This window comes from Ambystoma mexicanum, chromosome 10, assembly GCF_040938575.1.
Source record: "Ambystoma mexicanum isolate Mex_15411 chromosome 10, UKY_AmexF1_1, whole genome shotgun sequence".
Lineage (NCBI taxonomy): Eukaryota > Metazoa > Chordata > Amphibia > Caudata > Ambystomatidae > Ambystoma > Ambystoma mexicanum.
The window spans coordinates 1,127,034,410-1,127,106,498 of record NC_090932.1 but is presented as its reverse complement, the minus strand read 5'-3'; the positions used below and the strand labels follow the sequence as shown (position 1 = coordinate 1,127,106,498).

Sequence of the window (72,089 nt, the reverse complement as noted above, 5' to 3'; positions counted from 1 at the left end):
AAATAATGCAAGGACTGTCTTCCAGGGAGATGCTGAGGAGTCCAACGTATTGACGACAACCGTTGATGTCACTCAGATGCTCGAGGTACGTTTCCGGACAGTTCCATCGATGGAGATCATCAGATCTTGCATTCTTGTAGCGTGATTGTTACACACAATGTTTCTTTCGTTTTTAGCCATTGATATGTCCTTCTGTCGTCGCCCTCCTATGTGTCTTCTTTTTTCAATATTGTGTTCATTACTAATGAAAGTCCTATGTTTCAGGGAGTCGATGGAGCATTAATCCAAGAAGAAGGGGAAGCATGCAGTTACGGGTCGGCGCAACAGCTTGCAGAAGTGTGCACCGCAGTTACATCGTCCCTTGATGTTCTTATGCATTTCGAGGTATGGATACTGACAGTTCGATCAAGCGAAATCATATGACGTGATTACATCCGCTATACTTCCTTCTTTATTAACGCAAGTACTATGTTTCAGGGAGATGACGGAGCTTCTTCTACAAGAACATCACCCCTAGTAGTTGATGCAGATCTCTGGGTGGTGACACTTCCAACGATCGAGCAAATCGAATCATATTTACATATCCATTATTTATTTTAGACAACTGATCATTTGTGCAGGTCTATTTAGATGAGCCGTTGACGCCTGCACAAAGTTTATGTTCTTTTTAACAAAATAGAAAACCATACTAATGCAATTACTGTGTTTCAGGGAGTTACTGAAGCATCATCTTCAATAATATCATCAATGGAAGTCTATGAGGAGCCCGAGGTATGGATCTTGACAGTTCCATCTAACTAGATCAACAATGCGTGAATAATTGTCGTTTGAATGTTCTACACAAAGCATTCATTCGTGTTTTGCTATTGAGATGTACGTGGGTATTGGTCCCCAAGTACATTTTGTGTTTTTGATATTATTATACATACTAATGAAAGTTCTATGTTTCAGGGAGTCGATGGAGCGTCAGTGCGTGATGGATGTGCTTATCATGAAAATATAGTCGTTGCAGCGCAAGAGGAAGTGGAGACATGCACACACGAGTCGGAGCAACAGCGTCCTGATGTTGAAGTTCGAGGCAAGAAAGTTTCAAAGAAAAGAAAGCAAAAGAAGGTGAGTGTCCTGGTCACTATATTATGTTGTTTTTCACTGTTAATAGTTCAATACTGTAAGTTGTGTTTAAACTGAACATCCCTTTTCCAATCTGTCCTCTAGTTGCGAGTGGGTGTACAAACTAGATCTACACAGACAGTGAAGCGAACGAGAGATGTTGCTTGTCAAACCTTTTGGCAGGGACTTGAGATTGGAGATGCATCGTGCCAATGGGAAGAATATGAAGTGATTGACAACGGAGCTATACCACCACCAGCCATTGATAGTGAATGTCCTCCTGGTAGTTCGGATGCAGTCGGAGATCAATTCACATAATCCACACCCGCAAAAACTAAGACCGCGAGAAAGTTGAAGAAATTGTATTATTCACCCATCGCCGGAGAAGGAACAGATGTTGCAATGGAAGAGAATGAAGTGGACGACAATGAAACACCATCAATATCACTGAACATAGCGGAAGACAATATCAGAGATTCTACCTTTCATGTGAGTGACATGTCCTCAACGTTACAGGCAGAACCAGCTGGGATGCAGAGTGACAGTATAAGGAAAGAGGCCAAATTCATTGTATTCTATAGTTGTTTGATTGATATTATTATTCGGATGAAATGTGGGCATTCGGTTGGTGGGGAAGTATGTGGGGAGCAATTGATTAATGTGACTCGTGCAATTCGAGGCACTAACCTTAAAATACATGCCACCTGTACAAAATATCATCCTTTCTCATGGTCTGCACAACCCATGCTGGGGCAACTGCCAGCAGGCAATCTACTTTGTGCAGCGGCTGCACTTTTTAGTGGTTCAAGTTTTAAAAAGTTAGAGTCTTTCTTTCAGTTTGTGGGAATCCATTTCATTGAGAAAACTCAGTTCTACAAATACCAAACCGATTATCTATTTCCAGCCATTAGCGAAGCTTGGAGAATGGAAAAAATGTCTATTGATAGTACATTCGCGGGCAAACGGTTCAGGCTAGCCGGTGATGGACAGTGCGACAGCCCAGGATTTTCAGCCAAGTACTGCACCTACCACTTTCAGGACATGGAAAGTAAGAAAATTGTGAGTTCGGTGGTCGTGCAGGTGTCACAAAGTACATCCTCAGTGGCCATGGAGAAAGTTGGCTTTGTAGCATCATTGCAAGAACTACAATCGCGGGGAATGGTGATCGACCTGATAGCCACGGACAGACACGTTTCAATTGCCAAGACAATGAGAGAAGAGTACAAAAATATAAATCACCAATTTGACGTTTGGCATCTTGCAAAAACAATCAATAAAAAAATGTCGGCTGCAGGTAAAAAAAAAGATATGCAAGGTATTTCACAGTGGTCCAAGTCAATCAGCAACCATCTTTGGTGGAGCTCAAAAACATGTGGAGGGTTGTTGGAAATTCTACTGGAAAAATGGCGGTCAGTAATGCTACACTGTACCAACGTTCACCGTTGGAACACAAACCAACATTTCCACAATTGTGAACATGGCCATTTGTCCACAGAGGAGGCATGGAAGAAGAAGTGGTTGATTCCTTCATCACCCGCTCACAAAGCCATTGAAAAGATTGTATTTGATAAAACTATAACAAGAGATTTGAGGGGACTCACGGAATTCTGCCACACAAGAGATTTGGAGGTGTTCCACAATATGTGCCTAAAGTACAGGCCAAAACGATTGCATTTTGGCATGGAGGGCATGATAAATCGGACTCTTCTAGCGGTCTTGGCACATAACCATAATGTTGGCCGTCAACAAAGTAGGACGACCGGAACTTTAGGGACGCTTCGCTACAATAAGGCCTTCACTAAAAGAAGTAAACAATGGATTATCAAACCAGTGTTTGAGGATATGCAATATGACTTTATTGAGAGACTTATTGTTGATGTCCTAGATAGGCACATACATGGAGTTGTGAACGAACCTGTGCAGGGGACAACTGCATTGCCACCCAACATTGCCTCTGTTCCATGTCCACCTAAAGAAGAGCTCATTGAGAAATACACATCACGGTTTAAATGATTGTAATTTGATTGTCTGTTCTCTCGAGTCTCCTCATGTCGCAGGCCCATTGAATATGTGTATCTATGTAATGTGTAAATAAAAGTGATTGCTCAGTGTACATGCAATGTGTCTCTCCACCGTTGCCCCTCCCTTCACCGTGCAGTTGTTCGGACCACCCGGGTGTCACCTATGACTTTGCTCTGGAGTCTCTTCATGTTGCAGGCCCATTGAATATGTGTAACTATGTATTGTGTAAATAAAAGTGATTGATCAATGTACATGCAATGTGTCTATCCAACCTTGTTCATTTGCGCATTAAATTAAACCAAACAGTAATATAAATCATTTTTCAAAAAATATAGAATGTCTCCGTATTTATGGTTCTCTGGGGCTGCAAATGCACGCAGACAAAATGCAAAGATGGAGTGTAAATTTCAAGTCCTGTGAGATGGCCTTACACTGAATGTAGCTAACTAGGAATGTGTGCTCGTTCAAAGTGAAGGTCAGCTGCTTTGATTTTTTGCTCGGGTGCAGGAATGGCCCACGACTCAGTATAAGGTTCTATTGTTATTTGACCTTGACAGGCCGGGACCATCCCGAAAGACTTCTTTTTGGGGGTGTGGGGCAATAACGTAAGAAACGATAATGAATATAATTTCAGAAACGAAAGCCATTTAATGTTCGTTCATTAGAAGAAATAACGTCGGCCTAGAAGGAGTGGTATTTCGGGGCTGCCCTATGCACAGACACAATGGAAAATGCAAATATAATGTAAGTAACTCTTTAGATGAGTTTATACCGCAATTTAATTACTATACAGTAGCTTTAAAGACGGGTTAAGTTGTACTTGTTCGTTCTATGTGGCATATTGTTTTGTACCGCGCACTATCTTGAGGAGAACCATCTCCTTTTACGGAAGCACCTCAAAACCTTCCTCTTTGCTTCTGCTTTCTCTCTCCCTCTCCCCTGCTACAACTGGTCCACTGTCTGCGACCTCGGTCCTGGGCCCTTCCACTCTCCACCTGCACTGCCTCCCTGTCAACCCCTGCACTGGGGGACTGTCTCAGTATCCTACAGCCCCCCCCTTGACGTATAATACCCAGTTGCACTGTCCTAGCTATGAAATAATTTCCCGACCTAATATATAAAATGAATAATTTTAATGAAGATCTGATGGTGAGACTAATTTCATTTTTTATGTTTTTAAAACAGGTACATCCTTCATTATTGTATGTGTCACGAGTACCAGACACCGGCAGATGGCTTTTTTAACCGCCAGCTGCTTCTCCGCGTGAACAACGTTACCACCCTGACCATTTTATGGGACGATCGCCAAGTACAAGTATGCCCTTACGCGGTACTAACGGCTAGATGCAACCTACAGACCGTTGTGGTGGCCTAGTGCCTCGTTGTTGGAACAGCCATGCGATTATCAGTGCGACCGAAGAGCTTATTTTATCGTAAACCAACACCCTGTGTACTGCACACGAACATCGCTTGCCTCAAGACGAACTATTTTGGATCGAGAACAAATAAAAATGCAAATCGCTGAATATTCTCAAAACATTTGATGTCAAATAAATGTACTTTGCCAAATGCACAATCTTGCCGTTTGCTTTTAAACCACAGTTTCATATTCCGAATTGTGGCGCTGTATTGTGAGATGATCTAAGACCCTGTGTACAGCAAAGGAACATCGCGTGCCTCAAAACGAACTTTTTGGAATGTGAGCAAATAAAAATGAAAATCGCTGAATATTCTCAAAACATTTGATGTCAAATAAATGTACTTTACCAAATTTACAATCTTGCGGTTTAATTTAAAAGTACAGTTTCATATTCCCAATTGTGGCGCGCTGTGTTGTGTGAGCTCATCTGTGTTGATTTCCGGGTTCTGTGTGGAGTCGCGTAGAAGACGCCTGGGCGCGTTTGCCTACGCAGCTCAGTCACGTCACGGATAGAGGCGGGGAATATGAATGTTTTGATAAAGTCTGTTTCAGGGGCGGGGGATTTGATTTAGTGCCGCAAAAGCAGGTGAGCCAGGGCGATGGGGGGAAATGATAGGATTATCAGAAAATGGCGGCTGATTTCGAGTGCGTTAATGGACGAAAAGTCGGGTAAGGTCCATAGGAAAGTTTTCTACGATCTACCGAGTTATGCTTAAAAACACATGGCCGAACCGTAGGGACAATAAAAAAAAAGTCCCGGAACTATCCTTTAAACCAGCCGGGTTTGTTCTTGACTCTATTTGAATGTGTCTCTGCTGCAGACCTTGAATTGTTGTCATCCTTGGAGCACTTATCTATGACACTAGAGTCTCTGATACTGTTATTAGAAAATTCACCATTGTCATGTTCACCATTGTCATGTTTATCATGTGCATTGTCCTTCATGCATTCTGGACATTTCACAATTCTGGACATTGACCAACACTCCCCCCCCTTCTACAATTACTACATTGTTTCTTACCGCAGATATTTTCTTGGGACCAATGTATTTGCTCTCTACACATTTGGGAGTGAATCCAGGGTTCTTTATGAGAATACAATCTCCCACTTCCCAGGTATTACTTTTGACACTCTTGTCCTCATCAAATCTTTCTTTGTACACATCCTGTGCTTCTTTGATGAGTCATAATTCTCTCGCGATCAATGTTGGAACTCTTGGCTAAGTCCATCCACCCTGGACATAGTTTTGTTCCACGTTCATTCAAAAATGACATTGGCGGAGGTATTGAAGCTGCCATGTCTTAAGCGGTAAAAAGGTGGTAAAGAGTGGGCTTGCTGGATGCAACCAATAGACTCTGGATCAGTTCAAGTATGCCCAGTGGATGCACAGACTGAGCAGTGACAGTGCTGTGCTATGCAGACAAAGGGATCAGTCTTGTATGAGTACAATCCCTTGTGTAAGATGTCACAATCCTCCTTATATCAGTCTGAATTGGAACATGATGGCTGCTCATCCACAGAATGGATACATGTCATAATGGCTGGCTCCTGAAACTTTCCAGAACTGCATGGGCAGGTTGCTCAGCAACGATAATGTCAATGCTAGGGATCCTTGAAAGTAAACACTGTTGCTTTGAGACAGAGTCAATACAGTAATGGGGAAGCGGAACAACAGGTCAGCAGGCGCGTCCCCTGGGGGGGGTGATCTTGCCTTCCCCATTACTGTATTGACTCTGTCTCAAAGCAACAGTGTTTACTTTCAAGGATCCCTAGCATTGACATTATCATTGCTGAGCAACCTGCCCATGCAGTTCTGGCAAGTTTCAGGAGCCAGCCATTATGACATGTATCCATTCTGTGGATGAGCAGCCATCATGGTCCAATTTAGACTGATGTAAGGAGGATTGTGACATCATGCACAAGGGATTGTACTCATACAAGACTGATCCCTTTGTCTGCATAGCACAGCACTGTCACTGCTCAGTCTGTGCATCCACTGGGCATACTTGAACTGATCCAGAGTCTATTGGTTGCATCCAGCAAGCCCACTCTTTACCACCTTTTTAGAAATGATGGTCCATGGGGAACATGTGTCAACTTTCATGAGTATTTCTTGACCATCAATTACAAAAATATCTGTTGGACCTTTGCTGTCTCCTCCTCCAATGGTCAAAATCTCGAAGACATGTCTGGGGTTGTCTTGCGAGGAGTACACCTCCTGTATGTTGTAAGCTGAGTGAGCACCTTTTTCTTGGTTGTCTCTGGTTTCCCATCCTCGTCGCCAATGAGGAAATAAGGGCTCCAGGCAGCAGTGATGAAGAAACAGTAATTTATTTCATTACAGCGACAGCGGCCTATGAGAGCCGAGTGCCAACATGGCTCTCTCCCTGCAGTCTCTACTGTCTCTCCTCCACATTCTTAGAATAACATTCTTAGAACTTAATGAGCTCATAGTGCAGCTCAATGTTTAACTAGGATCTGGTAATACATTTTTATGAACTTGTTTTAACTTACACTTACATCATAACACATACCCTGTGAATCAATAGAATGTCCCGGGTATGACACTTTGTCGCATTTTATTTTGCATTTATCCAGCTTCAATGTCAATCCACCCTTCTGAATTACTTGTAGAACTCCCATTAGTTTGGCATTGTGTTCCTCTTCATTGCTGGCAGAAATCAGGATGTCGTCCTGGAAGTAATGTACCCCATCCAAGCCTCCAAATAGATGCAACATTAGCCTTTGGAACACCGCCGCGGCCGAGGCAAGACCAAAAGGCATTCTCTTAAACATGAATGCCCCTAAAGGAGTGACGAACGATGTGAGTCTCTTGGACCCCTCTTCCAAAGCAATCTGATGGTAAGCCGAAGATAAGTCTAAGGTACTAAAAAACATGTCTGGTTTCATTGTTGTAAGTAATTCACTAATGTTAGAAAGAGGGTGTCTGTCTATCAAATGTTCCTATTAAGATCTCTCAAGTCCACACACATCCTTATGGTGCCATTGGGTTTTTTCACCAATACCATAGGGGCGAGCCATACTGAGCTTTCAATGGGCTCTATTATATTTTGCTCACAAAGCCTTGCAAGTTCTTTTTTCAACTCCTCTCTTGGGATACCTCAAACTTTGTGTGCTATGGGCACGGCACCTTTTTTGAGAACAATTCTGTGCTGAAAACCTTCTAAAAGTCCAATGTTTTCACTAAACACTTTTTTCGAAATTGTTTTGCTAGTGCAGCCTTGATGTCACTATGGTCTTTTAATACACTCCGGACTGGGACTTCTTCTCCCGGGCGAATTCTAACTCGCAGAGCAGCTTGTTCCTCCCAACCTACTACAGATGAACCATCTTTAGCTATATACAGTCTGCAGTATGTTTCTCTATCTTGGAACTTCAACTTGACCCAAGTGCAACCTATTATATCTATGGGGGTCTTTCTGTATCCAGTTGCTCTCACCCCAGTACACTGTATGTCTTGCATCTTGCCGGATAATATCTCAACAAATGTCTTGACATCCACCACGGTGTATGGGGATTGAGTATCCACCATGATGGGTAAAGATATACCATTTGTTTGCATGCTCACCCAAGGCCCCTTAGATGGTTGTATGGATGAGACTGTGAGTATCTGCACATGTGCATCTCCTTGATTGACAGTCAGCATGTTGTCTTGACCACTATTCTCCTCAACAGCTCTTACAGATCCTCTCGACATGTTGCTATAAGGGTACCTATTGCCTCTGCCCATCCTGCCTCGTGTATTTCTGCAGACTTTAGCAAAATGCCCAACATGACCACATCTGTAGCACTCAACTGCTGCTGCAGGACACTCTTTGTCACTATCATTGTGTCTGTACCACCCACATTTCTGACAACGATTCTGATACTGGTTGCCATCATTTGTGTATCTGCCCCTTCTGGAACCAGCCCTTGAATAGTTGGTGGTCATTTTCCTTACCATTGCCACCAAAGACTCTTCTAATTCATCTTTGGGTTTCACTTGTACAAGTTTAATTTCCTTGTCCTCTGTCTTTTCAAACCTATCTTTCATGCAGTGATCACCAAGTTCCATGCTCCTTGCTATCTCCATTGCCTGCTCCAATGACGGGTTGTTGGTTTGCCATAGTCTCTTTCTACCACTGCTCTTTCTACTCAGCCTTGCTTATCTTTCTTCTGCTCTTGCACGCTGGTTGCTCAGTGTTTCTAGTTCTGGCTATATCGCGCTTTGGCTCTGCGTTCTCCCAGAGTCCCACCATCTTCTGCTTCATTACGCACAAGGTGCTTTCCCTGTGTCTCTCAGGTCTTTGCTCTCTCTTGGCTCTAGGCCTTCTTTCTGCACCCAGCCTTCTCTCTGCTCTCGGCCTTCTCTCTCTCGTCTGTCTCACATCCCTTTTCTGCCTCCTCTTTTCAATCCATTGGATACTTGAATTTAAAAGCATATCTTACATTTCTTGTTGTTCATAATATAACTTCATGCTATCTTCATGAGTTTGATGACAGTTTGATGTCTTTTATAGGTCCATAAAAGCAATCACTTCAAGGCCATCAAGGAGTTCTCACAGGGACGGGAGTCCTTGTCCCCAAAGGCAGAGTCTCTTCCATTGAGGTCCAACTTGTCTCAACCCCTAGGGAGGTTGTTGCAAAGCAGGCTCGCCACCCTAGCTTCATGGGGGTGGGGAGCTCCCCCTTGGGGAGAAGGGATGTATTCCCTGAATGTGTCACAGTGGCCTATGGTAAAGCAGTATTTTGTCAGTTAGTCCTTAGAGCACTCTGTTTTTTGAGGAGCAAAGAATGAAGGAGAAGGGATTTTTAGTAAGGGGTCTGACAATTGGATCCCTGGACCTGAAGGTTTTATTCCTAAACTCCATAGGCTCCCCCACATTCTGCTCTGTGAGGGGGAGAACCCTACTACATACAACTACTCGTATTTTACAGCATTTCTGTGTAGCTCACATACCCATCAGAGACGTCCTTCAAGAAGTGGATGGATCGGGCAGGCCACTTCTGGATGCTGTGAGTTGACTGGCTTAGAATGACTGACAGAACTGACCACTCAAGCACTAAGAGGAATGGTTGCAGTACAAGTGAATTGCTTACATGAGCTATTCGCAGGGTGTTTTTTTATTTTTTATCAAACCGCACTGTACTAATGTCAGGCCATATTCTGGAGTCCATGGGGTGGACTGCCTCTGAAAAAGACATTGTAGTTTCATATGAGGTTTGCAAGCAGGAGATACAGCGTGATGTTGGCCTCCTTTGAGGTCTGTTATTTATGTCTGCTCTCAGAAGTAACCGAAGGCTACACAGGTATCAGTGGGATGGAGTTGCTCCTGTACCAAGAGCCGCGAAGGATTACACGAGAGTGCCACATTGGTACTCTATATCAAACTATGATTTGTTTTGACATGTCTTAATGTCCACTGGTGCACTGGTGTCGGTGGGTTGGAGTGACCCTAGTACCAAGAGCTGCAAAATGTGGGCATGAGTGCCACATCAGCACTCTGTATCTGGGAATAAATGGTTGATTTGCCATGTCTGAACTTTGCACAGGGGCTCAGGTATTGGCAGAGGCATAGACAGGGTGGGGCCTGAGCAGGCAATGCCCACCCAAAATCTGTAAATGCCCACTCAGTAGGACTGTGTGGGCATTTAGAGATGTTGTTAATTTCACTGCTGTGGGCCCAGTTGCATTAGCCTTAGGCCCCACCTGTTACACAATCCTAGCCACGACCTCTGAGTATCAGTGGGGCAAGTGACTCTAGTACTGAGAGCCGCAAAGGATTGTGTGAGAGCGCCACATCACTGTTTCATATATGGCTGTGAAAGATTGATTTTTGTCAGATTTTAACACCCTCAGGTGTTTGTTTGTTTTGTTTGGCTTCCACAAGAACGACTGCTAGTTCAGCTGTCACTGGGAGTGTTCTTCAAACTGGCTCCCAGTCAATGCACAATCTTAATAAAAGGAGACGCGCTAGGGTAATTTATGTAAGGGCAGCCCCTAGGATAATCTATTAACACATTTGAAGCCCTTGCATATATATAATATAGGACGGTGATCAGGTAAGTCGTATAATACAATTTTATTCAATCGCCTGTTTTAAAAAGAAATTATGAAAATACAAAGTCATTTAAAATGAATGCAGTTTCATTATATACAAAAAGTGACATGTGCTAACGCTAAACCCCGTAGCACAAATGCATTGAATATGGTGCGACTGTGATAACATACATTTCATCATAAGCTCCCTATTCCCTTGCCTACCCAGCACTAACCTGCGCCCCTATCATTAAACATCATAGCGACTGAGACAACATTTAGTGCGTACCCTTACTCAGACCCTTAACTACCAATCACCAGAATACCTCATGGACACTACTAGCTTAGAGGACTGGCCCTGCACAGAAGGATCATTCATCCAGATTGGGAAAGGCCTAGCTCGGCCTAGGATGTGCACGACACTGCCCCCTCCCATGGCCTACCCCCTTCCTCAACAAAATACCTCCTTTCCCGGTGCTAGCACTCATACCCAACATCACCCCACCCATTCAGGATAAAGAGTCTATTTGCCTCACTGGCACAGCGTTCTGTCCTGCTACACATCCACCTGTCGGACCTACAACGAGATACAGACCATCTTCTCGCTCTAATCAAAAACACACCCATAGCACCTTGACATAGCAGTTACTGGCTCAACACACCCCAAACGTCCTATAGAAGGACCTATAAGAAGACTCAGGCTGTCTTCTCGAATTATCCGACACCACACCTAATGCTTTATCAAGGGCTACCTGCCTGCCAACCACAACACACAGAAACTTGAGTCACCTGACACACTAGACGTAGAGTCAGCACCTTGCCAGAAAAAACACAGATTACTCACTTCTAAAAGGCTGACTCATTCGACTCCAACACTCCAAATACCTCCTACCTCAGATGACAAACCAAAATGCCCTAAGAATGCTAATTCACTTACCAAGGAATTAACAACTTAGACTTTATAGCAGTCACAGAAACCTGGCTCCACACAGCCTCAGGCCGATACCTATCTTTAGCTATCCCAGATGATTTCTCTATTTAGAGGAGGGATAGAACAACCGCTAAAGGAGGCGGAGTGGCCCTAATAGCTAAATACGCCCTTGACATAAGAATCCTAGCTGAACTCCCAATCACTTCTGGTGAAGTCATTACCTTAAAAATATCTCTCACACATACTTGCACTCACCCTCCACATTGTTTACAGGCCTCCAGGCTCTACCGCCTCTTTCAAGGAGGACATCACCTCTCTTCTAGCATACAATATGAAACCTCACTCTAAAGCTATCATCCTAGTGGACTTCAACCTTGGCTTGAATGATCCTCTTGATTCCCAGGCTGGTGTCCTGGCCAACTCTATGAAAGCTCAAGGGTTCACACATATAATCTGCTCCCCTACCTATGAAAAAGGATGTATCCTAGATTAGATCGCTGACTCCAACTGTGTCACTGACATCCTCTCTTACACCTCGGCTCCCTGGTCAGACCACAACACTATAATTTTCTCCAGCACCTTATCTATCAAAACTTCAAAACATACCCCGGCATTACCCATGGCACCTTCCAGAAGCCTGAAAAAGATTAATCGTGATTACATGCTACCTCTCTTAACACCCATACTGGATACGATCAACCCGGACAACGACCCGCTAGCACTGGTCAGTCTATATGATAGTCTTGATCGAGGCCATTGAGAAGGTAGCCCCTCTGAAAGTCAAAATAGCTAGACCTACAGCACATATCAACCCCTTGTTCACCCCTGATCTCGAAACCCTGCGTGCAACCAAAAGGTCTATGGGCTAAGTCATTAACTCCTGATAATAAAGCCCTCTTCCAGACAATATCCAACACCCACAAGGCAGCAATCATTAAAGCCAAAAGCGAAGTTTACAACCAAAGAATCCAGAATGCCCAATCAAATTCTAGAGAATTATTCGCCATTGTCCGCGAGCTTGAATCACCTGCCCCCTCGCCTGACCACTCTTTCAAAGATGCACAATGGTGCTCTAATGAACAAAATGCCCTAGCAGTCAAAATTTCTCTTCTACAGAATAAAATAGAGCTAAAAAAAATAAACTCAACCTTCACCCGACCACGCCGACCATATCCCCCGCTACAGAACTACACAACGCCAGTTAATTTACCTTCATGCCTGTGTCAATTCTTGAAACTACCAATATCATTAAAGGTTTCAAACCTTTGAGATGCAAGGCCAACAGCTGTCCTGCAACCTTGATAAAAGAATGCGCCAACAAATTAGCACCTTTCATAACCAGCCTTATCAATAGTTCTTTTGCCACTCATACAGTACCCAATGATTTAAAAAAAGCATGAGTACTACCACTATTAAAAAAAAAAAACACCTTGGACCCCAACATCCCCACAAACTTCCGACACATCACCGCAGTTCCATTTCTAGTAAGAACTTTTGACCGTGCAGCTATCTGCAGATCCAAAAATTCCTGGAACTTAACAATCTTCTAGGACTGAGACAATCTGGGTTCAGACCTGGTCACAGAACTGAAACAGCACTCTTGGACTTAAAAACACAAATGGACCAATTCAAGGGCAAAGGAGACCTGTGTATCCTCGTTTTACTAGACCTCTCTGCAGCCTTCGATTTGGTCAATCACAGAATCCTGCTGCCCATTTCTCCCCTGAAGCCATTAAATGGATCGAAGCCTTTCTCTCTAACCGGACCATGACGGTCTTCTCTGACACTTCAGCGCCCCCTCTCTCCCCAGTCCTGCTGACATGTGGCGTACCGCAAGGTTCCTGTGTGTCCCCCACCCTGTATAATGGTTTCACAAAGCTTTTTTTTTGACAAACCTGACAAAATGGGTATCACTTATGCAAACTATGCTGATGATATTCAAATAATTATACCTATCACAGGTTGTTATGACACTGAATCTCAATAAAATCTATCTTGCAATCCAGGCTTGGATGGCTCAAAATGAATTATGCCTCAATGATAACAAGACCGAGTTAACTCTAAATGGTAATAAATCTAAGTTAAGCAATCTCCCTCAACAATACATATCATTCAACATCAATGGCAACACCATCACTGTCGCAAACGAAATAAAAACTTGCGGGATCTATATTGACTCGGCCCTCACACTAAATAGACAGGTCAATGCCATTGTCTCATTTTGAGCATATAAATCAAAATTAGTAAGAGCACAGGTAAGCCCTTCCTTTCAAAAGACAGTAGCATTACCCTAGCCAAAGCTTTGATCCTCTCTAGGATAGATTATTGTAACTCGTTCTTTGCAGGCACCAGAAACAGAAACATAAAAAAACTGCAAATAGTACAAAATAGCGCTATCAGAGCTGCACTCAATATACCCAAGAGTGAACACATTTCGGCAATTAGACGAAACATCTATTGCCTCCCAGTGCAAGATAGGATCAAATTTAAAATCCTCACTCTCACACACAAATATCTCAATAATAATCCACCTGCCTACCTCAGTAACCAGATGAGCAAAACTCAGTACAATAGACCAACACGTTCCTCATACGCCAATCTCATTGTGACACCAAGATACCGAAGACAGAAAGCAGGTGGCCCGAGCTTCCCTGTAATAGCAGCTAAACTGTGGAACACCCTCCCCATAAAATTGAGAAATGACACATCTCTATGGTCCTTCTGAAAAAGTCTAAAGCCCTGTCTTTTCAGCCTAGATTCCCAACAATAGGCACTAGTAAGAGGCACCAAGCCCATCAGCATTGTAGGCTATGGCTTCAATCGCCCCCATTGTTATCATCATTATTTTGTACAGCTAGCTCTCAGCTGCAACTTGATGTGCATTTCTGCCTCTGAGTAAATAATTAACATACGTATTGGCCAAGTTGTAACTGTATTGATGAAGCACAAAACTGTAACCATTCTCTTAAGTACCAGCTCCTAGATGCCTATGGGTTATGAGCGCTATAAAAATGCACAAGCAAATAAATAGATAAAAAAATCTAACATAGTAAAAACGAATTTCTACTAAGTCGCACAACTCATAAGAAGTTTCCATTTAGATTACTAAAGCAGAAGCAGTTTTAAACCATTTAATTCAATAGATGACCTCTAACACATATTTAGAACAATTCATACATTCATACTGTCATCCGTCATGTGCTAATGATGATGAATTTCATTTAAAAAGATATATCCAACATGTTTTGTTCCTTATCAAAACCACTTGTTTCAGGGTTCTTCTTCAGGGGAATCGCGAGGGGACAACTCTCCACTCGGGTACTGCCTCTACTCATGAAAAAATAGAGGTCTACAGTCCTTTAGGCTAAGTAACTCTTGCAGTGATATGTTCCTTGATATTATGTAAATTATTCAATCTCGCTATTTGTAGTCAATGATTCACAAATCTTTACCAACAGCCTGTTAAATGACAAAGCCATCATGATTATTAGTGCTTCAAAATGCCAATTACTGAAAAGTTGCTAATTTTTTACAGAATTAATCACGTTAAGGAAATGCTTACTCTTGTTATTTCACACCTATCACAATCTTATTTTGCATATTCTTCAAAGGTGTGTAGTCCATAGAAGTAAGGACCAGTCCATGCAATTGTATTAAAAAGAAACTGAACTTAGTTTAGTGCCGTCAACAGCGGTAAGTAGCAAATAATTAAGATAGTAGAACACTCCATTGCACGTGTAGTCACTCATGTATTGTTAGACGACTCGATTCACAGGAAGTTTATACTTTGTATACAACATCTTTTAAGATTCAGTCGCTGCTTGTGCGTGTACGTAACCTCACATGAGAAAATCCCAAGAACATATCTGAGGCTTAGGGCTGCACCAATTCGGATCACATCAATGATTGCATAATATATTGAGAATCATACCTGGTATTGCTTTGCATGCGGATTGCAAAAGCACACAAAGCATCCATTAGATCACTGGCCGAAGGTGTAGTTCTATGTCAAGACTGGAGGCTCGGATTAGGCTTTACTCTCAACTTTACTCCTTGAGCAGCATAATTTATTTATTTTTTTAAACTTTTTTATTATTTTATAACAACACACCAAACATTACAATAATTAGGACTTCCATGTTTAAGTTCAACAACATAACATTACAGAATACACTCTTCTGTCCCACTCCCTCCCATCCCATTAACTCGAGCCACTGTATCCATGTCATCAGCCTGTGCTTCTTCAGGCGGGTCTATTGTCATTGTGTTTTCCGTGTCATCATCACTGTGATCGGACTGGGAGGGGCCCGCCATAGCGGCCACTAGTTGCCTCCATTCGATTAGGGGTCCCACCTCTTCCTCTCCTCCCCTGCTGACCGCTTCAAACCAAGCAGCAGTTTCTGCCTCTGCCCACTTCATAAGGTCCGCCCACCACAACTCTATCCTAGGCCTATGGGCTGCCTTCCAGCACATTGCAATCCTCCGTTTGGCCAGGATGTGGGCCAGGTCTTTCATCTTACTAATGTGCTTCAGAGTATGTGGTCTAGGAAAGCCCCCAATCATGCATGCCCAGGCCGACTCCACCTTCAGCGTAATGCCTTTTCCAGCCAAGCGTATCTTCAGTTCTGACCAAAACCTTCCCACCTCCGGGCAAGCCCAGAACATGTGTAACATCCCAGCTTCCTCCTCCCCGCACCTGGGGCATCTCTGAGTCGACTGGCCACCAAACCTGACAATCTTACTGGGAGTTAGATATGCTCTATGTGTGACATATAGTTGGATCTGTTGGAGCCTAGCATTCCGGGACACTTTCTTATGATATCTTTGGGCTCTGTTCCATAGCCCATCTGACATAGGTTCCCCCACCTCCTCTTCCCAGAGTTGTCTCAGTTGGAGCAATTCCTTCCCCACCTTGGACCCCAGTAGCTCATATATGTGGGATATCTCATGCCCACCCTCCGCGATGTCATATATCGTCTCCATGGTGGCATCCCGTTGTTCTGCAAGCACAGCCGCCAGCCACTTTTCTCGCACTCGTTTAACAATTCTGGAGTAGGTAATGTGTTGCCCTTTATGCACCCCGGTGTCCTCTATTAGTTTCTGGAATTCCAGTGCCTCCCCCTCCTGCCATATGTCTCCCAGGGTGGCCAGGCCCATCGGTTCCCAGTAACTACGGACCCCTTTTATCAATTGGGGGTCCTATCTGCATAGCGCCACTAGCGGCACCTGCATAGAGAACGGAGCCGTGTGTCCGACCATCTGCCATGCCCTGTGCCACAACTCCCAGCCAAGCGCCAACAGCCTCTCCATCTCTAGTACCATTGGCTTGGGTAACCACACTCCCTCTCTAAGAAGGAAGTAGGGAGCGGGTTCCATGCACAACAGCCTGGTTTTGGCTGTTTCTTCTTCAGACAGCCACCTGGCCACATATTGCAGTTGTCCCACCAAGTAATATAACTCAGAATTCGGCAGGTTTATTTCCCCCCTATCGCATGAATTCTGTAATTTCCACAGTGCCACCCTGTGCCTGGAGTTATGCCAAATAAAGCCCCTGCACAAGCTGTGGAGACTAGCGAAGAAGCGCCTAGGGATAACATACGGGATATTTACAAAGAAGTGTAACAGTCTGGGCAGGACTACCATCTTAATCAGAGCAGCTCTCCCCATCATGGCCAGGGGCAGTCTGGACCAAAATCCCATGCTATTTTTAATGCGTTCGACTGCCTTTTCCGTGTTGTGTTTATGTTCTTCACCTGTCGTGTGGTATATGTCAATTCCAAGATATCGGAACGACTCGGTTCGCCAGGGTATTGGCAATACTGGTAAGCCCCTTGGTAAGGCAAGTCTATATCTCCCCATGGGGAACAAGCTAGATTTCTTGGGGTTTACCGCTATGTTGGAGAGGGTAGCGTATCATTCCATCGCCTCCAGGATGTATTGTATATTCTCTTCTGGGAAGCGCAGATATAAGAGTATATCGTAAGCGTATAATGAAATAAGATGCGGACCACTTGCAGTGCAGATCCCTATCTCCCCATATTGTTATCTAAGACAGACAGCCAGTGGTTCCAACGCTAGTATATACAAAATGGGCGACCAGGGGCAGCCCTGTCTAGTGCCCCTGATAAATTGCCATTTGTCTGAGATAATGGCACCCGCCTTAACCCTTGCATTTGGGGAGCTGTATAACATTTTAACCCACCTGAGATACCCCGGCCCCATTCCGTAGGCTCTCAAAGTCGCTAACAGCCAGGGCCATCTTACTGAATCGAAAGCTTTAACTGCATCAAGCGAGACGATCGCCAGTTCACCCGTGTCCTTCTCTGTCTGATCAATAATATGGTGCAGTCTTCTATGGTTATCAGTTATGTTCCTACCAGGGACATAGCCTGTTTGGTCGGGGTGTATTAGTTTGCCGATGACTCGCTTAAGCCTGTTTGCTTGCACTGCCGTAAGGATTTTGCTGTCCTGGTTAAGTAAGCATCGATAAGGGTCTGTATGACACGCAGTCTGTGCTAGACTTACCCGGCTTTAAAAGCGGAATGATCACTGCCTCCCGTAGGGACTCTGGTAACCTGCCATGCTCAAATGCTTCTTTAAGCATAGCCAGCAATGGGGGAAGCAGCTCTTGTTTGTAGATTGTGTAGAATTCGCTTAGGAGCCCGTCTGACCCTGGAGCTTTACAAGTGGGCAGGTGCTGAATCACTAACTCAAGTTCTTCTAATGTGATTGGGGCATCCAGGTCTGCCTGTTCTAAATCATCTAAGGTGGGCAAACCTATATCTTCTAGCGTTTCCTGGATTTCTTGGTCCCTCTCTTCGCCTGGGTCCTCATAGAGACGTTTGTAATATCCGAGGAACTCTTCATTCACTCCCTCTTGGGTATGCAGGGTTTGGCCTCCCTCCCCTCTAATTTCCCTGATCACCGGCTGTGATACCTCGCTCTTATATAGCCAGGCCAGCAATCTGCCCGGCTTGTCTCCCCCGTATGCTGTCTCTCCACATATTTCTTATAGCTTAATTTACATAACCTGTCCCAGTGTTCACCACTAGCTTGTTGTAGCTGTCTCATCCTGACCCCATCTTCCCGAGAGGTGCCCCCGCTACGCATAATGTCTTCCAACTCCTTCTCTGTCTCCTGCAGCTCATGTTCAATGCCCTCCTGGAGCCCTCTAGATTTTATTATAGCCACCCCCGCACTACTACCTTAAACGCCTCCCACACAGTGCCCATAGTTCGAACACTACCAGTGTTAATCTCAAAGTACTCCGTGATCAACTCCCTCAGATCCTTCCGGAATCCCGAGTCCTGCAGAGCCTCAGCTCTGAGTTTCCACGTCAGAATCCGCGCTCTAGGGGGTTGGTGTCGCCGCTCTAGGACCAGGGGGGGATGGTCTGAGAGCACCCTGGCCTTATATTCCGCACCTCTCATTTCACCTAGTAGCTCGGCAGCTGCAAACACGTAGTCCAGCCTCGTGTGCAGGTCATGTTGTCCCGCATAGTGTGAGTATTGCCTATCTGCTGGGTGCAACTGCCTCCAGACATCTACTAGGTCAAAATCTCTCAGGAGGGCCTGTAGCACCTTTGCAGCCGAGGTAGGTTTATCTGGTTTACCATCTGATCTGTCCATCTTAGGATTCAGTACGCAATTAAAGTCTCTGCCCCATAGGATCACACCACCTAATAGGGGGCTAATTTTGCCATACAGAGTCCGAAAGTAAGCTGCTGTATCCTGGTTAGGGGCGTATAAGCTTATAATACTCACTTCCCGGTTTTCCAGCATACCCCGCACTACTATCATTCTGCCTTCTGGATCTCGCGTAGACTGAAGCAATTGAAATGGTACATGAGGTGCTGCCCATGTGATAACTCCTCTTGCGTAGGCTGAGTATGTGGCTCCCGTAATGCTCCCCCTCCACTTCCTCTTGACCACCTCCAATTTCTCCCTGGTGAGGTGGGTCTCATGCAATAATGCTATGTCGATCCTCATCCTTCTCAGGTACATCATTACTTTATTATGCTTCAAGTAACTATTGAGGCCCCTGACATTCCAGGTAACCACTCTAAGGCACCCCGACGCCATAGATACAATATCCCACTTTCCCACTCCACTTCTCATCCCGCCTAATAAGATTCTCAGTTTGGCTCGTTACCCACCCTCTCCCAACAAACTCCCCCTCTCTCCCTTTCCCAACAACAAACCCCAACACACTCCCCCTTCCCTCCCCCCACCCCTCCCAGCCCCAACAAGTGCCCAGCTCTATCCCTGGATCTCAGGCAATCCCGCGTTTGGTCCTGCCTCGGATGCCGAGGGCAGGAACCCGGCAGGGTGTCCCCGGACTACCGGTGACCTAACTAAACTACTCCTTGTGGGGGTAAGAGGACTAGCTCTGCAAGGCTCCCATGCTCGTATCAAAAGTCTCAGTGCTCACGGATCATATCCACTTATATCCCTGAACGTGCATGCCCATAGACTACATCTTATACAATAATCAAGTCCCATTGTCTTAGGCTGCGACGCCCCTTGGTGCCACAAACACAGATGACTTATCTCTTCCTTCTCCTTTTCCTGTCTGGATGCCCGACTCCTGGGGGCAGCTCTGCGTGTCGAGCCACCCCATAGCTTCTTCCGGGGATTCGAAAAACAAGGTTCTGTTTTTGTGGAGCACCTTCAGCTTTGCCGGGTAGAGCAATATATACTTGTGGCCTGCTTCATGCAATCTTCTCTTCACAGTCCCAAAGTTCATGCGACTACGCTGTACCAGCAGGGTGTAATCTGGGTATGCGGTTATGTTTGCTGTCCCCCTTTGTATTGTTCCGCCCTTCTGGACGTGTTCAAGGATTCTTTCCCGATCACGATAGTTCAGGATCTTGGCAATCACCAGCCTAGGGGGGGTTCCTGGCGGTGGCCTCCTCATTAAGGCCCTATGCGCTCTTTCCACTGCGAACCCCTGGGACAACACTCCTCCGGTTATCTCCTGCAGCAGCATAGATTCAATGAACTCCGTAGGGTTGGGTCCCTCCGCTCCCTCTGGCAAACCAACAATACGGATGTTATTCCTCCGGGCACGTCCCTCCGCCCTGCTTTCTAGGCTGCCCACGCGTTGCACTAGGGCGTGAATTTTTGATTTATGTGTTGCACAGTCCGCTGTATTTGGGCCCACCTCTTTTTCTAGGTTCTCTGTGGGTTCTGCCACCGACCTGACTTCTTGCCGGAGAAGATTCACTTCCTCTTGTACTGCCCCAACTTTGAGCTCGAGTGCTGCTTTCAATTCGGTCATAGCCAGTCCCAGTTTGGTCTCCCAGGCCACTTTCAGGTCAGCGATCGCAGCAAGAATCTCCTGGTTCGTGCCCATGGTGACTGCGCTCCCGGCGGGGCTTTTGTCTTTGCTCTTGGCTCCTTCCGGGCCCGGTGGTGTTCTGGTGTATTCATCCAGTGTGGGTTGCTTGCCCTTTGTTCTTAGAGGTTTGCTGGACATGGCGTCGTGACCGGAACTCGTGGGCAAGCCTCAACACTTGTGGTTACTAACCCCAGCGGGGTCATACTGCTATTATCGCCTGGGCCCAGACAGGGCAAGCAAGGGATGTCCTGAAACCACCTATTCGCTACAGGAGTGTGTTGTGCCCTCCCACGTGGTAATGTGGATCTTCACTCCAATCCTGCCAGCACCCGCAGGTACTGTGGGTCAGCAGATTTAGGCACCGTGTGTCCAGGCTTGCCGCAGGCCCGAACAGGTCCTCCAGCTCTCCTCATGTATCCTGCTCCTTACACCCTCTCTTTTCGCTTTGTGCCCGCTGGGTGGTTGCGGCTATTCAGGATACTTGTCTCCCAAGGTCATTCAGTGTCTATAGTCCCCGCAGCACCCCTCTGTGTTCTGGACATGCCACCATTTTGGGGCCTATCTGCCGGCCATTGTACTCTCACTTTCACCGTAAGGTGGAGGAGTGTTTAAAGCTCTTTATTCCGGTTCCAGACATCGGGCACGAGCGAGGGGAACACTAGCGGGTTGTAGTTTCCTCAAAACTCCTCACTGACCTCCTGGGATCCAGTTTTGAATGTTTGCCAGTCTGCCCCCTTCATTGCGCCTTGCAATAATCATATCATCTGGCGCCACAATGTATCTCTTCATGCGCTCCACAGCTGGCTGCTGCTTCCGCAGCTCCGGACGATCAGCTGTGAGGTCGGGTTTCTACACCCACCTTCTCCTGCTGTAGGATGCCAGGGCCGCTCCGCCGCTCGGACCGCAGGGTCCAGCTGCCCACGCCCTACCTCATGTGGATCCCAGCGCCGGTCGTCTATTCTTCTATGTGCCCAGGTACGCAGCACTACCCGGGTGCTTCTTTGTGTTACCGCCGGGCTCCACGCACACAATACGTGTCCTGCGGAGCAACAGTGTTTCTTAGTGGGCGCCTCCTGGTTCAGCGCCACTGACTCCAACTCCCCAGACGATCAGCTGCTGGGGTGGCGTCTGTTACACGCTCCCTCCAGCCCCGGGATGTCCGGAGCGCTACACTGCCCGGGCCGCAAGGTCCAGCAGCTCCTGCCACGTTACAGATGCAGTCCTAGCGCCGGCCGCCCCTCCGCCTCGCTTCGCCTCCAGCTTCTTATTTCTCTGCAATTGGGGCCATCAGGAGCATAATATGCTCATTCGTGTTACACCGTAGATTTATCTTCCTCTCGCTCAGCCCGCCCTCCGGTTGCTCATGCAGTGGGTGCTGCTTCAGGTCTGCACGTTAATTCTTTTGTCCTGGAACATCCGCCATTTTGCGTTTTCGGGTCTCAGTCTTAAGGAACTTCGCTCGCCCATAGCTGATGTCTCCTTGCGTTGTGTGGGCTCCGGTCCATCGGCATCTGCGCCCTGTATATTCATGCGCTAGCGCCTATGTTTTCATCTTCCAAGGGCTCGTACATATGCACTTTTTGTCCGGATTACTTCATCATATGAAGTTTCATAAGCAACATGTTTTTGGTAAAAGGAGATCACAAATTGAGACCTATTATAAATCTAAGAGAGTTAAACAGTTTTGTGGTATACAGACACTTCAAGGTGGAGGGCATACACCTCCTGAGAGACATCTTACAGCAAAGGGACTGGCTGGTCAGAATAGACCTGAAGGATGCATACCTGACAATACCCATTGCTGCAGAACAACAGACATTTCTAATATTCAGATGTAAGGGTCAGATATGGGAATTCAAATGTCTACCCTTCGGGCTGGCGTCAGCCCCGTGGTGTTTCACAAAGGTGATGAAGCCGGTAGTAACATTTCTGAGAGAACAGGGGATCAGACTGATCAGTTACCTAGACGACATCGCATAATGTATCAGGGCCGTGTTCTGATCAAGGAACAGGTGTACACCACAATAGATCTCCTGCTACACCTAGGTTTCCTGGTGAATTGGGAGTAATCTAGCCTTCAAACAGGGCAGAACATGGACTTCCTGGATTTTAGGTTAGATACAGTGAATGGGATGCTGAGTCTCCCCTTGCACAAGGTAAACAACATCAAAAAAGAGATAAGGAGTTTGCTAACGAAGGAAGTGATGTAATTATGAGAGAGCCAGGCTGGTAGAGCGCCTGGCATCTTCAATTCAGGCAATTTGCCCAGGTCCACTACACTACAGAGCCTTCAAAAGATTACAGATTCAGCATCTCAGGAGGGGTGTATCATGACCAAAGGATACCCCTAACGCAAGATGCGAGAGAGGAGCTAGAGAGGTGTCTACAGTATATGGATGCATGGAATGGAAGGGCAATATGTGGCTCTTCCCCGGACCTTGTAATAGAGTCTGATGCTAGCAGGTGGGGCTGGGAAGCCCGATGTGGAGATCTGTCGATAGGGAGCAGATGGTCAGAGGAGGAAGTGAACCTTCACATCAACTACCTGGAGCTCCTGGCAGGCTCATTCTCAGTGAAATGCTGGATGCAGGAGATAGCATGATACTGTGGTCTCCTCGGAATTGACAATGTGTCCGTGATTCGTTACATAAACAGACTCGGAGGCACGAAATCCAAAATCTTAGCAATTCTAGTGTAGGAATTTTGGCAAGGGAGGTGTCAGTGGTGGTGGAATATCTACCAGGCCTACAGAACGAAATGGCCAACTGGAACTCCAGATTCCTCAGGGATGCCAGCGATTAGAAACTGGACGAAAGAGTTTTCCAGAACTTGATGTCAAGATGGGGTCCATGCCAGACAGACCTATTAGCAATCGAGGTTAAACAGACACATTTCTCAGTTCTTCAGTTGAAGACCAGACACAGAGGCAGAAGTCATAGACGCATTCCTTCAGCCCTAGAGTCCGAGCATAGAATATGCGTTCCCACCATTCTCAATGATAACGAGAACACTGTCACAAGTGAGGAGATAACAACTGTCCATGATTCTAATGACTCCAGATTGGAGGGACCAAGCATGGTTCCCAGATCTGTTAGGGATGGCCCACAACAACCTGATAGCTCTACCAAGGTGCAAGCCAATAGTGAGGGACCCCTCAGGGGGCGGTCACTCGCTAGTGAAGACGGGTAGTCTCAGTTTCATTGCATGGGCAATTTCAGGGGATCCTGGTCTAGGCCAGGATTATCGGATAAGACTATACATATCAACAGGGAATCCTGGGCACCCAGGACCAGGAAGGCATACAGGTCAGCCTGGTCAACCTGGCATAGCTGCTGTATGGAAAATAACGTACATCCCTCTGGAACAAATGTGGTACACGCAGCAAATTTCCTAGCACAACTGGTGGCACAGGGCAGAGCATATAGGACTATTAATACGGCTCATTCAGCAATATCTGTGGGACACCCTACAATAGAAGGGCTGTCAGTTGGGGAACATCCATTAATATGCAGATTACTGAAGGGTGTTAAGATTGATCAGACCTCCGAGGGAAAAGTACGACCAAGTGTGGGACATAGATAAGGTCCTAAGAATGTTCACAAAGTGAGGAGGGTTGGTCACATGGAGAAATGCACAATTAAGTAAAGTACAATCAACTCAAATCAGTGGAAGGGAGAGTAGGCTCAGTCACCCATATATTGACCCTGGAGTACTGCCTTAGACACAAATACGGCATTATTCACGCCAAGCAGTGCATTAAAGGTCAGTTTTTAGAATTGTTCATGCTCATATACATTTTATGATGTTATTGTGTGAACTATTTTTATTTTATTGTAATTTTTGATATTAATAAAATATGTTTATATAACTTTAATGCCTGACTGAGCCTACTCTCCCTTCCACTGATTTGAGTCGATTGTACTTTACTTAACTGTGCATTTCTCCGTGTGACCAAGCCTCCTCACTTATTGAATCCTTTTGCTCCCCCGGTCCACAGTTAAGGGGCACCCATCTTTTTTAACTTTACCTAAGAATGTTCACAACATTGGCTGACAACAGTGAGCTAACAAGGAAATCTTTATCAGCCAAGGTGACTATGCTTTTATGCTTATTGTTATGTAAGAGAGTATCTGACGTGAGAGCGTTGAAAGTCAATAAGAAATCTTTATCCCCGCAGGGGATAACCTTTCACATCACGAAAAGAACAAAAACGAATTTGAGATCAGTGTTGTATGAATCTTTCCCAGACCATCCTAAGTCATGCCCAAAGCAATGTATATCGACATACGAAAGTATGAAGGAAGACCCATGGCCCACAGGGGTGACCTAATTACTCATTGCTTTAAGGAAACCCTCCAGGGCAGTAGCTCCCACAACTCTGGCAATATGGGTCAGATGGGTGATGAATCAGGCACGGATCGATATTGACTGTTATGGGGCCCATTCAGTAATGGATGTGATGGCCTCTAAGGGTTTTAATATGGGGGCCCGGCTGGAAGACATTATGAAGGTAACAGACTCGAATTGGTGGACTTTCAAAATATTTTATTTAAAGCCAGTAGAAGAAGTGGCAACGTTGGTGCTAAGTAAGCTTTGAACAAGCATAATCCAAGCCTCCGGGTCTTGACACAGAATTCAGATTTTCAACGCATACGTTACAGAAAGTCATCATTCTATTAAAGATATGGAGGCGGAGCATTATCCCACCGGAGCAATCGAATTCAATGATGAATAATGTAATGATGTAATGTACTGTGTGAGATATGTGCTGGGTTTTGGGAATGCCTAGCACCGCTCTTAGGGCATTGTTTTGGATTGTTTGTCGTTTAGTAGTGTTGCGTTTGCTAGTGCCTAGGTAGAGGGCATTGCAGTAGTCCACTTTGGATAGGATTAAAGCTCTTGCAATTGTGATGCAGCTTGTTGTGGACCAGAATGGTTTGCAAGCGTAGATCAGTTTGCATGTGTAGTTGGTGGCAGAGGCGGTTGCGTTTATTTGTTTGTTGAGGTTGAGGGCCGAGTCAAGGTAGAAGCCTAAGGTCTTAACCTTCTTGGATACTTTGATCTTGATTCCATCATTAAGGATTGAATTGTATAGGGTAGAGAGTTTAGTCAGTCTTTTAGGGAACCCAACGATTAAGATCTCCATTTTTTCATCGTTGAGACATAGGTCGAAGGTGGCCATCCAGATTTGTATAATTAGATTTTGTTGATCATGGTTACGTCTTTGTCATAGTCACCTAGAATAGGGATGAGAATCTGGGTGTCGTCAGTATAATTGGTGTATGAGACACCCAGATTGTCAAGTATGTCGAACAGGGGCTTTGTAAATATATTATACAGGGTATGGGATATGCAGGAGCCTTGTGGTACTCTGCAAGTAATGGGTACTGGATCCGCTGCAGATGAGGGTGAAAACACTCTCATGGATCTGTTATCCAGGAATGAGCTTACCCAGGTGGTGGCCTCTTTGGAAAAATGGGCAGCAGTTTTAAGGTGGTCACAGAGGACTTTATAGTCGACAAAGTCGAACGCGGCGGATAGGTCTAGCAGGAGAAGGATGGATGCATCCCCTTTGTCTTTCCAGTCGTCTAGTTGATTCTTCAGGTCAAGGAGTTTTACTGATGAGATTGTTTTACTGTCAATGATGCTGCTCGAGAAGTAAAGTTGAGAGTAAAGCATAATCCTTTGCCTACGTGTCTTTAATATAATTATGACTTTCTGTGGCGTATATGTTGAAAATCTAAATCGTCCCTAATTACAGCTTTTTACCTAGATGGCTACACCATTCAATTCGTATTAACGTGTTGCTAATCGTGTCTCAAGGTGATTTGCTCTAAAGCATTGGACGTTCACTAGAGCTGAGCAATGAAGTATTTATTTTACTGCAACTTCCCTCTGTATGAGAATACGTAAAGGCTCCTGGTCATAGTATTTCATTGATTGAAACAACCCACATTCAAACTTAATCCATGAGACAAAAAGTTGTTCAAAACGCACACTTGATGTTTTTAATATCAAGGCCACGTCCATGTATTAATGCTGAACTAAGGAAGTGAGCATAGTTATTCCGTTTGAAAAACAATCATAGAACTTTATTCAACTTGATACAATCATTCAATCCCCTTATAGCGCTTTAAGTCAGAAAGTTTAAACGTTGCTTTTTCGAAATCAATGATTTCTTGTCTATCTCACTGTTACTGCTTTTTTTATTTTAAAAAGGATAGTCCATCTCAAATCGTTGCAGTGATGTCCTTTGGGCAGAAATTGCTCAACTACAGGAGCTGTGGAGATTTTATTGCTGATGAAAGTTTTGTGCTCAGTAATTCTAATTTTGGCTTCTCTCTCTGTTTTGCCAATGTATAGCTTGTCACACGGGCACCAGATAGCATAAACTACCATCACAGTTACAATTTGTGAAAGCCCGTTGTTGCCAAGGTTTTGTTAAGCCAACATCAATCTCAGTGCTTCTGCAGGTTTTGTGAGGGGTAAGAAATGTGTGGTAGACCACATTGTGAAGTTTTCTCAACAAATGGCAATTGTATTATATTATACAGCTGGATGAACGCCTCGCTATCCCTACCCTGACGAGGATTTCCATGCCCAAAATAAACTAAAGAAAACACTCTAACAAAGGATATCTGTCCGCTACACTTATACAAATCACAAATAAACAAGGAAATGCAATGCAGTTCAAAACAGTAAAGATTGAATTCACAATCTAACCACAGTCGTTCTTCATAACCTGGGTGAACTCCCCTTCCCCAGGTTTAAACATGATATTGCTTCACAGTTCAAGAGAAAACACAAGAAATCCTGATTCGTAACAAAGTTCCAATATAGGTTGATGCAATTTCAACTGGTCAACAGAAAGTTCTGAATCAGAAGATATACAGCTCTTATTCCTTAAACAGGTTCTTAGTTCCTCAATAACAACAGTGATTGTCCTAGCTAGGATGGTTGGCCACTCTTACAACTCAATGAAATACAACTGCTTCGTAACAGCCTTGCACGACTCTTCCTCCAGCACTATTAAAAACATAAAGTGTGTCTGTCAGGACCAGCTTGCAGCACTCCTTCACATTCGACCTGGCCTGCTTCCAGGCCAGGCCTTCAGTCTCCAAAGGCTTGCCATTCGGTAATACTGCCCTGTCCGAACAGTGTTACACAATGACAAATGCTTTTGTGGTCAAGGACAACTGACAGGAGGTTCACAACAGCTTCACAGCATTCTACAAATTGCAGCTTTAAAACTTTCAACAACTTTTCAGGCAAAACAAGATTCACATTGATGCTCTTTAATACTCTTCTGAAAATGATGCTCCTCTCCTTCTGGATATCTGTTCCCATAAGTGCAGTCGTTTTGCCACTCATGTTTCCCCACTACACAAGTAATGGAACCTAATTTAACTGCTACTTTTAAATATGATTGCTGAGGAGATCTATTTCTTTTTAATCTGAGAAATTGGCCAAATGTAAGGTTGTCATGTATATACTTAGGATGGAAACTTGTGTATTGAAGTAAGGAATTTTTTATCAGTTACCTTATGATACAGTTTAACTTTAAGGGAATTCCCAATAGGATCCACCCATATAGTGATGCCTAAAAAGTAAATTTCTGTTTTGCTGCAACTGAATGTGTATTGCGAAAATCTGCCCAGCTCATTAAGCCAATCAATAAAAGTTTTTAATTCAGTCTCATCTCCAGTCCAGTTCAAATAAACATCATCCATGTAACGTTTCCATAATATTATTTTATCTTTGTATGGATTAGCATCAGAGTAGATTTTACTTATTTCAAAGCTCCCCACATGTGTACAGGCGCGTTACAAATGTGTTACAAATGCCATATCACATCATATCATATAGATTAGCTGAACTCTGGGCCACCACAGCTCCCATTGCTGTTCCATGTATTTGTTGAAAGAGGTTGTTATCAAATACAAAATAATGTTCTCTTGTTGCCATTTCGGCACACCATAAAATAAAGGATTTAGGTGAGTCATGACTAGGGCGTTAGGTGTATAAAAGTTCAATTCGAGGTATCCTAGTAAAGAGAAAGCCATGTCCAATCCAACTAGAAGCTCCTGATCAATGTTAAATTCTACATCTACAATTGTATTGATTACATCAGTTGTGTCCTGTAAATAAGATTCCATTTGTGCCAGGAATGGCTTTAAATATACATTGGCAAATTGTCACACTCATAACGTCAGGAACCGGCAGAAACACTGTGGATCCTCCACCTCCTCCACCAGGTCACCCCGGACAGAAATCATCAGCGCTGTCTTGAGATATGCTCAGAGGGTGTGGCTGCACAAGGGTGCCCCAAGGCGCAGCAATAAAAGGACGCATTCCCTCCAGTTTACATGACACTGGTCTGGAGGCTCCTGCCCAGTGTCATGTAAACTTAAGGATCGGCTGGCCGGCACATATATTAAATAATCACGCTGCGCCCTTAAACACACTTTACAGAACAGCAGGGGGCTCAATTGGGTTGAAACTGAGTCCCCTGCTGTTATGCATTATGGTGGGTTGGCATGGTTAGTGATGACCCAGGATTCCTCGACGAGGGATTCCTGATGTGTCATTCACTAATCGTGCCAAAAAAGCTGTGAAAAGCTGCATTAGCAATGACCGGGGTGGTCACTAATTCCTGCCCCTTTAATCTAGTTCCACACAGCAGATGGAGAGCAAGCTGGGGGAGCCAGAGTGCCAGCAGCAGTTGGACTCCACAACGCTTTCTTCCAAGTCCTTGCTGTCATCCTCGTGCAGGTAAGTGTAAAATGTGCTAACGGGTCCATTCGGTGCACTTGGCACCACTCCACGCCTCAATGCTGCAGCTAAATGCTTGGTAAATGCCAAATCTTTTTGTGTTGTCGAGAATGTGTGTAGCCATAGCATAACGCTGACATGGCGCCAAGAGCTGACAGTGACTGTGATCGAGATGCCCCCAAAGGCGTCTGGGTGTATCAGCTGAAATTGAAACTAGAGCATGGATGCTGGAGTTTACTTTTTTTCTTTCAAGTGTTTGCTGGTGTTTGCATCAGTTTGTGAGGGTGAAGGGGTGGAGGCTGTAACAGGGAACTTCGTGTTTACATTAGGTGGTGATATGATATGATATGATATGATATGATATGGCATTTGTAACGCGCCTATACACAGGTGTTTCAAGGCGCGACGAGGCAGGGAGGGGAGGAAACAAGGGGAGACAGATAACGATCCTACTAGGCCAGGTGTCATTCAGATCGCGCAAGTGCAGGGGTGGGGGAGGGGGAAAAGTGCAAGGGGAAGGGGAGGGGGGGGAAGTGCAGTACAAGGTAAGTGGCGTAAAGTAATAAATAAATAGGGCCAGCTGGTGGCAAGTGCAAGGTAAGTGCAGAACAAGTGCTGGAAAAGGGGGGGGCTGTAGGGATACAGAGACAGTCCCGCAGTGCAGAGGGGTTCCAGGGCATCAGTGCAAGTGGAGAGTGGCTGGGCCCAGGACCGAGGCCGTTAAGAGTGGTCCAGTTGCAGAATCAGTGCAGTTTCAGTGAAGAATATTAGCTGTTCAGCAGGGGAGAGGGAGAGAGAAAGCAGAGGCAAAGAGGAAGGTTTTGAGGTGCTTCCGAAACCGGAGATGGTTTTCCTCAAGTTTCAAGGAGGCAGGAAGGCTGTTCCAGAGGGAGGCCCCTGCCGCGGAGAGAGATCTACCCCCAGCTCGTTGCTTCGAGAAGCGGCTGACCCTGAGGGAGTTGGAGGCGGATGAGCGAAGGGCTCGGGAAGGAAGATATTTGGGAAGAGAGAGTTGAAGGTATTTAGGACCAAGGCCCCAGAAGGCCTTGCGGACAATGCAGAGGGTTTTGAACTTTATCCTCGCAGCCACTGGGAGCCAGTGTAGAGATTTCAGTCCTGGAGAGATACGGTCCCTGGGCTTGAGGCCAAGGACAAGTCTCGCAGTTCTGTTCTGTATGAGTTGCAGAGGGCGGAGAGTGGAGGCAGGCAGATTAAGGTAGAGGCTGTTACAGTAATCCAGCTTCGAGAGAACCAGGGCTCGGGAGACAGTGAGCTTCTGGGGGAAGTTTTAATGTTTTTGTGGTAGTTGCAGGTGTTGTTGCAGCCTCGAAATTGTGAGGTTTGGAGCACAAAAAAGCGGCTTGCGAGTGTGAACCCACCCCCAAACCCCTCAAAGTGCCTGCTTGCACTCTGTCCTTTGTAACCTCATACATAAGAGGTCTCAGTGCTCTCAAATGGCCTGGGGAAAAAAGTGAAGCATTCGGGCAAATGTTGGGTTACTTGGGGTAGGGCACTTTTTTGGGGGTGATGTGAGATGACTACACGTTCCAGCATAGCATGTCCATCTATGCCAGTATGTATATCACCAGGAGCTGGGTGCGTTACCGGCAGGTTACTCATAAATAGCTGCAGTAGGTGTGTTAACCCATTGTGTGGTGTCCTAGATGTCACCCATTGTGCAGGTGACTGTAAAATGTGCTTGGGTTAGCCCACTGACCTCTGCTGAGATGTCCTTGCCTTCAACTTGGATTTCACCATCTTGTCATCCTCACACGCTCCATGACACTTGGGTTCCCTACCAAGCTGGAACTCCCCAAATCCTACCCTCCGACACGGACCCCCGCCCTCACACACACACACACACACACACACAGACACGTTCATCATTAGAGTACAAGCGACACCTTCCTAAAGCATATCTGGCAAAGTAGAGTGGCGGGTTAACATGTCGGCTGCCGCAGTGTGCATTAGAGCAGGTTGGAAGTGTGTGACAAACAATTATTATACCCAGGTGACTCCACTGCACAATTTCTTTGAATGTGGACCTTAAAGTGCCAAAGTACAGTGGTGTAAAATAGGAGATTTCTGTAAGCATTTACATATTCTCAGGCTGCTTTAATATGTGGTGTGTGTATTTTGCAACTAAACACTAAAATGGCGCTAGCTTATTGTTTTAGGCTGCAAGTAAACAAGGACAGACAGCTGTAGATGTAATTTGTAAAGCGCTGCAATTGTTCGAACTGGGGTAGGAGTTTGAAGGGTTGGGGACTGTGGGGTGGGTGTTAGGTGGGAAGAGAGCTGTGGTGGGAGGTTGAAGGGTGATGGGAGGAGGGTAACACAGTTAATTTGTTCATTGGGTATTTATAATGCGCCTATACACAATGTGTTTCACTACTTTGTTGTACACTTCAAACACTGCATCTCACAAATGTTTGGCTAATTCCCATATTCACCTACAGGGTGTGCACTAAGATACAGCGTCACCTTAGGGGCCACAAGGGTGGCCTCATTCTCAACCACTCAACATTAATGTCAGACATGCATGATAGTAAAGCACATGTTGTTCTGGGGAGGCAAAAGTAGCAGCTCTGGTTGGGGGTTAGGGCGGGGCATTGGCGGGGGGTGGCGCGGCCGGGCACAGGGAGTGAGTGTGGACACACTGAAAAATCTCACACAGGGCTCTGGCAGACCTGGGGCTGGCACTGGAAATAATGTACAATCCTGGGGGGCCCGGCGAAGGGAAATGGGTTTTAGTGTGATATGTCCTAAGTCGGCCTCTTCTTTCCAGGTTTATGAAATAGGCCTTCCCAAAATGCTGTGGAAAATAAAGTATCTTAGTATATCTCAAAATGTGTGATTTCTTCCCCCCATGTTCCCATTAGATTCCCAAATATCTGGGGATGAGTCATGAGGCCTATGAAGGGTAGAGTGTCAGCTCCTCCAGTCAGTTAAGGGGGCCCTGGCTGAACCAAACGCAGACCTGCTACTTCGGGCTGTCGTCAGGGAAGACTGTGCCAGTTGTTTTACTGGCACGGTTTTATCCTGGTTTAAATGTCCTTTTAAAAGGCTGTCTTGTATGAGCTCTGAAATGCTCTGCGTTATAGTAACTTGTTTTCCATGTCTTTACAGGTTCTGGATTTGGTATCTGAGTGCAGAGGGTTGCTGCGACACAAACTTAAGTTTCAAGTGTTTGAGCACTGATTAGGGACTTGGGACCTCATTACAAGTTGTGCGGTATCCTGGCTGTAATACTGCCCAACTTTAATAGCATTAGCGTCAACAGGTCCTGCAGTATTACCGCCGGATCCCGAGTTGGGCGCTAACTGTAATTCCCCATTCGGCGCAAATACTGCGCGCTAATACAGCCGGCGGTAATTACTCCAAATACAGGGCACTAATTGGGATTTTCACCTCCAGAAAAAAGCTGGAGGTAAAACAGCCCATTTAGCGCCCAACTCCTGATATAGCCAGCCCTTAAATGTAGCGGCAATACCATTAGCGTTGCATTTAAGGGCTACCGCCCAACTCGTGATGAGGCCCTTAGTGTGCAGAGAGGGTCGCATGGCAAGTGTACGGTTCAATTTACACAGTGATCAGGCGAAAAGAGTCAAAGCTAAAAGCTGGCACGAGTGAGGGACATTCAGAGGAAGAACCGGCTCACCGGTAAGTTCTTAACCTTGTTCTTTATGTTCCTTCATCTTGCAGGTGTTGCAGAGAATGCAGGAGATCCAGGCAGCAAACGTGTTCCTGAGCGGGCAGCAGAGCGAGTGCAGTACAGAAGGAAATCCCAGACATGGTGAATTCTTGCTGGGAGGCTGTAACGTTAGTGACTGTAGCAATACCAAGCACACGTGCCTATGGGTTTGCCTTATTTAGCCCTAACCTGTGGGCGAGATGGAAGTTGTAGTGTGTGCCCGGTGTATACTTCCTGCCTCCTCCTACTCATCTCATCCATAAAAGGCAAAATGCACAATGTTTCCACTATAGATACTTAAATGCTTAATGGGTAACTGTTTCATGTCAGAGGAACAATAGGACAACGTAACTTTATAAACATTGCAAACAGACCCCCCTTTTTTGATTTGTCAGTCATGACGCATAATTTAAATTTCTCACTGTAAAGAAAGTGTGCAGATTGGAGTGAATCCATGGAAAGATTTTTTATAAAAGATCATAAGTAGAAGTGGATAAAATTGGCGACTGTGAAGACGATCTTTTTAATTTAGGTTTGGCCACCTATGGTGTTTGTGTTTGGGTGCTGGAACACATGTGGGATAGTTGAGTGATAAGTAGATCACTAGCTGAGTACACTTTCCAAACACAATTGTGCATTAGGATTTTAGGCAATTTAAACCGATTGGGATGCATTGAGTGGCAACTAAATTGGGACAGATATTACGTTGGGGTAAGATAATGCACTCAGGTGAAGAATGTCACCGACCGGAAGGTGCTGAACATGAGTAGCACTATGACACTCAGCCCTACAGATAAGGGGTGCATGGGCCACTTTTACTCCCTAAAAATAGATAAATACTCCCAAAACAGAAAAATAGGGAGTAAAAATACTCCCAACAAAATAAGGAAACAGACACATCGGGCATTGTGCCCGGGCTTTCACTCACGCGACACCATGGATATGTTTGGGCCAGTAGTGCATGTAGTACCATATGCAAAAACCACTACTATGACTGCCTGATCGGAAGAAGTTGTCTTGAAATGGGGAAAATCTTCCTCGGGACCAGCCCTTGAGAGCAAAAATTACCCAATTCAGCCCAAAATAAATGTTCTATTGTGCCGAGCAGTGAACTCATGTTAGTGACAAATGACACCTTCAAAATGTTTAGCATTTATTAGAAACAGTGAATTTAGCAACACTTTGGAATTCAAGTATTAGCGAAGATTACAAAAGATCATTACAGCAAACACAAAATATAGAATATAGAGAAACATAGAGAAACACAGTCTTACGCCCCTTCAATCAGCGCTGGGGGACCCTGGCCCTCATAAGCTAGCTGTTGCCAGCCCTGCTCAGATGACAGCGCTGCAGGGTGCCGACAGAGCATCAGGTTCCGGACACTCGATCTTGCTCGAACCAAGTCCACAGATCGATCTCCCACCTGATCCATGTGGGCATGCATTTTTGTAATCTCGTGCTGTCAGTCCATGACGCACAGTTCCAGAACTTTCCCTGTGCAAAATATAGGCTTGCTCATGGAAAAACCCAACTCTCTCTGCGATGCTCCTGCTCGCGCCTACCCCTCCCTTGGAGCCCTCTCTGCGAAAGCACTGGAATGTCCTTATCAGCGTGTAGGCAACGCCGTACCAGGCCTTCTCAGGGAAACAGGATTTGTTTACGAAGCCATGCAGGGCTACAGTTAGAAAGGCAGAATATTCTAAGAGAAGCCAAGATGAATTAACCCCATGTGAGCAAGCTCTAAAAGGCATGCACTCATAGCTTAGTGTTCATAGCTTTTAAGATTGGCTATCTAAGCACTATATAGGTGCCATAATGCTCCAAACACTCCAATAATGTCTCTATTAGCTACAGAACTGGGGCCTCCGCCCTGCCTGTCTATCTACAATGCATAATGTGACCTACCACCCCTACTAGGCCTGCATATTCCTTGGAGCTCACTACTGCGTAATGGAGGTGCTACAACAGACTACTGTCAGCATTTAGCACATACTTTGAATAAACTATTGACTTTCAGCGGCTAATGCTGTCATCTAAAGCCCTGATTGGCAAATTTGCATTTTGTGTATCACGACAGAAGTAAACATGTATCTTTTGTTGTGTATGAACAACTAGGTGCAAAGAAATAATTATTACAAAAGCATTTCAGTATTCCAGTTAAAACATTTGTACTCGCCTATTAAATACTCCCATTGGGAATTGGACTTACATTTTTACCCCCTAAAAAATAATTTTACTCCCAACTTTAAAAAATAGGGAGTAAAATACTCACACTTCTAAATCTTATTTGTTGCACTGATGACACTTACAAGGAATGTGAGAAGTATGGCTACGTGACTACTCCCAAACCATTTGAAGTTTTAATGTTTGTCTTTTCCCTCTCCCCACACCCAGTTCCCCCTTCCTGAATCCCTCCTCTACTCTTTGCCCTTTTATTTTTAATTATTTAGATATTGACATGTGGTCCTAAATGTACACATGTGCACCCTTGTGGCTATCAATCTATTTTACTTTCAATGTTCAATGTGACTGTTCAATCTAAATTGATGATGTCAATATATGGTTTGTTTTTGGATACATTGTGGCTGATGATGTGTTACGATTGCATGTATCAATGTTGTTTCTTTTTGGTTAGGGTTTTGGATATATGTCTATAATTGTAATAATCTGTGGATCCATGTGCAACGCACATGTGCTTATAAATGTGATGTATTGTGTTGTTAGCCCTGATCGAAAAAACGTGTCAATGTACAGGTCGAAACACATGTCTGCTGTTTTTGGACATTAAATGGTTGTATTTGGACATCAAATCTTGGATAAATCTACTATTTAAAAACTGACAATGGAGTAGTAAAGTGATCTACCCCAGTGCGGAGCTCAGCGGCAGAACCTGCTGGGAGAAGCAACAGACGTGTAGCGCGTTCGGTGCAGGAAATCCAAAATGTGGTTGCACACCTGAGGAAAAGAGAGGCAGAGAATGCCGGCGGTGGACCGAGTGAGTCCTCGCAGGGTTCTGTAGATGTGGACTTGTGCACACGCTAAGGAGAAGACGAGTCGGGCAGCCAAGCAGCTGGAGAAGCCGCAGAAGCAGACAGGGAAAGCCGAGCCAGCTGAGAAGATGGAACCGCCATCCCTGGAAGTCCCGGTGACGTACCGAAGCCCAAAAGCAGGCAAAGGGTGGTACGGGAAACCCAGAGGAGATGTGGGGCTGCAGGCAGGATGCGCGCAAGTAATCCCTACCTGGCTTTGTATAAGGCATATCGCTGCCAGACTCCTGAAGCGTCAAGAGTGCATTCAACCTCTTCCTAGTGGCCACCAGGAAAGGGTCTGGGACCCTATCCACCATAACAGTGGAGAAAAGAAGCCCACTGGTCACCAGGGACGGTTCTGCGGCCCTGTACACCATGGCAGTGGAGAAGAGTAGGCCACTAGCCAAGGAAGAAGGGTCTGGGACCCCAACAGGATCAAACCAAGTAATAGAGGACGTCTTCCTCATTATAGTGGTGGCTATAGGTTCACTAGTTACAAGAGAAGAGTCTAGGACCCCAACGTGAATGAGCGAAATTCACGAGGGATTCTTCCTCATCACAGTGGTCAAGAGAAGACCAATAGAACCTAGAGATGTGTCTGGGATCCTAACAAGATTTGGGACATTGTTGAAATCAAGTCACAGGGGAAAAATGAATGCCAAGTGGGAAGCAGTAAGAAGGAATTGTATCAAGCTATACCAGGAGAAGGTAGTCCTTCTCCTTTTACCAAAGCAGAAGTTGTGATAGTGACGCCAATGGAAGGGAGCCATTCCACCTGGCTTTGTGTTGAACTGTGCCAAAGTAGATCAATAGAAGAGAGCCATTCTCTTGATCCTGAATGGAGAATTGAGGTGAAGAATCCAGGGGAAGTAGGTCATTCCCACTGACCTTGTTGTGAATTGTACCAAGCCATACCAGGGGAAGGGAGTCATTCCCCTAGTTCTATTGGAAATTGCACAGATCCAGACCAGGAGAAGGCAGGCATTCTCCTGGAGAGAACATTGTGTAAAGATGGTCTGAAGCCTGCAAGCCCAGGGAACTGGTATATTTGTTTTGAAGGAACATTTTGTTGAAACCCACCCAAGAAGCAGGAGAAAGCAGTCATTTTCCTTAAAGAAGGAACTTTCTGTTAGTTACCTTTTTAGTTGTAGTGTGAGGGACAGATGTAGGTTTTGAAACAGGACAGTGGGATTTACTTTGACGGACGTTCTGACAGGCCCATTTAGTATTAATTTTGAGGCAGGGAAATCCCTCTCAGACGTTAGGGATAGTAAGGGCACTTTTCACTTCAAAATAAAAGTCTATTCCCAAAATCATGGCACCTTTCTGTCAGCGTCCTTCTTCGACACCTTTACAACACACGCACGCACGCACGCACACACACACACACACACACTTCTTTATGAGTCACTAGCCCAACTAACAAACTCCCACTCTTGCCATCTATAGAGATGCAGTTGTCACAACATCCACACCTAATACTTTCTATCCATTTCACCAACTGACCTCTGAGTGGCACAGAGCCAGTCCAACAAACATCTCTAAATCAGTGGCACATTGCTGGACTCACTCCGATCAAATCCTACCAGTCCCTCAAAAGCCCCAATCCCACAAGCCTCACAGAGTCCTGGGAATGGCCCTTTCCAATACCAGACTCTGACCTTTCCTCATTGGGCATCGAAAACACAATCTGAATACAGTATTTGTCCCCAGCCTTGTTGTACCAGCCTTCACAAGTCAATGACTGATTGAGTCCTTTCCTTGCTGACCTTCTGGAGACACAGGCCCAATATGACTGGATGATTATGCAACCACCAATCTCACAAAGGATACATCCGCCTGAGAAATGGCTTACTCTATCCCAATCCAACCATATTGTTGTGAATGGAAATGTGACCAACGCCCTGATTGGCCTTCGAAATTCAATTATCTAACATGTGATTGGCTGTGCTTTCTATGCCTAGCTTAAACTTAGATGAGGCCAGTGAACGCCAAACTCAGTCACGGTGGACATACACCCGTCACTGCCTTCAACAGGATTGCACCTACCATGACTGACACTCCGCCATCCCTTCAAGCCTGCATGAGAAGGCCCTAGCAGTATTTTTCTCATCTGCTCCAACCCAGTTCAGTGCATCATCCACTCCAGCAAGAAAATGCAGAGTTAACCTCTGGAGTCCATACCAATCTATGAAGAAACTACAAAATCAGGAACAGTTAAAGAATCGGGAGTGTTTGTTATTTTGTTTAATTCTACCTTTGCATGAAGAAATGCTGCATGAGTTGTTGGAAATGCTGGCTGGGATGTTTGTACTTGTTGAACTGGAAGAGCTACTACTATCAGCCATTGGAAGTGGAAATCTACGTAACGACCCAAAGTGCAAAATGTCCATTCTCACTGCAACGGCAGCTTTTTTCATATACATATTACATATATTTGATGCACCTACCAGGGACGTCATTTGGGGGTCGCATTTGCGACCCCTGGCTTCTTCGCAGCTACCCCTGGCATTATGTTTGCTATCCTGCACTTTAAAAAAAATAGTTTGTTGTTTTCTACAAACTGTTTAAAAAAAAAAAAGCGCAAGCTTGCTCCATGTGCGCGGGCCACTCTGTCCAAACAGGAGTGTTCTAACTTCTCAAACTTGTCCGATGTGTACACCTTACAAACGTGAAACGCCCTTTATTTTTGTTTCCCAGAATTTTGGCTAGTGCAGCAAAATGAACCCTCATGCTATTGGCCGTCCAGCACAAGGGATTGTCTTGCAAGATGCCATCGAAATTGCTGCAGCTCCTGGTGAGTTCACACGGTCACACCAGAAGGGCTCAGAGTCAGACCAGCAATTAACTGTATTATTTATTTTGAGTGAGTGGGGCTATTGTGCTTCTGGGGTGGGGTGAATATCTTTGGTACTTTTTAGAGAGTGGCTAAGAGCCGAATAAACGAGGCTGAGTCATAGCCCCCGTCCGAGGGGTGATCCCACCACAATCGGAGCAGGACATTTTGGCGCGGCCGGTTTCGTCGTGGGCCTATTTGGCACAGCCAATTCACAGCAGGAGCCAGTTTGGCGTGGCGGGTTCGGTGCGACCACTCCGGCACAGGAATGTTTTGGCACAAGCATGTTTCTGGCCGCGTCGAAATGGGGTGTACCACACCACCCTCGCAGACATTCCACCAAAAAACAAGCTTTCTATTCATGCCCTACCGCAAAGCGCTCTGAGAGACAAATTCCCGGGATCTGTGCGATGTCGGCTTTACACACACAAACCACAGGTGATGCTTTCAAAGAAGTGCACAAAGGCGGGCTGTAAACCTTCCGAACTTCGTATCCAGACTAGGCTAAGTAGTGTGGGCACCCGGGCTCTAATTAATACCCCTATCTAGTAACAAACTCTGCATACTTCATGCTTTGTGGACATTTTTTTTGGGCCGTAGGCATTTCTTTTTTTGTTTGCAGGCTTAATAACCATAACGATAAAGAACAGGTGTGCTTTTTGGCACACCGTGTCCAAGCTGAGTGATGCCTTGCTTTCACAGGCCAGTCCGTTCCCTTGCGTGCCTGCAAGCCGGACATTCCAGCTCTAGTTTGCTGGTTCCTTTCTTTCTGTCCAATTGGCATCCTCTCCTTAGACACGTGCTGCCACACCTGAGTAGATGCTCCACCCGCTCAGGTTCCCCCAAAAGTACCCCTATCTGCGTCCCCCATTCTCCAGTGCCCTAAAAATGCTAACATTGAACACCTCCATCCCAGATGTTTCTACCACCTTTCTGCAAACTGCTCCATACCATATTCCTCCAGGGTACTATCTCTGACATAAAAATATATGTCACTCTCCAACGGTGTGCTATATTGTTTATAGATTCACAAATGTCCCTCTGCAATGGGCCCCCCCTCCATCCGTGCCAGATCGTTATCCCCCAGGTGTATTACCAAATACTGTGCTGCATCTGGGACTGTGGTTCTTCTCTTTGATTCAATTTAGATCTATTGATCTCTCTTTACTCATTTGGTCAGTTTCTTATTTTCTTAATAGTGTAGTCGTGCCTTCCTCCCTCATGCTGACATCACCCACTGCTAGGCCCTCCACCGCTACTGCGTTTCTTGCTACTAGTTCCCCAATTCTAAGAGCCCGGAAGTATGCCAAATGCTATTGCCCCCAACAACTCCGCAGCAGAGAGCACCGCCACCTCCTTGTTCCTACGTCTGATGCATCTGTAACAGCCCTCCTTTTTTTCTTTTCTTTTTTTCTTTTTTCATTCTCCTGGTTGCTAGGCGTATGCCAGATAACCACCCCATTGAAATCTTCCAGCAAATCTCTTTCTCACTCCCCGTTGCTAGGCGTATGCCAGATAACCGCCTCAACGAAATATTCCAGCGATGTGCCTGGCTCTCAAACATATATTATTCTTCAAAGCTTTCAATGTAATGGCCCTCAATAACTCCACTCCATGCACCTAAAGTACCCCTTCCCTCATGATCGCTTGCCCTCGCTGTGTTTTGTGCTGCCTGTTTCTGCCCTAGTGCATTTTGCACTGCTGTGTTCACCGCTGCATTTGTTACATCTGTAACTAAATTTGCAATCCTTCCCTAGCTGCAGAAACCCTCTCGAATTTCCAGCATGCAGCTGGTGCTGCCCATGCACCACCCTGCGATGTGGGTGGCATGTTGTCCTGCCAGCCTCACTGGTTCCCACACTGCCTTTCCTGAAAATGCTGATCCCTTGCCTGCTGGTACCCGTTGTCATTGTCCCTATCGTTGTAACCATTTTCGCTCCTATAGCTATTCTGCCCATATGGCCTCCTTTGATAGCCCCCTGAGTTCTGTTCCCACTTTTCCTTCAGTACATTGAACATGTATATATTATAATGCTCCTCATCCCATTCTATGTCCGGGTAACAATCCATCTGCATTCTGAATTTGTGGTCATATTCCCGCCATGCATCTCCCCCAAATGCTTTGTGTACCTTAAATGCCCTCTGCTCGTATGCCACTAGCGCAGTCCCCTCTTCTGTGTATTTTTGTAATATAATGGTGGACAGGATGTGGAAAGCTGACACCCAGTTCTCAAAGCTCCATTCCACTGTCACCCTCCTGCATATCCCCTTCTCATCTTCTTTCCTGTCCTCCCTGGATACATCACATCCCTTCTGATATTCCAACAGTGAAAGTATAGCTATGAATTCTTTTTGCCAAATCTTTTCTTTCACTTTCTCGTCTATATACCATGCCATCGTTTTCCTCGTCCCCCTGTGCATGTGTTTGCCCATTGTAGGTCTGCCAAACTTTGTCATGACTGGCACCCCCTCTTTGCTAGCTGCGGCTTGGGCCTCTGCCCTAGGTACCCTGCCCAACTGAGGAGTGGCTACCACCCGAACCTGAACTTTGGGCACCCCTATCGGGCCCACTTGTGGTGCGGGATCTGGCCCTTCTGCCCCTTAGCCTGTTCCTCCTACAATCATGACCTTCTTTTTCCCCTTGCTCACTTCTCCTTTCTGTTTCACCCATGCCTGAAGATGTTCTGTTTCCTCATCCGCACTGCTGTCTGTGTCTGTGTCGGAAACCTCATATGCATGTCTAAACCTCTTGACCTTCTTCTTCTTCTCCCATGTCCCTCTTCCCCTGCTGCTTTTCTTGGGCGAATTGCCTGGTGTTAGGGAGAATTCTCTTCTATGGCTAATTTCCCTTACCTATAGAGTCCCCCAGCAGCTTTGCTGGATTTGAGGGGTTATTTGTTTCTCCTGCTAAGAGTGAGACCCTTTTTTCCCACTCTTAGACAGGTTGCTAGTGTGTGTTTTAGGCTATCTTGTGTGCTTATGGTCTATGAGATTTTCTCACCCTCATAGGAATCATCTTTTTACATGTGTGGTACACAGCACCCTCCGTGCCGTACCACAGGGGTGTTGTAGCGACCCCCAAACATAGACTCCATACCCTGGGACTGACTACTGTCTCCCAGGGCATGTAAAGTCCCCATTGACTTTACGAGTCAATTCTTATGAACAAAACCAGTACAACCCATCTTACTATGGAGGTACTGGGAAGGGTTAATAGTTTTTCCCTAGTGTTCATTTTCGAGGGGGTACCGTACAGTCCCTCTCTCAAAGGTTTCTGGCTGGTGGCAGTGGTTTCTACCGTAAATATTCGACCGTGAATATTTTCCTATGGGATTTTCCCATTGTTCGAGGCTACCACTTTTACTGACAGCCTCTAACATACCGCCGGTTTATTTTAAAATTAACTTTACTCCAGTAGGTTTTTATTGCCAGAACTTTGATTGAATTTCTTTCTCGTGTCTTTCTCTATAGTCCTAACCCAGGTCGGGGATCCTTTGCTTGTCCTTTTGGCGGGCTTCTGCACAGAAGCCCTCCTCTAGGCGCCACTGAGTCTGGGGTAGACAGGATGTGTGGGAGGGGGAATTGGCACCCTGGACAGGGTTGCCTATGCAACCCAAGTTGCACTCTGCCCTGATTGGCTGGGGGGTTCCCCCACCAGGAGAGCCACCCCACTGTGTGAGTGACAGCTAGGCTGTATGAATGGGGGTCTTGCTGCATAAAAACAGGGTCCTGAGGACTGGGGGACAAGACGTTGCCACTGGAACTAAGAACCCGAAGAGGAGAGAAGCTGAGACATCTGCAACAACTGAACCACCGGTGAATCCCTGCTGCAGATCGTCACCACTTTTCTCCAACGACATGAGAAGATCTTCCTCTGCAAAAGTCTTCTTCCCTTGAGCTGGTGGGGCCAACCAGTTCGCCAATCACCTTACAGGACCCGCCTTGGTCGAATTGCCAGTGCCCTGCACTCGGAGACCGGATAGCCAGGCACCCGTCCACCACGACCGCGTTTCAAAGGAGTGTACCTTTTAATCTGTTTCAGCATCACCGCGGCTGGCTTCTTCCCTGGGCAGTGCAGTAACTCAAACATTCCTCCACGACGAGAGCCTCTCTTCCTCTGCTGGACAACAGAACTGCAGGAACTGCCAGGAACCACTGCCACCGCAGGAGCCGCTTCCACTTATTCAGGTACATTGTTCCGCCAGGCCTCCCGTTTCGAGGGGTACTGCTAAAGGTGTTTGAAATCCTTTACCTACCTCCTGGGTTGGCCGCCCCTATCGACTAACATTATCTTTTACCTTCTGCACCCTCCTTTTGAATCATTAAACCAAAGACTTGACTGCAGCGACTAGATCAGTTTGATCCTGGACACATTGCCCTGTACCACTAACTCTGGCACAGGCCTATTCACTTTGGTTAAATCTGTTACAACTGCCTTCACTAGATTTCTTTTCACCCTCAACTGTGTTGGTGCACCAAAAACTCTTATAACCACTCTTCCTTCCCTCTTAAGTATTGCTGAAGTGCCATTTTCCTCGGTTATCACCCATGTATGACTATTGTTAAAGTGCTACCTTGCCTAACTTGTTCACAATCCACTTGGGAAGTGTTGCTTGTGTGTTTAAGAGGTTAATCCTGTATAACTTGTCCTTTCCCTCCCCTTTTGAGAAATTACTTGAGTGCCATTTTTGCTTGGGTGACCCTGTGCCATTTTGCTCAGTTTTCACTCTGGCTCAAACTTGTCTATAATTTAAATAGGGAGTGTGTATACTTTTCTTGACTGTTTTAACTTGCTTTGATAAATGTGATTTATGTGTTGAACTGTAAGTGCGGAAAATAAATATATATATTCTTTTTAATACAAAGTTTTGGTCAGTGTTTCCTTGTACCATAGTACTGTAGTCCTAATGGGTAAACCCTGAATACTGCTCATCTTCCTCTTGAGATAAGTCTGACTGCCCAGCCACAGCTACTAACTAAATCTTTGTGGTACCGACTGATACCAAAGGGAATTTATTGCATATACCTGTAGTCTTAATCTGCTGTAGTGCTCCCCAAGGGAACTACAGTGGATTCTGCCAAACACCTGGACCAGCCTTGAAGGTGAGTAACATTTTTAAAATACGTTTTTCAGTTTTGCTTTTCACAGTACCTGTGTTTTTCACTTTCTTGCTCTTCTTCCTCAGGGCCTCTGCTGCCTCTCTTGCTGCTGTGCTGGGTGCCTCTCTTTGCCTCTTCTTCCCCTGAAGGAGGGCCTCCTCTACAGCCCCCCATGACTTGCTGTCAATCAGTAGTGGTGACATCTCCCTGGTTTGGTCTGCACCAGGGAGTGCCTCGGACACCCACTGTGCCCCATTTTCCTTTCCGCCTTCGTTGCCCATTCCTGAACTCCCTTTTCTTCTCCTCTGCTATTCTGCTGGATCTTTTGGGTCAAGCTGTTTGCAATTAGCCCCTCCTGTACGCCTGCATTTCTGCCTTCTGTGCGTGCAACCAGAATGCTCTGCGCTCCTGCCCACGTGCTGCCCAGTATGCAGGAAAGTTCAGCCCTAGGCAACGTGGTACTTCTTCCTTGAAATACGGCTTTCAAATGCCGTTTCAGTTCCTGCCTCTGCTTCACCTTTCCACTTTTTTGGAAAGGAAAGTGTCGATTTTTTAAATGCTGGTTTTTAGCCTCTTTCCCCCAGAAGCTTTAAAAAGATGTATTTTTTTTTTCTTTTTTTTTTTTTTACTTGCACCAAGGTAAAAAGGTGCTTTGATGAGTCCGACTTTGAAAAAATATATTTCGTTTGTCAGTTGGTGCCGGACCCGGGATTCGAAATCAAGTCCTCAGTATTCCCAGGGCCAGCCCCTATAACCAGTGGAGCCAAGATGCTGGTGACAGTTACCCATATTATGTTTCCCCAATGATTAGTGACGCATTGTGTAAGTGTTGGCAATTAAAAGGCTGTGGGTTTTTATTGTACATTACGTAATATTACACAAAATAAATAGTGATAATAATAATAACCATATCATATAATGTACACTTTTGGGCATGAGGTCCAGGGTTGCGCCCCCTGGTCCGTGCCACCTTCCTCTTCCCACCACGACATGGGCCCCGTTCGTGGCCTTGTAACGTGGACCCCATTTGTGTCCCCGTACTTCTTTTCTTCACCCCTTTTGTCCTTCTTTTCTTGGGTGGGTGGGTGGGTTCTTGGGAAAAGAGAAAATTGTCTGCCTAAGCAGATCAACTTATAGGGCTTTGTTTGTACGGAGCACCCAGGGGTTTTTGCTGTTTGCTGCCCAGGCAGCTCCTTATAGTCCCTCATGATGGCCCTGGCGCTGCCTGTGTGTGGGGGTGGCTTACCCCACCCCCAAAGGCTGGCGCCGCCAGTAGTTAGTGCCTCCTGGTGACCCTCGCAGGTCACCAGCTGTCATTTCCTGCCCCTTGGATTTCTCATGTAGGTGCGGCACATGTTAATGGGCTTTGCACCTTGTGAGGCCCCATCCTGTCCTTCCTGTCTCTTTGTAGCTGAGGGAGATGGGATGGGGAGTGCAGACCATGTGTCTAACAGCCTGTGTTCTGCCCCTCCCCTTACACCCTCTTGCCCCCCAGGTTACTTGCCCTCGCTTGCGAGCTGCGGGGTGCCCCCTCAGCAGCGCTGGCTATAACCAGTGGAGCCAAGATTTTGGCAACAGTTACCCATATTATGATTCCTCTATGATTACTGACGCATTGTGTAAGTGTTGGGAATTAAAAGGCTGTGGGTTTTTATTGTACATTAAGTAATATTACACAAAATAAATAGTCTTAATAGTAATAACCATATCATACATAACGTACACTTTTGGGCACGAGGTCCAGGGTTGTGCCCCCTGGCCCGTGCCACCACACCTGGATGGGTTACCGGCATCCAGGTTTCCCCAAAAGTTGCTCCTCTATCTCTTTCAATGGCCAAATTATCTGCCAATTGCAGGTGGGGCTCGCCCCTTCCCTGTGACCGGTATTGCCCTTTGTGGAGGGTTTGCCATTACCTGGTCTTGCTCGTGCAGGGTTGCATTCTAATGCTGTAATTATTCGGCCCGTTATTGGTCCAGCTTTTTGCTATGACTATAGCTTGGTATGGTCTTACCCTTATGTGTTGGACTCTTATTTTACCCTGCCTGGTATCTGCTTTTTATTCAAACTTCTGTTTGTTCAAGATAGTCTGTCCCTTGTCTTCCCCTGAATCCTGGTGGATGCTGCTCTAACCGTTTCTGGTTGTAATCGATTCTGAGCACCGTTCTATTTCTTACATTTGCTGGAGTACTTTCTTACAACCCCCCCCCCCTCCACCTTCAACATGGCCTTCTGGCACTTCTGCTGGGCCTATGAATTATCTGGGCCTTCTCCCTGTGTCCATTCTGCGTGTGCAGTGTTTGGGGTATGCTACCCTAGCTTGACTTTATACTGTATTCAATGTGGGCTGGTCCTGTATTTTTTTATTAATTCACTTACTGTATTATGTTAGTGTTTGTAAATATTCTTTTTGGAAGCCCCCAAGTACTAACTTAGTTTGTAGTATTAGTTTGTAGTATTACTGTTGTAAGCCACTTGCTATATTGTGTTGAGTGGTGTTCGCCACTGCTTTCTCAGCGAGACCCCTTTCATTTTTTTTAACCCGTTTTCAGGCTCTTGTGCTACTTGCAGCCCCATTTTGGCCCCAGCTGTCCGGCGTTGGCCTGCTATATTGTGTTGAGTGGTGAACGCTACTGCTTTCTCAGCGAGTCCCCTTTAATTTTTTAACCTGTTTTCAGGTTATGTGCTACTTGCAGCCGTTTGGCCCCGGCCATCCAGCGTTGGCCTGTTGTTGCCTTACTTATTTCCTAAACGTACTTCCTCCGCTATTTGCCGATGTCTAGTGGGCTATTGTTGCCCTATTTTACTAAGCTTCTATATATCTTTTAACTGACATGTAATTGTCTGTGATTTGTCTCCTCACTCATTTCTCTTTTGTCTGGGTTTTCCTGAAGTTCTCCGTTGATCCTTGTCGGCGTCAGTCAGGCTTCTGTTGGACCTTGTTCCCTTAGCTTTCTAGCCGCTGTTTATCTGGTTTGCGCCGCATGTGTCCCTTTATGGTGGTTGCTGCTAACCCCTTAATTGCTTACTTACCGTTTCGTTATTATGTGTCTAGATATGCCTGTGCTGGTGAACCATGTGTGTTTCAGGGGCGTCCTTATGTTATGCCCCATTCATGCTTTTTTCAGGCGACCATGTTGGCGCTGTGCTATTCCGCCAAAACTCCCCTGTACCAAATGGGTTTTTTGGTTGTGGGTGTTGGATAAATGTCTACCCCTCTCTGTTGTTGTCTTGCTTTTTCTTGGGGTGTGTGGGTTTGATTGGCAAGGAGATTCTTGCCTCTTTTGACCCTATTTTGAGGAGGGGGAACATTGTGTATTACTCCTGAAGGAGGTTGGTTGTAACCCACTGCCTCCTTTGTGTTTACTTCACCATATACCGCTGCCTTCGTGCCCCTTATTTTGGCATATTCTTTACAGTATTCCTTCACCCCCTTTATCTTCTCCCGCTTTTTCTGCTCTAATGCTGTTTTGCGGTGGCGTCTATGTTATTGGAAATTCTCATCCCCGCTGCCCCTTTGGCTGCACATTAGTAAGTGCCTCGGTCTCTTGTTCAGGCCCAAATCTTGGCTGCTTGTGCACTGCTTTAATATTTTTTGTAATGTGCACATCGCATTAGCTGACATAATGAGTTCATTAACTGAGCTACCTGCCTGTTTTCTTCAGACCACAAACTAAGACTCATGTCAAAACGCTATCCTTATTTTCTCAAGTGCAATATGTGTGTTTTTTACTTGTGTTATTGCTACAACAGTTGTGTTTAATCTTTTGACACAAATATTGTTTTATAACAAAACCCTCCTGATGAACCAACCAGTTTGGGGAAACACGTAGTGAGGGCAATATCAAAACTTTGAGCCAATTAAATAATACATTTTTTGACTAATGAATCAAGTCGTATGAGTGTTGTTATTAACTTTTGCTAAGCAACCTTCACAAGTGCGCTAGAAGGTGACTATTCAACTTTTGTCTTTTCTAAAAGACACACGACAATTGGTAGTTGATCGCAATCAGCGGATCTTGATAATGTGGTTTTTGGAGTGTTCTTTCTTAAATAAAAACAAATGCTAAATTGCAGATTAATGATGTTTTCTTTAAAAGTATTGTTGGAAAATCTGATTTGGGACGCGTTGTGAGATGATGTGTGTGTTGATGTTCCGGGTTCTGCATTAACTAACGTTGTGGCGTGGGTGATGACTGGGCGCGTTTGGCTACGCTGCCCACTAACGTCATGAAAATAGGTGGAGCATATTGTTTGTAATAGTGATGTCAGCTTCAGGGGCGGGTAATATGATTCAGTGCCACGAGGGCGATGCAGCAACGGATGAGATTAGCACACGATGGCAGCACCTGACCCGTTCTTTTCGCATGTGTAAAAGTGAGGAAAACTAAGGTAAGATGCATAGGAAAAATGTTTACGATCGATCGCACTATGCTTAAAAACACATGCCCGATGGCTCGGGACAATAACATTTTTGAGTGCACTTTCCTTTTAAGGAATGAACACAGCAGGAATGCAGGCAGTACAATGTAAGCAAACAACCCTGGAGAAACAAAAACAGCAAGGAACAGAACAATCACCAAAGGAACCTAGAAGTAAAGGATGAACACAGCAGGAATGCAGCCAATGCAATGTAAGCCAACAACCGTGGAGAACAAAACGTCTAGAACAGTACACAAAGATCAGGGGAGGGAGCTAAGAACAATGGGAGGGAAAGGCCAGCGGGGGATGTGGGGTACGCAATGGCAGAGGGAAGGAGGGGGTACACACAGCCGGGTAGAGAGAGAGCGCAAGCTATCTAGAAAATGCACAGGGTGCATGCAGCCTAAGTAAAAGGGAGCGCACTCAGCCTAAGTTGTGAGGGAGGGAACGCAACTAAAGTAAAAGGTGGCGCTTGCAGCCTAGAGATGCACGAGAGCACACGCAGCGTAAGTTGCGAGGGAGTGAATGCAACCTAAAGTAAGAGGGGGTGCACGTGGCCTAGTGTTGCGTACAACATATCTGTGAAACGTTAACTTTTTTAAGGGAATACCTTTTAAACAGGCCTGTCTTTTGCTGGTAAGTACACATATGATTGACACAGTCTTTAGTTGATGCCTCCCTAGAGACTCTGATCATAGCATCAAATTTACTGTATGGTTTATTCTGTGGCAGAATACTAGATAAAGCAATGGAGAGAGGGTGTGAGTGGTTGGAGTTTATCACTGGGCAGGTGTATTGGCCTCTGCACAGGAGGACAAAGAAAGGCAGCAAGGGGGTAAGGAGAATCCCTAAATTACTCATTAAGAAAAAAATATTATGCTTTGGCTGAATCATAAAGTCCCACCCTAAGGGCCAATTTCATAGGCTGAATAGCACAAACACTGGGCCTGTTCAAAGTACTGGAACCCAAACAGTGTTGTAAAAGGGCAGAGGCTGTCACCCCTTAAAAGAGGTCCCGTTTAGGAGTTGTTCAGATTCTACAAAGTGAAAAATGTCCTGAGCCCAGGGCAGTTGCCCCCTAGGACTGAGGTTATCCACTGACTAGGGTCAAACAGGAATACAAAAAAGGTAGCATGCGCCCCTCTCTCGAAAGAACACGGCATGATAACCTGTTCAGCAGTTATTAACCACTTTGAGAGTTCGCAGCCATCTGCTTTTTGCTCACTGTACCTTTCACAGATGGGAAATATCTATTTGCATATCAGTCTTTGTCCCACCCACATGGGCAGTCCAGCACCGAAATGCTATGTTAATTCCTTTCTGAACAAGAGTACCAACAACAACCCCATACACGTGTTTCCACGTCTGGTTGCCCCCAGGTAACTTAGGGTGACCAACCCCAATTTCCTTCCAAAAACACAAAAAGGTAGCAGGCGCCCATCTCTCAATATTTCGGATTTTGGTGCTGGACTGCCCATGTGGGCGGGACAAAGACTAATATGCAAATGAGAATTTCCCATCTGTGAAAGGTACAGTGAGCAAAGAGCAGATGGCTGCGAACTCTCAAAGTGGTTAAAACCACTGAACAGGTTATCATGCCATGTTCTTTCGAGAGAGGGGCGCCTGCTACCTTTTTTGTATTTTAGGGTCAAACAGGACAAATAACAGCCCCTTACACCAACCAGGGCCATCTTAACCACTTTTGGGGCCCTGGGCATGGACACCTTTGGGGCCGCCTTCACCGGACCAAAGGAATGAAGGGATATAGAATAACTTGTTGCGCCCCACCACCCCCCCCCCCCTTGTCACGATCACAACCCTTAGTTTGATATCTGCTTGCAGAGATCAAAATAAGGATGGCAAACTCCCTTTCAGTCTCCTTAGCCTCTTCATTCTTGTTGTAATCAGAATGATAAAAGTTGTATTTCAAGGGCAACATTAGCAGTCTACAACAAGGGTACTTGTGTTCTTGCATAGGTACAGGAAACATTTCATCAATCGGAGACACTTGGAAGGTATATCGGACATAGTATACATGCAGGACACAGATTGTATGCAAAACATGCACATACATAATAGAGAATAGACAAATGACTCAGATTAGCTGACTCCTAGAATGCAAGCATGGATGCAAGCGACCAATGGGCAGCAAGGGGAAAGCTAAACATATCATAGCATAGAGTGGGTGACAATTTGAAGATACCAAAAAGGTGTCTGTATCCAAACCGACTGAGATTAAAGAGGGGCATGGTTTTCAAGTAGTGTTGCCTTTAGAGGGAAAATAAACAAGTGACTATGGTGTGCAATATATCGATGCTCACTATTATTATAGAGTAATCAACACTGTATATAGCCAACAAAACCACCAGCGAGTCTTTTTTAAAGACATACCCTGAGAATGAAATCACTCTGAAAGGCTGACAATTGTGAAAGGTTTAGCGACTGGCAATTTTGACAGCTGATGCAATTCAAGATTAAATGAGATGCCCAGGATCACACATTGGTTAAAAGGTGAAGCTGGCATTTGCACCCTCTCTGCACTTTACCACTTTCCTTTCTAGTTCTTTTCCTGAACTAAAATAATCCCATTTCACAGAACTGACTTGGAAAACATGCAAATCATATGAAACAACGCAAACCTTTTCAGTGATAAAAGATGTGTCCAGGATCACTGTATCATCTGCTGGCAAAGCCAGGATCCGAGCATGAACGATTTGGTTCCACAGTCTGGCATTTGGATACATAATCACCTCTCTGGATTAACACTGTTTATCATTGGAGGTGCCTGCCTAGGTTGTACAGCTCCCCATCTGAACAAACCTATTTCTAAACCTTCACCATACTGATGCTATGTTCGTTTTTATATCAACCGCTATCTGGGTTAGGTACACTGGTGATGATAAGACCTGATTTACTATAAACAAAGTACCTATACATGCAGGCTTATTACGGCATACATTGGAAAGGCTGAGTCAGCCTTGCTGGAATTTGGTTCTTTAATTTTGCATATGAACACACATCTCTGCAATGAGGCTTAACCTACTGAGCTACCCTCTGAACAATTGTGCCACTCACATTTATCAATATCCATTTCAACTTTCAATATAATCCCCACAAAAAGGTGGGAATGCTAGAGGTGCTGTGCCACACAAACTATGTATACCATGAACACTGAAACCATTGCAGGATGAAAATCTCAGAGCAGAATGTACTTCCGAACAACAGCGGGCAATATCTTTAGAGCCTTTGCAGCACACCATAACAAATGCTGACGTGTGATATTTAGTTTTGGTGACTAATGGGAACTGACTTCTTTTTAATCAGGCTGCATTTTGGGGGCCAATTCCAAGGTGAGGGCCCGGGGCAAGTGCCCCTTTTACCTTCCCATAAAGACGTCTCTGACACCAACAACAACCACCAAAATGCGGCCATATTTGCACATCGCAGACTGTGCAGGTTTTGATAAATGGTGTATTTTTCTGAGCAGTAACATTGCGCTACGTCATCAAACCACAGAACCCGCCCGACACTAGTGCATCAGGCCGCTGGTGGATGAGATGAACTCTTTGAAAGGAACGGTAAATGACCTCCTTTCTGCTCAGCGATTATGCTCGTGTTGTGAGGTCATGTGTTGTCGGGGTCCCGGCCTCCTTTGGAGTTCACGCAGTAACTGATGGAGTGGCGAGAATTTCCCGGCTCCTTTTGTTAGTTGCATCGAGGGATAGGGTTGGGCAAGCCGCGTCTTGCGACATCACTTCCGCTTCTAAGCCCGGGGCAGGAGGAATTTCCCAGGGCAGGGCTCGGCAGCTGGACCTATAAGAGCGGCAAGCGCCAGGCAGGTCTCAGAATAATCCTGACAGGGGTGTGTGGAAGACTAGGCCGCAGAAGAAAAATCCCGTCCAGGCCGCTTGCAAGCTCTCAGTGCAGGTATGGCGGCGCTGCTCGTCAGGGCCATTTTACGGACGCCTTGACTTCTTTGCGAGGGTAATCGTCGGGACGGGCTCCACGTAGAGAGGTGCTTTGAGGGGCGATAGTCTAGGTGATAGAGACCCCGCACTGTTTATGTTTATTGATTTATATAGCGCTTTAAGCCAAAGCGCTTTAAAATATAACAGGTACACAAGTGAGAGAAGCAGATTTACAAACATGAGCAGGTCATTAGAACAATAAGTAGAACTATCTACAAGGTGGGGAGAAGGTGCGGGTGGTAGAGGAGGGGGTAGGTGAAGGGAGTTACAGTGTAGGATTTGAGGTAGGGGGGGAGTGTGCAGAGGAGACGGACCGGTAAAGCCAATAGACACAGCATGTATATAGTAAATGTAGAATGAGTGACGCATGCAATTATCTCATATTGCTAATTAATAGCATAACTATTTTGCAACAGGATGGAGGGGTGATTTGGGGTATTGCAGGGTTCGAAATTGAGGGGAGCACACATTTTGGTGGAAGAAGAGATAATATTGCTGTAAAATATCTGAATGTTGCAGCCTTGATGAATAATAATTATACGTTGCCGCTAAACTTGCAGGATTCCATTTCTAATGCCCTTATTATAGCGCCTCCTCCCACAGAGGGAAGTGCTTTATACATGGTGTTTGAGGCTGTGGCCAATAGATGGCAGATGTTGACGTCGATTTGTCTCTCCAACAATAAGGGGCACATTGTTAGAATCCTGCATTTTGCAACTTTGTAGAGGAATTTGCAAAATGCTCCCCATTTCAAAAGGACACATTTTGCACATTTTTGTTGCGACGCAAAATCCCCCTATACGCTGGATGGCGCATGGAACCCTAATTTCGTGGATGCTGTTTTGTCTTATTTGCTTATTTAACTTTTGTTTTTTTACTCACAGGAGCCACAATGTCACTGGTCCCCGAAATGGGCATGGAGCTGATGGAGAGCTACAGGTAAACGCCAATTACACGTATGGAGCTGTAACCGGTTTCCCGCCATACAATCTCCTGCAGCCGCTTGCATCCATGCATGCATGCATGCCCCTTTCCAGTAAAGAGACGGGGCTGCAGTCCTGTTTTTTTTTTTTTTTAGCATTCTGAGACTTGTTTCCCAGATTTGCCCATGACTACTACAAGTCCCGGAATGCAGAGGTAAAACCAGGACTGGGCTCACATTCCCTGACTGGAATATGCTTGACACTTCGGTAGCGTGTTGGACTGCTCTGCCTGCCATCCTCCGCTGGACAGATCGGAGTGCCATCAGCGAATGGGTGCGCAGGCTTAGATGATATAACCTGGCGGGCGGGGGGCCATGAGCCCCCCTGTCCCTCCTCCCCCCCCCCCCCCACCTGCCACGCCAGCTCGGGGGAGTCTTTCAAAGGCTCCTCCGAGCTGGCTTGGTGGGAGATGGTGCAGCAGGCACCCTATTGAAATTAAATGCGCCCCTCTCTTGTAGTGGCACCAGGCTTTCCAGTGCGGGAGTGGGGCGCATTTAATGCCATTGTGCTGGCTGGGCTTCAGCCCCCACCTCCCCACCCCCTGAAATGTGAGCTCAGGGGCGGGGCTTTTTGTTACTCAGAGGGGAGAGAAGCGTCCCGGCGGCTTTGCAGTTTTACTGTGTTTGTGCAGAAACCTCTATTTCCACAAATGCAGCAACACTTTAAAGCTGCTAGTTTCAGGAAAGGCTTCCATCCCCACACAGCCTTATAAAGATGTAATGCGCACATCAGCCCCCTCCCCATGGATGCAAGCAAACATATAACAGCATTATGCTCCCCCCCCATGGATGCAAGCAAACATAACAGCGTCATGTGTGCCTTCACATCCAAGGGGAGGGGGCTGACACCCTTGCTTTTTGCTAGGCAGAAAATCGAGGAAGCTTTTTCTGAAATTGGCAGTGTTAAAGGGTGTTGCATGTTAGCTCGTTATGTGTGTATGCATGTGTGCAAGGAGTGTGTATGTAATGTATGCATGGATGAGTGTATGATGTATAGGGGGCTGGGTGCGCATGTAAATGAGCGAGTGTTTGGCCAGTGGGATGTTTAAATGAATGATTGAAATGTGTAATTGTGTGTGTGTGTGTGTGTATATATATATATATATATATATATATATATATATATATATATATATATATATATATATATATATTCGCTTATGTGTAATGCTGGACCGAGGAGCTGATTCTGGCTGGTAGAGGTGGGTAGGTGTGTTGGTTGGTAGGGGAGGGACGGGTGGGGAAAGAGGGATAGGGTATATGGGCTCCACACCCGACAACTCTTGGGGTAGAACAACGGGGCGCAGCCTATAAGTTTGCCCCGCCCCTAACCAGTTTGCCCCCTCCCCCCAAAGAAATGTAGGTTTCGTTGCACTTCCGGTGCTGCTGCTTTCCCATCAGCACCCTATTTCATTAATTAACTCCCTGCTCCCGTGCTGGAGCAGGGAGATAAAATAAAATTGTACCTGGGGCGCGGTACTACATTTTTCCTTCACTGCTGCCACTGCTGGAGGGGGTGTAAATGTAAATGCTGCGGACAGAGGGCGGGGGTGGGGCGCTTCAGTGTCCACACAGGAGCAGTGTAAATGCATGCCCTCCAGTGAGGCGCATGGCCTCCGTTCACGGGCTCATTTTCAGGTGGATAGCTCCGTGGGTTAGTGCACCTGTAGCAGATGCATGTGCACCGCCAGCGTACCATGTTCACATCTCAGTAAAACTGCTCATTAGGGTAGTTAGCTTGCAGTAGAGACGCGTGTAACCTCCACAGGGGAAGTTTAAAATCTTGCCTGGGGCAAATCATCCTTCCGTTCCCCAGTGGTTGAAGAATGTGTACACTGTGCTACAGCAGGAATACTTGTTTTTTTGAAGTTGCGCAGGGTTAACTCATTAATTTTTTTTTTTATATATGTTTACAGTGAATCTTATGAAAACTTCTATGACGATGACTCTGTGTGCAAAATGGAGGTAGGTGATTTTGACAGAGTATTTAAACCGGTTTTGGCTGACAATGTAGAGTGTTTGTTATAGCAGAGGACTGTCTGCGCCCGTCCTCGCTGCTTTAATTTTCCTCATGCGAACCTTTGAGCCAGCATCCCATGGCAGCCCCGGGGGTGGGAGGGGGGTGTGGCGGCGCATCAGACCCTTGGATGCCACAGGCCATGCCGCCAGGACCCCCAGGCTCCTCTGGCAATTGGTGGGTATTTCCGGATTGGACCGGGATGGGGGGGGGGGGTGGCGTAGTTGGTTCCCTCTAATCCTTCCTCCCTTCCTTAACCCTTCACAGCCTCAGTCACTTTCATTCTGAGCCGCGTGCTTTATTTTCATTCTGGACCCTCCTGCCCATCACCCCGTCTGTTGCTGGGAATACTCCAGTCTCATTTTAAATTCTAAACGCACCCGCTCCTATTTCCGTTTGCCAGCTTTGTGTTGTCCCACGCCCGGATCGGGAAAGGGTGGTGGGGGCCCCGGCATGTGTGCCCCTGTGTTGGGTGGATCACAATGGAGCTGGCGGACCCTTCGCCTAGCACAGCGGGTGGCACCAGACCCATAAACGTGGGTCATAACTGTCTGGCTGACAAATGACGCCATGATATGCGTGACAGCTCACGGCTTGGCGTGTAACTTTGCATGCTGGGACAGGGGAGTATCCAGCATTGCAAGAGTGTGGGGGCACGAATGAGACCGTGTGGAATTCGGGCACACTGCATTGGGGGGGGAGGGGGTAGCAGGACTTTATTCTTGGCTCGCCCCCACCCCAAATGCAGTGTGCCCAATTCCATTCGGTATCATTCGTACCCCACACCCCTGCCCCATGCTACTTTTTAACAGAACCCAAAAAATGAAACTCTAGAATCATTTCGGATCCCGGAATCTATTAGAGCTCTGTCCAAGCGCTTTGGGGCAAAATACATGCAAACCTCTTAATTTGCATATGGATTCCACGAACAGAAATGACTTCACCGAAATTGACATTGCAAGAAGCATCATCAGTCTCTGATGCTGGAGGCACCATGGAAGGGACTTTAGAATCAGTTGCCATAAATAAGCCAAGTGGCAAATAACGGTGTAAATTGCACTATTATTATATATGGAGCAACTCTATCGTCCTTAGGCTTTAAAAAAAAAAAAAAAAACAGCATGATATATTAACATAAACTATGAAGTGAATCTCTTACAAAGCTGCAGGTAAGACAGTGTGATTAAATGATTTGCCCGGGCTCACACACTTTGGTTAAATGGTGAAACCGGGATGTAGACAATTTAAGCAACTGTGCACATCTTGCCTGGTTTAGTTGATAGATTTTTTAAAAAGGTTTTGCTTTGCATTTCATGTACTTAAATACTTCATTTATAGAAATTCCTTGGAAGCAAACCACATTACATAAACTATCCTTTCATAGTAAACTAAGTATACGCTATATACATTGTCATAAAAATATGTTGAGCAATAAGAGTATGGCTTTAGTTTTATTCTCCCCATCCTGCATGCAAAGTCATAATAGCATCACGTAGATTAATGTAGCCTGACAAATCCCCATTGGGGTTTAAAGCCATAGACATTTCATAAAGCATGCAACATTATGCACCCTTCTCACTTCTGATCACTCCCTCCCATTCCCATTCTAAGGGTACAAAGTCCCTACTAATAGCCCCACCTCCCATCCGTGCCTAATGGCTCACATTGAAATGCCCTGACACAGAGCAACGTGAGAGCCCCTCTGCTGCCCAGAGCTCCTTGGGACGTTGTCCTGGCAGTAGGACGCGGACACCTCTCGCGTTTCGAAAGAGTAAGGTGTCCTGGCAGGACAATGAGCGTGCTGAGCAGGAATTGCTCAGCAGATATATTCCTGCCAGCAGGACACCTTTCCCGTTGGGCACCCTCATTGAGGGGCCCAACGGGCGAGGTGTCCCACTGACCAATATCCCAGTCTTAAACCTCCCTAGCCCCCCCCCCCCACCGCTCGGTACGCCACTATAGGGGGGGCACAGGATTTCAGTGTAGGGGCCCTGGCCCCACCCTAGCAATGCCACTGCTGTGAAAACCTGCACTTTACCGCCCAGGCTAGCTACCCTCTTGGCTCTGACGGTCTAGCACCCGTCCTAAAGCCTTAGGTTCAGCAGCTGTGAGGAAACCAGAGGCTTGGTTAAGATACTGGTTTTAGTGAATGAAGATAGTTGTGTATTGAATGTACTCTATTTGCAGGAATGCTTCCTTTGCCTGAGAACCGAAGCCATGTGATGGCTTCGCCACCTCAGGTTGTAATTGCTCGGTTCTGGGAGCCATGGCTCACGCTATCTTTGTGCCCACAGCCATCCATGCCGAACGCCTCCTGGGGATCCTGCTCTGGGCGCGACAGAGAATGCCAGGCCAGCATTCAGGTGAAGCTGACTGTTGCCAAAGGGACCCCAACCTTCCGCCAGGCAGTGGTGGTCGTGGTGGCGCTGGAGAAGATGAAGCGAGGGATACTGCATAGTTGTCTCTTCAGCGACAGCGACCTCCTGGAGCTCCTTGGCACTGTCCTGGTGGAAGGTAAGATGGCACATCTGTTGTGTAATCTACATTTCGCTGCCAGCTTTCAGTAAATGGTTCCATATAATTTAATGTTGTTATTTGGTTAACATTACAGCTTGGATTCATGTCTGTCTTGCACCACCAAAAGTAAAACTGGAATAAACCCAGGTTTTCTTTCTAGCGCTTGGAATAGGCCCAACGAGTTTAAGAGCTACATCACAAACCTAACATAATTCCAAAAATTACATACAACTAAATCAATAGTCCATAGTCCGGGGAGTCCCTCACCAATTAGGCATTTTCCTTTGACAGGAGGCCAGTCTGCACTTCCCAGTTAAAATCCAGCAGCACCCACCTAGCCCACTACCCCTCGAAGCTGAACAAGAGTATTGTTAAAGTATGCTCGTAACTGGTATTATTACAGTACTTAGAATTGGGAGAAATTCGTCATAAGGCACTGCATGAAAACCTGATATTGCTCTCGTCTCTTTATTGGTCCAGTAGTCGGATCCCATGTCAAAATGAAAGGTCCGTTTTAAGCATTGACTAAGCAAGCTTAGGTGTACATATGGACAAATGTAAGCATTTACTAACCCTACTCAGACTTGTATAGGCCACATAACATGTACATTAGATAATGATATTCCTTAATGTGATATAGATTGAAAATGAATTCAAACTTTACACATAAAACAAATACATACATTAATATCAAATCATGCAAACAAATCATCAACAGAAATAGTATAAAGGAACAAAAAGGAAAAACAAAATTATTTAAAATGTTTGAATAAACAATTAGGAAAGAATCATATTAAAAAAAAATATATATGTTAATATCTTTTCCCAAAATTCTATACAATCTTAGCAGCATAAAGTAATAGATAAGCATCTTTCCAAGAACCTTCTTGTATCAAAGTCGTGTGGAAAATAAAATTGGTAATAGACCTCTTCCCAGACAATGTGACTTGTCTGATCCTGACACCATTATACTCAGACAGCTCAAATCAGGGAGCCCAAACCTACTTCTATCTGTTGCCAGACATTATACAGTGCAATAAACAAATGCATATTGCAGGTGTTAGTGCAATAAAGCCAGAATGATGTTTCACAGATGGTTAGAGGATTGTGTGCAAATTCACCAAGGTATAATAAGATTGTATGATTTAAGTCTGACATTCAGTTAAGAGGTGTTTGGCAGTCTCCAGGAATTCTGGGGATTTACGTAGGCGACAGGCTCGCTCTTTGGCAGGGATATTTTCCCTGGCTCCCAAGTTGCTCAACGTGGGCAGTTGTTCCAGTCTGAACAAGATGATAAAACGTCTAAGCCTTTTAGTAGGACAAAGATACAGATAAGCTTGAGGTTTCATAAAGGTGTATAATCTGTATTTTACAAATTGGTAAATTAGATAATGCTTGTATGCTGATTTGGAAATGTCAAGCAACAATTCTCAGAGCTGCTTTTTTAGCAAGTGCAATGCAAGTAAACATTTAATAAGGCTGTATAATTTTAGAATGAAATGAGCATTTTAGTAAATGCTAATGAATAAATAGTTGATTTTAAAAATGTTGTAAACCACTTACTCAATGCTTAAAGAATATAGTCTTGAGAGGATAGCTCAGGGGCAACGTGCTCGCCTTGGAAGCAAGACGACACAGAGCACCACAGGTTCGATTCCCAGGGTCCACGCTTAGTAACCTCTTTAAGCGCATTATAAATAACCTATCATATGAATTCTATCACTGCTAATTAGTCTGGGAGTGAGCAGAGCCTACAATGATTTCTTGGGGGAAATCATGACGAAGAACATACGCCCCTGAACACTTAAGGGGATCCAGCTGCTTGAGATAATGGCTTGAGAAATGTTAAACTGGCGTTTCTCTTTGTCTAGGGATATTTAAAAAAAATCTGTTAACTTCATGGTGCAAAGCAAGCTGAGCTTGGAGTCTTTAATAATCCCTCTCCCCACACTGCTGAAGGTCAATCCAGTCTGCCATGAACAGGAGCATTTGTCTTTCTGAGATAATTTAGTAGTCCATTTGATACTAGAAACTGTCCACGCCTCACTGCATAGATTTGCCCCTCTAGCAGCGACTGGGCAAGAAGCCCCCACGAGTAACCTTTCAGTGCGGCGGGAGCTACCAGGCCTGGTCGGTTATAGTTCTGTCGCGAGGGGGCTCTCTTCTTCACCCAGGGGCAGTGGTAGCTTCTTTCACACTGATGGGACATACCAGCTGCAATGAGTAAATCAAGCAATCCTGAAGCACCCCAGTAGCGCCTGTGGTGACTATACATCCCCGCCCTCCCCAAATCAGCAAATTATTTAAATGTATCCAGATCTCTGATATTCCACAAAAATGATAAAAACAAATTTAAAAAATGCAATGTTTGCCACTGTACAAAAGCCGTCATCCAAAGAAGCAAATCATGGCTGTGGCGGGTCTATGTGATTTTCTTGATGTTTTTTGTCAAATTCGATTGTCTTCTTTTTTTCTTTTACATTTGGCAGCAACTATACGCAGGGGTGGGGGGGGACTGCCCACAGCCCCCCACCCTCCGACCTCCCCCTTTCTTTATTATCAGGTTTACCCAGCCGCCCCACATATATTTGTGGCCAAATTAGTCTAAAAGAATTTCGGCAAATTGGAATTCTGCTGCGTTGTAAATTCTCCCTGTCCCGTTGAGCCCACCTTTGGACTCTGCACCTGATGAAAACAATGGTATCTGGTCATTGCATCTAATGCCATTCCATCACATTTTTTCCATCTAAAAAATGTGCATCGTATGCATGTTTTGGGGGGCGGTAAAGGGTTAATTTTTGTTCAGGAGGATTTGAAAGGTGTAAAAAACGGGATTGGGAGGTGCCCCTCCCCAAGGAAAAGGAAAATGCATTAATGCAAATTTTTAAGATGGAAAAATTTCGATGCAAATGCATTTAGATGCAAGGAATTCGATGCAATGACCATAAACCAAAACAATGCATGCGCAGTAGACCAGTATGTGTGCCACATCAAAGAAGCAGAGCCAGGTACAGTGTGCCACCAGCCCAACCAGGAAAGCTGGCACCACATATCCTAGAATATTTAGACATTTAAATAATAAGAATAATGCACCAATTTTAAATATTATGCCACAAGATATGTTCTGTGCCCAACCGCCCATTGAATGGGGCATGCATCTGCCAGAAGCGTGCAGTGCTGTGATTAGAGCAACTCTTGTGCACAAAGACAAATTCCTTCTGCCTCCAAATAAGACTGTTCTGTCCAGAATTCTGGTTTATCATCTGACTGCTCCTTCTTCTTTCCAGAGAATGTCCCCTGCCGGAGTTTTGAGGCCACGTCTATGGCTGAATCGGTGTACCGGCAATTCTCCACCAGCGTGAAACGGGTCACGGACACTGCCAACAAGTGCATGGTGCTGAATGAGTTCTCCGGCCAGGCCCAGCTGGTAGCCCTGCACCTGCAGGGGCAAAACATAGATTTACAAGGTAAGCAATAGCTCACAGGCCTATGAACATGGGCGTATATCCATGGGGGGCAGGGAGAGGAGTCCACAAATAATGGAACCACATTGTTGTAATAAGGTTTCAAGGTTGCAAGGCCTGAAGGGCAGTGTGAACTTTGGCACATTACTTCCACTGACACGCTACTATTCCTAATGTGTTTGAGTCTCTAAATCCTTTCTGTAAACTCTTGTGTGGTCTGATGTGGGCAACACAGACTTGATATTTACAGCTATATGTGCCATTGCCTCTTTGCAGTGAAGCTGGATATGGCTTTGTACAGAACATCGCCCTCTCCAGGGGCTGGAAAGCTGCCAGTCACTTTGGGCATTGTTGGACGGAACCTCTACCTTTCCTGCGTGATGGTGGACGGGAAGCCTGAGCTGCGTCTAGAGGTAAGTGGCATGGGGCACTCTTGGGCGCATAGCAATCCTGAACAATGTGTATAATCCATGTACACCCCTGCATTAAACCCACCCGTCCACGAGCCGCCTTACCAGATCCCAAAGCACCTTGTCATCCACGCTTCATTCCCCCAACCCCGAGATCCTGATTTCAGGTTCCTCATCCACCCCATGAGATCCATGTCTCAGGTGCAGCTCCTTGCCCCACTAGACCTTGAGGTCCAGCCTTTCGCTGACCTCATCCCAGAAACGTTGCCGCCTCTCTGGTTTGAACTCAGTTTGCGTTTGGGCTTATCTGTTTGGGTCAGAGAAAAAAACACCACAATAGGGAGCAACATTGTGCTGTGTCCTGGAAAAAGCTTAATATGTCCAGGTTTTGGTTTGAACAAAACGCTGGCCTTCGTCCATCCCAACCACATGGACCTTCTAGGTGTCACACTTTTGATGCAGCCCTGAGACCCACCCACCCTCCCTGCACATAGTAATCTAGGCTTCAAGTGCATCCAGCCCCTTTTGCCCTCTGAGGACCATGCATCAGGTGCCTTCCCAGTCTGCACCTAGAGTCCTACAGTGCAGCCACTGATGTCCCCTCTGCCCCATGAGACTTACTTTTGAGGTATCTGAGCCACACTGCAGTAGGGGGGTCCATACTTAGCTGTTGTATGATTAGGTGCTGGTTCCACATACTCCTGGCCCATTCTCCACATGACAGAATGTCAGTATTGTTCAGAGGGTCCCACTCTGAATAAGCGTATCTAACCTGCCCGCTCTTTTTTTTTTTCCCCCTGCCTGCAGGAAGTAAACAGACCGTTGGATCCCATCAAGACTGACCTCCTACGCTTCCTCTTCTTCAAGGTAGACACGGCCAGCAGCGGCAACCCAAGTTCCACCTTTGAGTCGGCTTCCTGCCCCCGCTGGTACATCAGTACCTCACAAAATGAAAATGAGCCAGTGACGGTGACGAGCTCGAATGACCAAAATACCATCCAAAATTTTAAGCTTTTCTCGGAGTAAGATATTTCATTTTTTTTTTTTTTTACCCCACCGTCGTCAGTGTATGTACCAAGTACAGAGCAAATGATGGCAGTGAAAGTATTTGCAGTTCCCATAAAAGTAAGATGCTGTATGTGGGATACTGATGGTCGGCGTATGTACCAAGTACACGGCAAACGACAGCTCCTCAGAGGTTCCTGAACCTGTATGTCAAACATACAGCTCTAGGGCCCGGAGCCATTTGTATTTTCTATGAATTATGATGTCCATAGAGGGAACAGTTTGCTTTTTTCGCATTTGTAGCTTGAACATGTGACACTCGCAGGCATATCCACTAATAGCCGGGGTCACCCCCATTCACCCCCAGGACATTATTTACTGACACTTTTTAAATATTTAAGTATGTTTTGTAAAAATGCCTATTTATATTGACACACGTTGTGTTCTAATTTACATATTTATAACAAAGTGCTTATTAGTGTGTACTTGTTTACTATTGTATTTATTATGTGTGATGTCTAATAAATAAATTTTTTACGTATTTGATTGATAGTGTCTATATTGGGGTGCTGCATCGCAGAGTAAGATTTTGCTTCTTATCAATGTTGGTGGCAGTAGCCAGTCACACAGAAATGTCAAGTGTGTTTTGTGTAGCACACCTGTCATTTTAGCAGCCTCATGATGCATTATTCTAAGGGAGAGTGCAGGGGTAGTTGGAGAGAGGCAAGTACAAGACCTTTGGTGTTGTGTGCAAGCCTGAAGCTCTAGAACTCTGCGTGGCAGCACAATCCACTGAGGTTTTGTGGAATTGTGAGCTGGCCAACTTGAGTGAGAGCAACTGCATAGTAAAAAAAGTATCCAGAGTGGCCCACCAACGTAGGCCAGTCTTGCCATGTAGTAACAACATGAGCAGCAAGAGTGAACCAAAATGATTCATGTTTGCTTTACTCCAGCTGCCCATTTTGTTATGTGCCAAGACTGGCCTACCTGGGTTGGCTAGTGTGGATATTCTTTTTTGCATAAAAGTACAATTGTGGCCTTCCCATAAATGATAGAAATTTGAAAGTTGGAGATTAATAGAATGGGAAATTCATGTTTGAATCGTGAAGTATCATATTTCTAACTATGTTGGTTGTTGAATAAAGGGCAAAAAATTATAGCGTGCTCCAGGAAGGTCGTGCCAAGATCAAACTATTCTTATAGGCCCGGCAGAAGAAGCTGAATCTGTAAATATATAGTTTATGGTGGCTATCTGTCATGTTGTGACTTTCTGAGAAAGAAAAATGCAACTTTAAATGTCAATTTAGAAGGATGCATTTCTCTTCTCCCCTCATTATCCATAATCTGGACCTCCTAAAACCTTTGCCATATCGGCTGGCAGAGGCTGGACTGGAGAGGTGGGGGAGAACATGAATGTCTTATTCATGGGAAAATGGCTTGGCAGATGCCCATATTCATAATTTGGAGTGTGTCATAGGTACTATATACACTTTAATGCTCTATGGGAAAGGAGATAGCTGCCAGAAACCACTGGGGTCCCACATTGCCAGGAGGAAAGCTGACTGGGACTGATATTTGAGGAGCCAGATGAAGACTGGGTGCTGGTGACTATAGTTGACAGAAGCCTTTGACCAGATCTGTTTGTTTATATAGCGCTCCAAACCCATGGGTATATAGGCACGTTACAAGTGAATATTCGATTTACAAGTTACATATGGTCAGGTACAAGATAGTTAGAGTATTGTTACATTATTAACAAGAAAAAAGGTGTATGATACATGAGTTTTATACATGAGTCCAATTTATGCATAGCAAACAAATGTTGATGAGGCCGGTCCAAAAAAAGGGCAGGCTTACGTTAAACTTGAGTCTTTTGTAATCAGCCAGATTTTGGTACTTTTTCTAGCTGAAGAAAGACTGATTCCCTCTACCCCCTGCTTTTTTAAGTTTAAATCTAGGGACTTTTAGGCAGAAGGAGTTGACAGTCCTCGTAGGGCATGTTGAGGTTTTTTGTACAATTTTTTCCATTAGGTATTTCGGAGCTCAATTGAGGGTAAGAGAGACTGTTTTGAGGTGAATTCTATCCTTGACTGAAAGCCAATTGATCTTCCGTCTGGCCTCAGAGATAGGTTGTCTTCTTGGAAAGCTAAGAGCTGTTCTAAGTGCATTATTCTGTAAGATTTGGAGTTTGTTCATAATGTATTGCTCGCATCTAGATAAAGTGCATTACAATAGTCGAGTTTTGAGAGAATTAAAGCTCTCTCTAGAGTAATGCAGCTCACTTTAGATGGAAAAGGTTTGCAGGCATGGATCAATTTACAGGTGTATGCAATCGCAGAGGCTGTGGCGTTGACTTGCTTACATACGTAAGTTCAAGGCTCAGTCCAGGCAGAAGCCCAAGGTTTTTAACTATTTTGCCACTTTAATGTCAATACCATCAATATTAAATGAAAGGTATTGGCTGCTGAGTTTATTGAGCTTGGCTGGGGCTCCTAGGAGAACGAGCTCAGTCTTATCATCATTCAGACACAGGCCATGTACAGCCATTCACGCCCGAATGATGAGAGAGATTTTGTTAACTAGGGTTAGGTCTGTATCGTAATCGCTGGTCATAGGTATGAGGATCTGAGTGTCATCTGCGTAATTAGTGTAGGTGACACCCAGATGGTCAAGGTCATCGAACAGGGGCTTAGTGAAGATATTGTACATTGTGGGCGATGTACAAGATCCTTGCAGAACTCTGCATGCTATCGGAGTAGGGTCTGCTGCAGCTGAGGGTGAGAACACTCTCATAAACCTGTTGTTCAAAAAGGATTGAATTCACGCTGCTCCTTCCGTGCTTTCCAAAGATGAGCCCTGGTGTTTCCCTGTGTGTCCAATAACCAAGGTCTCCCATGTAAGAAGATTGGTCCAAAGGACAAAATAAGGTGTGGGGGAATCTGCCAGCCTTAATCTCCTTCCTGCATAGTGGGTGGGGTGGCAAAACTGTGTAGACCCCGGCCATACTTGACTAAAAATCTAATTCCATTCATTCCCCTATAGAAAAACACCACATCCATTTTAAACTGAAGTGTGAGGGGAATCTGTTTTTAACCCCTTCCTTTTCATTAGTGGGTTCTCTTCCATTAGTGGCAGGGGGTAAAAGTGTGTATACCCTTAGCTTATTTAACTAAAAATATAATTTCATTATTTCCCATAAGGTCAAGTCACAGGGTGATGTTTTGTCAAAATTCGAAATTGACAAAGATCAACCCAGTGCAGAGTAAATGACTCTAGGCTTTAATGTTATTGGGTAACCCGGCTGTTCATTTGGATGTGTTAGTGTTCCCAAAATGAAAATCCTAACACCCTGTTGTTCATTTGGATATGCTAGTGTTCCCAAAACGAAAATCCTAAAACCCTGTTGTTCATTTGGGTGTGCTAGTGGTCCCGAAACTAAAATCCTAAAACCCTGTTGTGCATTTGAATGTGCTTTGTCCCAAAACGAATTGTCCCATTGATTCCATTCCCAACACCCTGCTTTTCATTTGAATGTGTCTTTGTTCTGAAAAATGAAAATCCCTATCCATTCCATGGTCCCAAACCCTGCATGTCAAAATAAGCCAGGTGTGCGTCTCCAGTGATAGAAATACACTCTCTCCTGGGAGTGAGCAAGTGACATTCATGGCAGAAAGGTTTGAGACTGCTTTGGGGTAAAGGAGCAAAGGTGCTGATTCTAAATAAACTGTGGGTGTTTTCAAATGCATGTACTTTGGGTGCAGAGAGAAGAAGCCCACGTTCAAATTGAATGCATAAATGCCTATGATTTTTCCAAGCTGTATTGTAATATTGCAACACATTGGGGGTCATTCCGAGGTGAGCTGTAAGGGGTTACCGGCACCGTTAAGGATGCCGGTGCCGGTAACCCCTTACCGCCCTATTCCGAGGTTCCCTAGCGGGACTCGCTGAAAACATCTGGTCAGACCAGACGTCCTTAGCGGGGCCCGTTCAGTGACCAGGGCGCAAATAACAGGCCCGCTATTTGTGGGCCCGTTATTAGCGCCTTCCCCATTCCCATTGAGCCCAATGGGGGCTCGAATGGGAATGGGGAATGGTATTCGGGATGGGGATTTACCGGGTCCGCATAGGTCCGAATGTCCCGGTAAGTACCCATTCCGCCTACCCGGACCAAGTTTGGAGGCAGCCATGCTGCTAATAGCACCATGGCTGCCTCCAAACTCAGAATGACCCCCATTGTGTGATTCAATAATTTGGAGTTTGTGGGGCATGAAATAAAGAGTGAACCTGATTTTTATTCTGTCAAATTCAAAACGAAGTGTGTCCCATCTATTTAGTGCAGAGTTAGATGCCACAGAGAAGGTGGCATGTGTAAATTAATTGTTTTCTAAATTTCTATTAAAACTATTTGTTAATAAAATATCTATTATCTCAATACCCCAGTCTGGTTCTTGGCTTAGTGTGGCACAGGGGGAGAAAGCCTTGGTGATTTATGTTGTTCAGACTGAGCTTCGTGAACTCAAGATTACAGAAATAACAATATTTGGTGTTGTGCCTTAACTGGGGGTAGGGGGGAAAAGGGACCTTCCTGTGTTAATACTGGTCCTCAATCTGTTACAAAGTGGGGGCTCGGTAGCCGTTATTTAGCCTGTTCCTCTGACTCATGATGAGGGCATGGTATGTTATGTTAATCTTAACGTTAAAGGATATTTATACCGCACACTATCACCACCGGAGTGGTCCCCTGGTGCTCTGGCAGATCTGAAAGTGAAAGAGGTGGGATGTGTTAGTAGGACTGAGCAGGAGAATAGCAAGGGAGCTGTGATGTGCTGTTAGCAGCATCAGTTCAGTTAACTCAGTTCGCTGAGCTTAAGTGTGCTTTTTAGTTGGTCGCCGTCATGTGCTGTTGTTCGAGACTATGTGTGGTTTGTTTTCTTGTTGTGGCGTGGTGAAGTGCATGCAGTTTGTTGTGCTCAGAGGTATGGTTGTGTTTGGTTTGAGAAGGAGAGGTGTATGCAGAGGGATGAGATTTTTAGTAGGGTTGGTTAATGGCATCACTATCTAGATGTGAGGCAAGATTATCTTCACAGTTCTATCTAGTTTTGACACATGCTAATCATCACAATTCCATCTAAATGTGATGCATGCTAATCTTCACAGTTCTATCTAGATGAGATGAGTGATTTTCTTCGCAATTCTGTGTGGATGTGGCACATGTTAGTCAATTCACAATACTATCATACCCCTACACGCTTGAATGCAAACTGTGGGTGGCCAACATCATTGGCACGATGCAAAGTGTGTTTAACATACACAATGAGGCTGGTTTCAGGGTGGCTACCTTGTATAAGCGTGGTTAATGCTGACTATGGCTGATAGATATAGGGAGGCAGAGTGCCTCGGGGAGTAGGATAATTGGTGATGCTGAAGGCGGGTAGTCGGAGGGTTATCTTGAATGGCTAGCTAACCTAATGGCTTTCGTGCAGGATATGATCACCAACCCACTGCAGGCCCTGTGGATCATACTAAAGCCGCTAGGCACCAAGAGCAGCGTGGTAGCCCAAAGGGGAGCAGTAATGGTTGTTCCCCCTGCCTGGACCAGATGCAAGATATTGCTAACTGGCACAGTCAGGACACAGTTCGCCTACATGAGAGAGGTGGCTAAACTACACAATCTGCGTAGTTGTGGTGGGCTAATAGTGTGTCTGTATGCAAGCTTTAGGGTGAATTAGGGAGTAATAAGAGAAGTGGGGTGTAGTGATTGCTGCACCCCCTGTCTGCACCACACTCACCTTGGTTTAGCACGCCAGTAATTTTTGTGTAAAATCACTAGGTGTTTGGCGGGCTATTCATGTTTTGTTGAAGTACCACTTTGGCCTGACCTCTGAGAAACAGAGGAGTATTGAGGAACAAAAGTACCCAAAGTAATCCAAAAGTAATCTGATTTGACCAGATATTTAATAAAGAAATTGCAGACATTTACTGACTGCAAAAGACAAGATTGTGTTGGCGTAGAATGTGTTTGCAGATTTGTAAAAATTAATAATAACAAAGTCACGTTTCTACAGCATGAGTGCTGAAGAAATGCAACAGGCTACACCGCATCTCCTCTCAAAGTTGTTAATTCGGTCTGAAAAGACATCGATGGATGCGGACACCTGGCAAAATAAGCAACTGATGAAGGAAAAAAACCTCCTGAACCAGGAGGTGCATCAGTCGAATATGAATGCAGAAAAGGAACAGTCAGGTTCTCAGGAAGTGACTGGCATTAGGCGAGAAAATGTACAATTGAAGGAGCGTGTGAGGCAAGCAGAAGCTGATCTATTGCAGGGAGTGCAAAAATGTGAGATTAGTCTCTTGAAGGCAAATCGCTCAGAAAATAGGCACATAATGCAGGCCTCACAAAACGAAAATGAGTCAAATCATGAAAATGAAAAGATCGACTAATGGTTCAAAGAAAAGTGCTCAAAGCAAATCAAGACCTTGAGTCAGAATTAAAAACTCACATCTCTGCATTCCAGCAAGAGATGGGGACCGAGAAAAACAGGTGTGAGAAATTGGCATATGAAATAGAGATATAAACAGGCTTTGAGGCACCCTGATCAGTCAGGGTATGGAAAAGCACCTTCCGATCATGCCAGTTAACTACCACTTCATCTGTCTAGAGTGCAATTGACCTCTTACATACCACTTATCAAGAATAAGGAAACATGAGGCAGCTGGACTCACCCAGGCCTTGCCAAACTGAGCCAGAAGGCCAGTCCTTATCAGATATTGATGAATATGCATCTCTACCAAGCAGAAGTGAAGGTGGCCGGACTGGTGTGTCCTGGGAAATCTAAAATACTGCAGTGAGTACTTATGACCATGAGGACTCCTATGATGAAAAGATCAGGAAGTTGGACTGGCAGAAAATGAAACTTAAAAGGGACCACTCTGTCCCCTTTGTGGAAAGAGCCTTCATCCTATGAGGAGCATTTTGAAAACCTCTGCACATTCAGAGGGAGGGGGGTTTCCCCACTATACCTGGAAGGAGGGATGAAGAGGATGAGTACTATCCAGCACCAGAGGGCAACCGCAGAGGAAGTGACCATGAGAATCCATGGCGACACAGGAGGGCAAAGTCCAGACGCTGCAATTCTGGGAGGCTTTCCCATTCTCATAAAGGTAGGGTGCGCCTAGAGGGCAGGGAATGGACCACAAACTGTAGCAGCTCGGAGTCAGAAGGCGAGTGGACTCTTGTGCAGTGGAAAAAGAAGGCTGCAACAAAAAAAGGATTTGTGAAAGACCCATCCCGACAGGTCAAGGCCATAAAGAGCTTCTTGACTCCCTACCATAAGAATGCATAACACTCAATATGGGAGCACTTACAGCTTTATGAGCAAATTATGACCTCAGTTGGAATTAAAAATGATGTGAATTGTATGGAGTTTGTCAAGTGAACATTCTCTCCCGAATCCTGCAGTTTCTTTGGAGGTCTGGAGGATCAGGATCATTGCAAGTGGTACAAGGCGGCCATATTGAAAAAAATTTCCACCCACGAGAGGCCCATAAGGCACCATATAACTAGCAATGTGCGAAGACCAGGCACCTAGGAGGGAGTTTGTACAGGCTTTTTTAAAACGAGCATTTGTACTTACTTCCCGATGCGTGAAAACCAATAGTAGGGAATTTATAGCTACCTACCTCCATGCACTACCCAGACATATGACTCAGCTGGTGTGGGACGTTCATGATCATAGGACCCTAGATTAGGTGATTGAACAGGCCACCAGGATCTACGAGGTCCAGAAGCTGCTGAGAGTAAAAACACCCCCAAACCATCTAACCCTGTGCTCTTACAAGGGTGGCAGAGGTGAAAACTACCCCTCCATTGGATCTGGAGATGGGTGGGGGGCTTAAAATACTACATCTGCCAACAAGCAGAATGAAAGGCAGGATACCAGACCAATGCTCCCTCTGACCCTGCCACCCATGAAAGCCGAGATACAAGGGTAATAGGCCAATTCTATGGTATGTGTACAGACCCCCGGCACGAGGGGGGGTACGACCAGGTAAGTACTGCCCTGGGAAACTTCACTCCAAACTTCCCCCAGGAAAGAAGACTCACTCCACCTCCCAACCTGAATCTTTTCCCCAAGTGCCCCCGAACCAAAACTTCCAAAATAATCCTCCTCTCTGTCCCCGCTTCCAGGATAATAGATCCCTGAACCTGGGAGAAGGGAGACCCAGGATGGAAAATTATGCAGGAAATTTCCAATACCATAGCTACTTCGGGAGAAGGGAAAGTTACCCTTTCCAGGAGCAGCAAAGGTATGATCAAAGACCTCTACAATCCTGAAAAGTTTCCCAACTGGAGCGACAGGTCCAGCAACTGACCAACAATCTCGGACGTATGCTGAGGGCGCAGCCGAACCCTCAACTGGAACATGCTGCCCAGAACACCCCAACTCCCGGGTCTACTGCCACAAGGGGAAATGACGGATGTAACATTCTGAAAACCAACAGGTTCCTGAGGAGGGGGCCTGCGTGGAAGGGAGATGCCAAGCCCTAGGGGAAGCTTCCTTTCCTGCCGTAAAACACAACTTCTGGAAATCTCTTAGCCTGAACATGAATCTCCTACCCCTGAAAAGTTGGAACCTAAAGAACAGAGGGTAAGTAGGAGAAGTCAAAAGAGATCCCACTTTGTGGAGGGACACAGGATCATCTCCTTTGAAGGAGAAGAATCCCCGGAGGATTCAGTTAAGGAAATACACTCTTTCGGGAATGGAGGGATCCCTCCCAAAGGATAATGGGTCCCAAAAGGACTGATGTTGACTGGGTAAGTATGGAGACCGACCCAGGACAAGTAATTTGCAAACCCTAACAATGTGAGCCAGATAATACTGAAAGTGAAGGGCTATCCTCCCCCCAAACAGGTTCTGGGAACTGTCTCAAGGAAAAGAGGGTGTTCAAACAAACAGGGTAAGCTAGTAGGAGCTATGGGACACGGGCAAGCCGTTGTCGTCCTTTAAAC

General features: G+C 45.5%; 1 protein-coding gene across 1 annotated transcript; it reads left to right on the top strand.

Annotated features, from left to right (window-relative positions):
* The first annotated feature begins 52,505 nt into the window (after window positions 1-52,505).
* On the top strand, window positions 52,506-63,617 carry LOC138492062 (interleukin-1 beta-like). The gene is made up of 7 exons (XM_069619017.1): window positions 52,506-52,640; window positions 53,566-53,620; window positions 55,580-55,628; window positions 57,975-58,194; window positions 61,485-61,664; window positions 61,938-62,074; window positions 62,879-63,617. Exons 2-7 carry the CDS (start codon window positions 53,574-53,576, stop codon window positions 63,095-63,097), a joined length of 852 nt encoding a protein of 283 aa, XP_069475118.1. The 5' UTR covers window positions 52,506-52,640; window positions 53,566-53,573; the 3' UTR covers window positions 63,098-63,617.
* Window positions 63,618-72,089: the final 8,472 nt, after the last annotated feature.

What these genes read in the sequence shown, in the direction of transcription:
- LOC138492062 (XM_069619017.1), top strand. Translation starts at nt 53,574, where the DNA reads ATGTCACTGGTCCCCGAAATGGGCATGGAGCTGATGGAGAGCTACAG. An exon ending in ACTCTGTGTGCAAAATGGAG is followed by an intron (nt 55,629 to 57,974) that starts GTAGGTGATTTT and finishes TTGTGCCCACAG; the next exon opens with CCATCCATGCCGAACGCCTC. An exon ending in TGGCACTGTCCTGGTGGAAG is followed by an intron (nt 58,195 to 61,484) that starts GTAAGATGGCAC and finishes TCTTCTTTCCAG; the next exon opens with AGAATGTCCCCTGCCGGAGT.